This window comes from Eptesicus fuscus, chromosome 8 (assembly GCF_027574615.1).
Source record: "Eptesicus fuscus isolate TK198812 chromosome 8, DD_ASM_mEF_20220401, whole genome shotgun sequence".
Taxonomy (NCBI): Eukaryota; Metazoa; Chordata; class Mammalia; order Chiroptera; family Vespertilionidae; genus Eptesicus; species Eptesicus fuscus.
Window position 1 is genome coordinate 11824252 of NC_072480.1, and position 72089 is coordinate 11896340.

Below are 72089 nucleotides of genomic sequence, written 5' to 3' on the forward strand. Positions count from 1 at the left end.
TGCTTCCTGGCATATGTCGACAGTTTAGCTCAAATAAACTCACAAAATTCTTTACAGGTTTCAATGGTTTTTTTACGTTAACAACATAATTCTCAAGCAATTTTCTAATTACAATTCTACTTCACAGGAAGATGAGGCCCAGGTCAAACTAATGCAAATATAGTACTCACTGAACATTAATAAAGTGGTGTTTCTGTTTATACATCTGTGAAGGAAACTTTTTTCTCTAACACTCAATACTCTGACACCAGATTTGTGAGAGATTTTCCTACTCAGAGCAATTCTCCAATTCTCAGATGGCACCAACTGGGTGTACAAATGTAACTCAATTCTGACACTATCTCCCTAGAGATAATATCAGATCCTACAGGTTAAGGGCTCAGTCCCACAAGAGTGCCCCCCATTTCAGAGGCCAATTGCAAGTCCACCTCTGACCAACCAGCTATAAATCAGGATTCCCATGACCTCCTTCTTGGATTCAATGATTTGCTAGAATGGCTAACAGAACTCAAGGAAATATTTATTTATCTTTACTGATTTATTATAAAAAGATACAACTCAGAAACAACCAGATGGAAGAGAGGCATTGGGCAGGGTATGGGGTAAGGGGTAATGAATTTCCATGTGTCCCCTCCCTCCCCGCCCCCAGGCACACCACTCCCTGGAAACTCTAATCTCACTGTTCAAGAGTTTTTATAAAACTTTAATCTCCAGCTCCTCTCACACTCCTCTTCCTGGAGGCCTGTGAGTGGGGCTGAAAATTTCAACCCTCTAACCACTTGGTCTTTCAGTTATCTGTTCCCTTCCAGGTTATCTAGGAGCCCCATCTCAAATCACCTCATCAGCATAAACTCAGGTGTGCTCAGCAGGGGCTCCTTATGAATAACAAAAGACATTCCTATCATTCAGGAAAGCCAGGGGAGCAAACCAAATATATTTCTTATATCACATCAGTTTCCTAAAGCTTAGTTAGCGTGAGTCTGTCTTTGAAAAATCAACCTTAATCTCAATGTGCAAAAAAATAAAATAAAAATACCAGTATCTGAATTAGAATAAAGTCACCAAGATGAACTTTATTTAAGAGGCTTCATTTGTGCCCTGGCCTGTTTAGCTCAGTTGGTTCAAGTTTTGTCCCAAAACACCAAGTTTGTGGGTTCAATTCCTAGTGAGAACACATACAAGAATTAACCAATGAATACATAAATAAGTAGGAGAATAAATCTCTCTCTTTCTCTCTCTCAAAATGAATAAATAAAAAATAAACTTAATAGATTTAACAAAAATTATTAAAAAATAAAATAGAGTCATTATGTCCACCACAATAAACTGGAATAAAAGGAGAGTGAAACCTTTTGATTGATATTAGTCTCTTGTTTTAGGTTTTCTCATTTTTTCCAACTGAAAGGACAAAGTGAAATCTCGGACAGAGAAAAAGTGAAATCTTATCAGGAAAAGCACCATGATTAACTTTGTCATGGCATGGGAAGGAAGAGGGTGGCATTTATGCCATGTATCTGCCATCCCTCATCTAGAAAAGCCTTTAGTATTCTTTCAATGTGCAGACAACTCTTTAAAGTCCCTAATTACACAACACCATGAAGGTTCACTCAAGGAGTTATCCTCTAGGGGTTTTCCACTTCCCTTTCCTAGTTGCTTTCTGGATGGTTAATGTAGGAAAAGTTACTTTTCATCCTTCAGTTCCTACCAAGTCTATTTCCTTGTTCACCGAGAGCCAGCCAGACTATCTCAGACCCTAGCAGAAAAATATCAGCAATTATGTTTGCAGAACCCTGTGCACTTTGGTTCTGTTCAGTCAGAGCAAGAATATTCTATTTCAACTTTTTATTGGAGTTGCTCGTGTGTGCTCCAACTCATCTCCTCACATTCTGCTTCTAAAATTAGGCATCGGAACATATGCCATTCCTGCCTCAGATGGGGTTTGTTTGTTTTCTTATCTCACAGGTCAAGGGGATGTCCTTCACTCCTGTTTCCTGACTCCTCTGTACTACCTATGAAAAAACCTCAAGCTTCTTCCTTATCAGAAGCCAAGTTTCCTCATTGGGGGCCATAACCCTCCTGTGACCAAGGAGAAGACCAAAGTTGTGCTGCAGCTTGGGGAACAGAAGGCTTTTCAGAAACCAATCACTACATGCAACTCAAGACCCAAAGCTCAACTCTCAGAGTATAATTCAATTTCACTTCTCATTCTTCTACTAATGGACCTTCGAGGCTTCCTCTCACCTTCACATGCAGTGACAAAATAGCAGCTGTATTGCCTTGTGTGGACTTTATGATCTGATTTGAAATTTCTGGTGGAGAAGCAGGCCATGTGTGTACCTGTAACAAAGAACGATTTTGCTTTATCTGAACAGGTTGTCTTCTTGTGGACAAGAAAATGGGCTCAATGGAAAGTAGCCTCACAGGGTGATCTGGTCATAAATTCCTATCTGGGCAGGTCTTGGTGGTTAGTCCTGCCCCAGGCATTCAACTTCTTTACTAAAAGGCTTAACTTTGCCTTAAGCAAGCCCTGTCCGTTGTTGCTGTGCGTCTAGATTAATATACCTTTGAAATGTTCTCTCCAAGCCCCTCAAGAGAACTCATAATCTTAACTACCTTGTAATCTAATCTACACATGACCACCTCCAAAAGAGCATAGAATTTTAACTATTTTGTAATTCCATTCCCAAGTTGCTTCCTCTCGCCTTCATGTAATCATTCTTACTTCCCTTCTTATTTTCAAATGCATAAAAGGAGCTGCAAAACTGTTATTCTCAGGAGCATTTGAAATCTTGTTCCTTGGCATATGCTTGGCTCAAATAAATTCTTATAAAAATTCTCTACAGGTTTGAGTGTTTCCTATGTCGACGTTCTCAAACCAAATATGCAGGTTTAAGAGGTCTGGACTGTGAGGAAGGAGCAGGCTATCCAGGTAGCCTGGTGTGCAACCAATGCAGTGACAAAATAGCTGCGTTGCTTTACATATGTAGCTAATTCTCAAAACAAAAAAGTTTCCACAATGTTTTCTTTCACTTTGGTCTCTAACATTAGACAGTCAATTCCATGAAGGCAGAGGCCATGTCTTGTATATTTTTTATGTCTTGCTAAAATAAATCCCCAGCAAATATTTATGCTTCTGACACCAGTGTAATAGCTAGTTATGGGAAAGGAGAAAAGGGAAGGCCAGGCATTATAGGTATGTCATTTGGTCAGCTTTGCCAGGGAACTGCAATTGAAGGGATCCCACAAAGAAAAAATAGATGCATGTCCAGTAAAGTTGGGATGATAAAGGGAAGATACTTGCCTGTCACTCACTCCTGGGGTCAGAGATGGTTGGCGAGAATGGGCATGGCCATTGCAATAGCATGAACATTTGGGAATGCATAATCCCCTAAATTTGATGTCTTGTGCTCGTGGGACTCTTGATGCCCATGTGCTCCTGAATTGCTCTTGGCTTCTTTGTACTCACCCATATGGCCCATGGCCATGTGGCCCCACACACAATGGACTAATGTTGTATTGGGCTATACAAATTTGAAACAGAAACTCTGGACAATGCTTCTAATTTTAGCTCTCCTGAAACCCCAGCTAAATTTCTTCTATGATTGTTTAATCATAGGGAAATAAATGGTATTTTGAAGACCCAGGAGTGTAATTCCATGGAAATAAAAGTTTCTACTATATTTCATCCTCCCATGCAAATCTCAAAAAATCCCTTTTCTCAGAATATCCCAAAAATCTCAACCGTAATATCAACCCAGAGAGATCAAGCACACTTCCCTCCATTAATACTTTGATGGCCATGACATACCTGGGGTGCACAATCATCATTTTATAGGTGGGGACTGAAGACAAATAAGTTTGTCTGATTACTACTTAGAGTCTAAGTCTTAGACGTTTTAAATAAGTTAGCACATTACTAGCAAAGGGCAGGCAAAAAGATGATCTGACTCCCAACCTCAAAGCAAACAGATTTTACTTGTAAACAGTAAAATCTTCTTTCCTTAGGGTACCAAGAACATTTATTTTAACTTATTCTTCTAAACTTCATGTAATTCCTACCCCTGTGAGGTTACATCATGTTTAGGTTACATTATAATATGGTTTCAATATGCAATGTATTGCAAGAAAGGAAAAATAAGAATTCCTTGCATAAAGAAATTGTGAAAAAAAAAACAATTCCTGAATGTAGTATGAGTTAAGATCATCAAACTAAGGCACTAGTAAATATTCAAAAGGAACTAATATTATAAACTGTGTGAAAACATTGTATAAAACATCCCACTTAATACGTTCATTGCAGGGTGGGGGTAAAGGGGGAGAGATCAACCAAAGGACTTGTATGCATGCATATAAGCATAACCAATGGACACGGACACCAGGGGGGTGAGGGCATGAGTAGGGGGAGGGGCAATGGGGGGATAAGGACACATATGTAATAACTTAATAAATAAAGAAAAAAATGAAATATTTTCATTACAACTTCCAATAACATAGATTTTTACATATATCAATTTCATAGAGCTTCATATCCAGATATTTTGTGAAATGGTCTATAAATAGAAATGGAGAGACCTACAAACTATTGATTATTCCCTTCTTTCTTTTAGAAAATATACAATTTAAGCTCTCAATTCTGTGTAAATTATTTTTAAATAAGTACAAGCATTTGTGAAAATGGGAGGAACAAGATAAAATTTCTGTAACATCTCTAAATCTAAACGGCACCTGAGCTATTCAGAACAATGTTTATGAGCCTTTAACACTTAGCAAATGTACAATCGTGAATTGTTGTAATATGACTAATTAAATTGATAGACTCATCTTAAGAGAGATAATTTTTGTCTATGGATTATTTGAAGTACTCATCTAAAACTTGATAAGACTGTGAGTAGATACCTCAGATAAGAGTCAATGAGGCCAAACTCCAATTGTTTGTTATTGTTTTATTTTGTTTTTAACACCAGGCAGTAAGTGGTCCAGAGTACACCAGGCCCTTGCCAAGTCAAAATCCAATACTTCATTTGCGAGGACTTGGGCTATTTTGCATGAGTTTGGAATGGATTTTCTAAATGAAAAATTTATCCTGGTCAATTAAAAAATATACTTTGATACTCACCTGTTTTCCTACCAGTTTCCCCAAGTAAGGTGATGCATTGATCCCATTTAGTGTGTATAGCTAATATAAGGGATATCATATATTTAGCACCTGCCATGTTTTAGATAATTAACTCAATTATACACAGTCTAACCTTGTGAAGTAGTATTTATTTTCTGTCATTTTAGAGATGAGGAAACAGAGGCTTAAAGACGTTAAGGAACTTGAGCAAAATTAGAAAGTTATAGAACTGGAATCCCAAACCATGCATTTTGGTTCCGCGGCCTATATACTAGGGCTGGGAAGGACCACCATGCATGTTGGATTTTGGAGTCAGCACATTTACAGAACAGCACTCAGGAACTCTGAGCTTGTAGCTGTTGGGAGAATGCTCACAGGAAAAAGACAGGTATCCAGGCCCCCACAAAGGCTTGCTGTCTGGCTGAGCTGTCTGGGGTTTTTTGGGCCAGAAAGAAGCACCCTCCTTCACAATAGAGTGAGGCTCATTGTAGAATGAAAGGACTGAGTAGGAACCACCATCCCCATTTCTTTGAACAACTTTTAATCTGCTTCCTTACTTCCGAGCACTAGCATCAGATGAATCATCACCACTAAACCCACCAGCGTACCACCACCATCACCATAACTAGTGCCACGAAAGTGCCAATTCTCTCAGCTCTGCCATCATAGCAGCAACACCACCAGCTTGCCCCAACTGTCTTTTGCCTCTTTTGTTCACTCTATGTTATGGGTTTTTCCCCTATGCCCTCTCCCCTGGCTGTCTCTCACTGGCCAACAGAAAGGCAGGAGGTTGTTATCACTAGCATAGAAGGAAAGAAATCAGTCTGTTTCTGCTGTTTCTGTGTAACTCCCACTCAGTCCTTGGCAGGACTACAGAACTAAACTATGATGCTTACTATATGCCTGCACTATTGTGTTTTCCCAGGTTCGCTCAATAATCAGACAAAATTGGGACCCAATCCTAAATCTGCCTTTAAGCACTGATATTGGACGACTTATTTAATGTCTCTGTGCTTCGGGCACCTTGCCTTTGAATAGAGATTTTTAAAAAGAATTCAACATGTTAGAATTATTGTGATAATAGATATGGGGGAAAGAGAGGTTGGCATAGTTCCAAGACAGCTGAATCTGCAACTAAACCTAGAGACAACTTAGTGTGAGGCATCCTGCTGTCTCTTTTCCAGCGGGCCACCCTGAAGTCTAGGTCCCTTTCTGACTGCTGATACCTGAAAATGTGGGGTCCACTGACAAGAAACAGTGAAGAAACCAAGAAACATGGGAGTGATGGGAAGAGATATGGGAGGTTTTGATCACTGTGTGGGGGAAGGAAAGGTGAATTTTGGCAGGCCTAACATTCATTTATGAAAGCCTGAAAACTTAAATACTGCCTGTTTTCACCAGATACAATGCAGGAAATAATATCATTTTAGGTATCTTAAACAGAAAGAGATTTAATACAAGGAATTGGATGATTACAAAGGCTTTAGAAGGACTGATAGGCAAGTTCTTGGATGAGTTTATTTCTTGGCATCCTCTGATGATGACCAATTTATTTTTACATTTTAAAATATCATTATAGCCCTTGCCAGGTGGTTCAGTTGGTTGGAGTGTTTTCCTGTACACCAAAAGGTTGTGGGTTCAATTTCTGGTCAGGACACTTACCTAGATTTCGGGTTCCATCCCCAGTTGGGAAGTGTATGGGAGGCAACCAATCAATGCTTCTCTCTCACATCAATGCTTTGTTCTTTCTTCCTTCCACTCTTTCTAAAAATCAATAAACATATCCTTGGGTGTGGAGATATATATATATATGTATACACACACACACACACACACACACACACACACATATGTGTATGTGTTTGTATATATGTATCGTATATAATAATAGAGGAATATGCAAATTGTCTGAGACACCATAACATCACCACCACTCAGCAGGCTGGAGGGGGGCTGCGGCGGGGCCTTGCAGCGTCAGGGACGGGAGCAGGGCCACGGTGGCTGGTGGACATGAGCCTGTGGTGCCTCCTCTGGAGTTGGGGAGCTAATGACCAAAGGGCTCTGGTCCTCCTCCAACAGCCCTCTCCAGCAGGCATGGGGTTGCTGAGACTCAGACCGGGCCTCTGGCCACAGATCCACAGCTTCAGAGACCGACTCTACCAGGCCACCCGGAGGCCATGTGGCTGGGCCGCAGGGTGCCCGAATCTGGTGCCCATTCAAGACATGAAACAGAGAGGAGGAAATCCAGAGAATGGGATGTGGGGGTTCAAGACTCACTTCCTTTGGGCTTTGTCCTTCTTGGCCTTGGTCCTTTTCTTTCGGGCCTGGAGCACAAGCACTGCAGGAGAGGGGTGGATGAAAGGCGAATGTGGAAGAAAGGAGGTGACCCAGGTGAGGGTGGAGACTTAGCAGCGGAGAGGCCCAGCTGCAGGGTCACCTGAGGGGCGGCTCCCGGGCGGGCAAGCACCGCAGCTTCAGCAAAGCAGCCAGCCAGGAGGCAGGTGGCCCAAGGGGCGCAGAACAGCACTGAGGCGGGGTGCACCGGAGGGGGCTCGGGCCGGGACAGGAGGCCAGCAGGCGGAGATCTGCCTGGCCCAAGAAGAGCAAAGTTCTGCAGTGGCCGCAAGACTCGGGTAGGCCTGGTGTGGAACAACGGGCAATGACTGCCAGCATGGAAGGACGCCCAGGCGGAGGGGCGCGGACCAGGCGGAGGGGCGCAGCCCTGAGGTGGGGATTGAGGAGCAGCGCGACCTCAGTGGAGGGGCGTCACACTGCCGGGTACCCAACTGTTGCAGTTTGGAGAAGCTCCCGGCACTAACCGGGCCTCCTAGCCCCCCCCCCCCCCCTCCCGCCGACCGGTGGCCTGCGAACTTGAGTTGAGAGGCAGTGACTCCTGCTCCCACCTTGGCCCAAAAGCAAGCCCGCATCCGCCCTGCCCCACAGTGGGACATGCCTTCGCAGTGCGTGCAAAGCCTACCACCTGCTCCTGAGAAGGGGAGGGCAGTAAAGAATGGGGGCAGGGGAGAGGAAAGAATGTGGAGCATCCGTGATGAAGAGGTGCTTGAAAACGAGGCTCGGAAGCCTGACGGGGAGGTTTGTTCTGTTTGCCCCACGGCTGCCCCTTAGGAAGGACGGAGAGCATGGCTGTGAGGCCTCCCTGCAAGCTGAGTAAAGTTCCGAAACCACCTGGAATTGGCCTCAGTTTCCTGGTCTGTAAAATGGATTAAGTGTGTCCCAGTGCCTTCGCTGAGCTTTGAGGGCCAATTGAGATACTATATAAAGAAAATGAGGGAAGAAGTGAGAAAGAAAAGGAAGGGCGAGCAACACAAAAGAAAAATTGGAAGGAACCTGTAAACTTACTGTCACTTAAATAGGGAATATAGTTAATAGTGTTGTAATGATGATATGATGCCAGGTGGGTACTGGAAATATCAGGGAACACTTTGTAAAGTATATGATTGTCTAACCACTATTCTGTAACTAATACAAAACCTGAAACTAATACAAAATAATATTGAATGTAAAGAAATGAAAATAGGAGTGAATTTTTTATGAATTTCAAAGTTTAAATAAAGGCTGTAAAGGATGGAAGGGGGAGAATAAAAATATGTTTTTCATTTTACCACTTTATTGTCTTTTCAGTACATGAAAAAGACAGTTGTTTTTATATGGTGCTTTTATACTTTTCTAAGTCATTATCTCATTTGATGTTCAGGGCAACTTAAAGACAAGATAATTAGTCCCTCCACTATTCAAAGAAAGGAAATCTTGGTGTCTGGCCCCAATGATTCAATCATCAAGCCCTTATTGTAAAGCAGGGTTAGTGAAATTTTCTGTGAAGGGTCACATCTATACTAATAAAAGCCTTGGGGGCTATCAGGCCAGAAGGGGAGGGCAGTTGGGGGCAATCAGGCTGGCAGAGGAGCAGTTAGACGTCAATCAGGCTGGCAGGGGAACAGTTAGGGGGCGATCAGGCTGGCAGGCAGAAGTGGTTAGGGGCAATCAGGCAGGCAGGTAGGCGAGCGGTTAGGTGGCAGCAGTCCCGGATTGTTAAGTGCCTGCAGGATTGGGCCTAAACTAGCAGTTGGACATCCCTTGAGGGGTCCCAGATTGGAGAGGGTGCAGGCAGGGCTGAGGGACACCACCCCCCCACCCCCCTACCCCTGCACGAATTTTGTGCACAGGGCCACTACTCTGTATATATATATTATATTATAAATGCATGAATTAAACATATTTGAACTATTTGTATCATTATAGTAAGTATTCTTATTGATGTTAATTATTTCTCATCTTTGACCAAGTTAGCCCTTAAGTTCTTCTAATATGATGCTAGTAGTCTTTTATACCTTTCTTGCTATCTAATATGACAATATTTTCTAAATTCATACTACATATCATGCATGGATTGGTCACTTCTCCAAAGAACTTTGGTTCCTTTTAGTGAAAAATTATATTAGAGCTCACAATCTAATATTAGGAATGTTCATTGCTACTGGCTGTCCCCAAATTATCTCAAGATTATAAATCTTTTATATAGTTTTCTTGTTTGAATTGGGATCCAAGTAAGGTCCATACCATACTATTAGTTGTTATATGTGTTAAGTCTCTTGGGTTCCCCAATTCATTTTTCCCATGTCTTGTGATTGTTGTTGAAGAAGAATAAATTAGATTATTTGTTCTTTGGAGTTTTCTATATCTGAGTTTTGCTAATTGCATCCCTTGGTGTCATTTAACATATTCCTGTTTCTTGTTTTCTATTATTTGGTAGCTGGATCTAGATGATTGATTAAGCTAAAGTTTTGTTGGCTTTATTTTCTACCTTAGTTTTCAACTCCTTCAAATTTTATATAACAAAGGAGATATATTTGTTTCACTAACCCAAAAATATCAATAAGTTTCAAAGAAAAAGTGGTGTTAGAAGCATCCCACCCACGATTTATTTCTATATGTTTAGTATAAATTATCTGTCTTTAAATCCTGTAAAATAAAAACAATGACCAGGAGATCAACAAGACTGAAAATGGCACAGCATCACATGCAAGGACTTCTACTGCCTTTAATGCAGCACTTTCTTTGCTTTTCTCTAAGTCACTGCAAGAACTGGACATATTACCTAAACAGCAGGCCTACATGGACTCTCCCACTCCATCACTCTCAGTATCTTCTAATTTAGAACAATTAAAACATTTATTTTCAGAGAAAGAATTTAAGTAGCCGGGCCTGTGCCTTCTATGGTTATTCTCTGCTGCAACTGAAAATAAACTTCATTAAACAAAACTCAACTTAAAAAAAAAAAAGTATTTGCTCTTTACAAAAGTATTTTATCAGCCTTCTAGAAAACTGTTAGATATGCCTCTGAGGCTGGTAGGCTGGGGTAGGGGCATAGGGGTTAGGGGTGAGGGGTTAGGGGGGCACGAGGGAGAAGGATAGAGAAACTCCTCATCAGCTGGTTATGAGCATGATCAGAGATTATGGACCTGTATCAAGAGGCTTAGTGTAACTGGACTCTTAGAAAACATACTGGAGAAAAAGTGTTATCTACAAATGAATCTATGGGATAAATAGAGCTATAAATGTGTGTTCAATCTGAAGGACACTGAGGTCATGCAGCAGCCTAAACTGAGTTCAGAGTTTCATCAGAAACAGAAGTCTGCCACTTGAGCTTCACACATTTCAGTGATAAGCTGACTGAGTCCAACATGAAAGGAGAGAACCTAGTCAAGTGAGCTCGGAACACTTCCATGGAGCCCAGCACTCTGGCATCAGTGGTTTTGCTTGCTGCACTCGGTCAGCAGTGCAGAGGTGAAGCAAGGAAAGCAGAGGAGCATCCTGAGTCGGGCAATTCTGTGGGTGAAATGGTGAACCCTACATACAATCCCGGCTTGTGTGCAGCCCCAATGACCTGGAGTTACGAGGCCTCACTTCCCCTGCGCCTCTGCTATGACTAGTCGTAATGAACCCTGATCAATCAGAGATAAACCTTGTTTCTGAAATGTCCCCCATCTCGAACAATTCAGTTCTCCACCAAGCTGTTCAAGAAAAGATGTCTCCGTTGTCAGCCAAAACTTCAGTTTTCTACCTGACCACCCTTTCGTTCTGATAACTCAGTATGACAAAAACCGTCTCTCAGGCAACAAGCAAAGGAGCGGATGCTTTTGTTGCTGTCAAAATCGATGATTAACACAATTTTAAAACATAAAGAGTGCTAATGTTGCTAAGGGTGAGGCAGTGCTCACAAAACAACCATCACAGGCAGTTGAAGAGGTAGAAATGTTGTTGTTGATTGGATAAAGGAAAAGCAGTTAGGCGGTGATAGAATTTTGGAGGGAGTGATATATGGAAAATTTGTTTAAGGCTAGTAGGGGATGGCTTGATAAATTTAAGAAAAGAAGTATTTATTAATAGATTTAACTGTACATGGGACATGTACTGTATATAAGAAAGGTTAAAATAGGGAATGATTTAGGGGTCTGGAGCAGATTAATTCAATTTACATTATTTCTAATTCGAAAAAAATGATTTGGTTTTTTTAACAAATCGCTTCTCAAACAGTCTTCTGGAATGAATAAAGTTTGAGAACTGAGGTTCCAGTGTATGTGAACAACCTCCAGCTTCTCTCAGGTGGGTCTTGGAATGGGTGATGCAACTGTTATCTCTCAGGGGAGCCCTGACCTCCTTGATATCCTTGGCCCTTCCCTCTCTGGCTTCAGCAATACATTCCAGATAGCTGGGTCTCTGCCTCAGTTTCACTGACGTTTCTTACTAGATCGTGTTCCCACTGAGCTTCCTGTGGCTGGACCTGACACTTCGCTGTGGGTGCTAAATCTGGGCTCCTGCATGCAGTCCGGGGGCAGTCTTTTGGGAGCTACCACCATTCCAGTCTCTCCCTCAGTGGAGAGAGCACTAACTAGACCACAAGTCTTGGATTCAAGCTTAAGTTCTATAAATTTCATTAGATTTAGTCATTAAGCCTATGAATTCCCATTTCCTCATCTGAAGAGTAAGGATATAATTAACTCCCCTCCCCACTTTTGAGGGCAGTTAAATAAAAGGAAAGTATAATGAATTCAACTGTGGTGGCTCCCTCTGTCTAAGATTTTGTCTTCCCACCAGCTTTCGAAGTGATACATATTCCTCTAAGGGTGTCCTTTATCTCCATATAGTTAGCTTAATGGGATTATGCACACCGTGACACTCAGGATACTAGCCTCCCTCTGTAGCTGCTCCTTACATGTCCACTAGGACCTGAGTGGATCATCTCATTTGTTGGCAATCTGGCTTAGAACACCCTGGAGTAGGTCTAAGGGCCAGAAGCATAGCAAGAGCCTGGCTAGACCACCAAGCAGCTATCAAAAGGAGGAAGTTACCATGGGTGTCAGATTCTTTAAATCTCAGATTCAACAGCTCATTCAAGAAACAATTTCACATATGAACAGGCTGAAAAGCCTCGTAGACCAAATACTGGTCTCATTTGGCTCAGGTCACTCCCACTGGAACCTTTGTCAACAAAACCACCTTTAAAGACAATAGGCAGATTTGAACATAAGTAACTATACCTACGTAATGTGGCCAAACAGTAATGTGACCTATTGCACAACGCACTTGGCAAAACAAAAGGGATATGGTTAAGACATTGACCAGCCATAGGAAAAACAAACAAACAGAAAAGCATACTGTTTAAAAATGTAATTTGGTGTCCAATTGTACTGCAAACAAATCAAAAGGAATAGAGGGTCCCGACAACTAATATGTACCCTCGTCTAGGAAGTAGTTTAACACTGCAGTTTTCTGTCACAGTAAATTTGGGCCTTGAACAGAAGCTCTGTTCTCCACAGACAAAGGATGCTCAGTGATGGAGGAAACACCAAAGCTGCGTGTCAGTCACTGTCCTAGGAACTTGCATCTACCTTCTCAGTGAATTCGCACAGGATGCCATTTACCTGATGAGGAAATCAGCTCAGAGAGAATTAGTGACACACCCGAATGCATAGCCAGCAAATGTGGGAGTTAAGGACCTTTCCATTTCAACCTACTGACTTCTTTGCAAAAGGCAGGTTTATAATAAAGCACCTCCGACTCCAGCAGCCCAACAAACCTCCTCATACATGTATGGTTGTCATAGTGGGGGTGGGAGGGTGAAAGGTGGGAAGTCTACAAAGAATATCAGAATGGGCTAGGCTTCTGCTTTGATTGAGTTATGGTTACTATTTTGTGCTCTCTATGGGGTAACACTCTATGGAGTAATTTTTATCTTCTAGAAACTCAAAAATGGAACCTCTACCTTTCACAGTGCACTCTAGCCCTGAGATTTCTATTACCTATTAAAATACAAATCCAATCAAGATGTGGTGGTGAGTGTATAAACTGGTACAAATCTTTTGACAAAAATAATTAAAATTTAAAATATGGAAATCTTTTGACCGAATAGTTTCTTATCTAAAAATTTAATATCATGTACTATCCAATATATACAGGGTGGAAAAAAATAAGTTTACAGTTGTTTATATAGAAAATAATATAATAATTAATAAATAATAATACAAAAATAAACTGTATTTCACATACTCACAACTGTAAACCTACTTTTGCCCCACCCCATATATACAAGAACATTCATTTTCAGGATTGTTTATAAACATGAACATTTAAAAACAGCCCACATATCCACCAAGAGAAATTGGCTGAGTAAATTATAGTACACACATAAAGTGAAATATTCTGCAGCCACTAAAAAATACAAATGTGTGTTGACATGAAAAAGATGCCTAGATGTATCACTAAGAGAAAAAAAGCATATTGTAAAACAGCATGTGTAAAATTTTCCCATTTTCATAATAATAAAACATATGGTTGTGTATGTATAGGGAGGTAATCTGTAATGGTATTTACCAGTGGCTTTTTCTGGGGGTTGAAGATAGGAAGATTCCTACTTTTACTTTTTTATAATTCTACTAGCGTTCCCATTGCAGGAAAAATCCTGCAATAGGGTTTCCTGCTGCACTCTACCCCGCCCTGCCTGCTCTCCTCCCTTGTCCCCCGCCCCGCCTTCTCCGCCAGCCCGCCCGCTTTTCCCTTCTCCCCCGGCCCCACCTCTGCTCCTCCCTTCTCCCCTGCCCCACCTTCTCTGCCAGCCAACCTGCTTTTCCCTTCTCCCCCAGCCCTGCCTCCGCTCCTCCCTTCTCCTCCCCCGGCTTGCTTGCTTCTCCGCAGCTTTGCTCCCTTCTGCAGCTCTTGGCTTCTTTCTACACTGTCTTGATATGCAAATTAGCCACCATCTTTGTTGGGGTAATTTGCATACTTGTCCTGATTGGTTGGTGGGCGTGGCTTGGCTGGTGGTTGTGGCTTGGGCGTAGCGAAGGTGCGATCAATTTGCATATTTGTCTATTATTAGGTAGGATAATTTTAGAAATTCTTATTTACATGAATATTTATTATTTTGCCATTAAAAATTAACAAAGTTTTTTTTTTCTATTTTTAGTTTTGGACTTAGTGTTTGGACTATGAGAACCTAAGCAATATTTCAAATCCAATACTAGAAAGGAGAAAAAAAAAGAACTGAAAATCTCCAAAACGTGATTCTCATGCAAGCTGTACTTGGCAACAACTATTTATATGAGTACTAGAGGCCCATTGCATGAAATTCATGCACTCGGGGGGGGGGGGGGTGGTCACTCAGCCTGGCGTGTGCCCTCTCACAGTCCAGGAGCCATTGGAGGATGTCCAACTGACGGCTTAGGCGGGGAGCAAGCCTAAGCTGTCAGTTGGACATCCTTAGTGCTACCACAGAGGTGGGAGAGGCTCTTGCCACTGCTGCTGCGCTTGCCAGCTGTGAGCCCAGCTTGTAGCTGAGTGGTGCTCCCCCTATGGGAGCACACTGACCACCAGGGGGCAGCTCCTGCATCAAGCGTCTGCCCCCTGGTGGTCAGTGTGCATCATAGCGACCGATCATTCTGCCATTCGGTCAATTTGCATATTAGCCTTTTATTATATAGGACTAGAGGCCCGGTGCATAAAATTTGTGCACAAGGGGGGTGTGTGTCCCTCAGCCCAGCCTGCACCCTCTCCAATCTGGGACCCTCGAGGGATGTCCAACTGCCTGTTTAGGCCCCGGCCTAAACGGGCAGTCAGACATCCCTCTCACAATCCAGGACTGCTGGCTCCCAACCGCTCACCTGCCTGCCTGCCTGATTGCCCTTAACCACTTCTGCCTGCCAGCCTGATCACCACCTAACCACTCCCCTGCCAGCCTGATCGATGCCTAACTGCTCCCCTGCTGGCCCAATTGCCCCAACTGCACTCCTCTGCTGGCCTGGACACCCCTAACTTCCCTCCCCTGCCAGCCTGGTCTCCCCTAACTGCCCTCCCCTGCCAGCCTGATTGCCCCTAACTGCCCTCCCTTGCCAGCCTGGTCACCCCTAACTGCCCTTCCTTGCAGTCCTGGTCCCTCCCAACTGCCCTTCCCTGCTGGTCTGATTGCCCACAACTGCCCTCCCCTGCTGGCCATCTTGTGGCAGCCATCTTGTGTCCACATGGGGGCGGCCATCTTGTATGTTGGAGTGATGGCCAATTTACATATTACCTCTTTATTATATAGAATGGATTTTCTGGTAGCTTTAAAACAATCAGCTGTAGATATACATATTGTAGATAATCTAAAATATTTTCTTTGAGGTTTCTGAAAGAAATGCAGACTTATAGTATTATTTGCATGATCCCTATCCCTAAAATTCACCGAAAAAAATGTCTTCAGTTTATGATTGGGTCTATAAGTTTTTCAATTAAATAGTCAAATTATTTCAAAGAGAAAATTCTCCAGTGGTGTGTTTTGGGGACTTCAACCTTAATGTAAAGACTCACTAGATCATATATACAAAGCTACGTTCCCCAAACAATTTTGATCCTGTAGGCATCTAAAGATTGCACCTTAAGGACACTCGCTATACTAAGCACAACATCCCATGGCAGTGCTGAGTGATGGAGCCTAGGGAGTGCCTGAGATCTGGCTAGCCAGCTGCCCACTGGCTGCCCAAGGACCTCACGAGAAGGCCTGCCAGGGGACCCAGGACTGGGTCTGATTTCAACAGCACACTGAGAGTGGAGCCATCTACTAGGGGTCAGCTTATCGCCTTACAGAGGATGATACAAATAACTTCTGCTGCTTAAAATTAATTTGCAATAAGAATGATCTATCAATTAAATTAGGTAATATTATGATAGCACATGAGGGCCTTGTGTCCTTTTGAATAAACTAATTGCAAGTATCATCAGAAAGTTAGACTGAAAGCATGGTTTCACAGCAGGAGCAGGAAGTTACATAATCTGAATGTGTAATGGCATCTGGCCCAAAGAGCCTGGTGCATCCACAGTATTGTTACACCTTCCAAAAGGCCTAGATGCTGTTCCTCCATTCAGCCAGGACATCCTCTCTCAAGGTCAGTACTGACTTCTGGCTCCTCATCTCCCTTTTTATAGCCCTCTTCTGAAACATAGTACATAGCAACAGAGTAGATTTGTTGTTATTTATTTGTTTGTTTGTTTCCAATCACATTCTATTTCTGTCTCCATGAGCTTATTCTCTGAATCGCTTTGAATGTGATATCTGGTACCAGCAAATTCTACAGATAGACCACTTCTGACTATGCTCTCTCAGATGGCTACTCACATCCCTCATATGCAGATTTCACTAGCTTCACTTTGAAAATATGTAATAGTCAGGATAGTATAGACCCGTGGTCGGCAAACTGCGGCTCGTGAGCCACATGCGGCTCTTTGGCCCCTTGAGTGTGGCTCTTCCACAAAATACCACGGCCTGGGTGAGTCTATTTTGAAGAAGTGGTGTTAGAAGAAGTTTAAGTTTAAAAAATTTGGCTCTCAAAAGAAATTTCAATCGTTGTACTGTTCATATTTGGCTCTGTTGACTGATGAGCTTGCCGACCACTGGTATAGGCTATGCTGAGGTAACAAATAAATCAAAATCTCATTGGTTTAGCACAACAACAATTATTTCATCATCTTGCAAAGTCTAATGTGATAGGTTAAAGTCCTCCTCCATCTGGTGAGTATGGATCCCGGTTCCATCCATTCCCTGATCTACGTATCAACACATGGCTTCGGACCACTGCAGCAGGGGAGACAAGGGTAGAGAAGAGCACTGGCTCATGAGTCTCAGCCAAAGTGATATCTGACTTCCCATTCACATTTCATTGACCAGAGATCAATTTAACTGCAAAGGAGGCTGGGAAATATGGTGAAACACTGGATTATTTGGAGAGTGCTAACTTCATCTGAAACAGAAATTACCCCATTTCCACATTTTTCAAAGCACTTTATTGTTACCCTTATACTAACAATCACTGTATTCAAAGGACATATGATGCTTCAGAACTGTTCTCTTAGTCTCTTTCTAACTTTACTCATCAATATGATTCAGATCATTTACTGAAGGTCCAAAAATCTGGGTTAGAATAAGATACAGAGTAAGACCCAGCTTCATTCTTGACAAATGTATAATCAAGTAATGGAGGCATTACATTAACAAAAGCAATATTATAATGCTAAATGACTATAACACAAAACACACAATATATACAAAATATAAGTAGATATAATATGCATCTAAAGATATATAACTGAAATACAGAGAAAAATTAAATGGGGACTAAAATAAAAGTACAAATCAAGTTTTAGTGGAGAAATAATTCCATTGGGGAAAATATGGGATATGAACTTGGAGAAGGCAGAATTTAACTGCTTCCAAAGGCTCTTGAAAGGTAGAGAAGTATGAGGAGCATAAAGTCAGGCAGGGGTGTGAGATTATGATGTCATGGGACTGTGGGTGGGAGGTAGGTAAATAAATGGCTGGAAATGGGCTGACAAGGTAGGCTGAGATCTTGAATGCCACTCGACTGGCCTGGACTTTGATCTAAAGGCCATGGGACATACTGCTGATCTAGAGAAAAGGAAAATAGCTAAACCTCCTTTAGAAAGGTAACTTGGGTATCAGAGTAGAGACCATCCAGGATGTCAGTACAACAGCTGCAGAGAGGTACTTATTCGTGATGGCCCATCTCCTGCCGGCAGCCTCCCGAATCTGAATCTCCTGCAGTACCCATGGCCACAGAACATTCCCAGATGTGCACATCGTAGACATGGGGTTACTCCTCCAAATCACTCATCCCTTTGCTACCTCATGTTCAATGCATCAGCAAATGGCTTTGGCTCTGCCTTCAGTACAAATCCTGAATCTGACCACTCCTCCACAGCTCCTGCAAGCCCACCCTATATGCCCCTCCCCAGGCATGATCCTTTAATAACCTAAATTAGGGCTCCACACCCCCAAAAGGCTCTCCATCCTTCTCAGAATGAAATCCAAAATCCACCTCTGGTCATTGTTTTAGCTATGCCTCTGCCCTTATCCTGCCCAGTGACAGGGCCCCTGGCTGCTTCTTCCCCCACTCCAAGCCTGCTCCCACCTGCCAGCTTTGGAGAGAACTGTTCCCTGTGCATTCGGCCCATCACGGAGGACTTCTCTGAGCCTTCTGGCCAAAGAACACCACTCTTACACCCTCCCCAGCACACTCCTCACTTCCCAGGGCCTCTGTTGCCCCAACTCTCTGAGCTTTCCACATAGATGCACCCCCAGCCCTACACCAATACCTGGCACACAGCAACCCCTAGTAAATATGTGATGCATGAAGCAGTTAAAAATGGCAATTTCGTAACATCAAGAAGAATAAAAACAAGGCTAGTTGAATAAGAGAGGGGCAGTTCTATTCTTCCTTACAGACCTTAACAAATATCTGAGACCACATTCTCATTCTGAGTACCTCCAGTTAAGTTTAATTGTTGCTCAACTTGAGGCTCCTGCTTCAAAGGGGAGACAGGGACATTTATCCAGAGAAATAGTCCCACAGAGTCCAATCAGCCCCATGGCACCCCTGCACACATTTCAAAGCTAGAGAAGGGGTGGAGGACCCTGCACACACGCAGGAAGCCAGGTTTCAGGGCCAATGCCTGCTCCCTGCCTTCACATCACCTGTCTTCTCACACATCCCAAGTGTTCTCACAAGGTCAAGGGTTGGGCCGGTTCTTACAATGGTGTTCTTGCAATGCCAGTGTTCTTACAACAGTGGAACTGAGTGATGTGGGGCAAGCACCTTGTACCCTGGTTGTGATATGAAGATAATTGACAGTGGGTCCACTCAGGGAGGTGGGGCTGCAGACAGAGTCCCTCCCTGCTCCTGACTGGCCTCCTCAGGAGTGGCATGGTGAAATGTAGAATTGATGATTGTGGGAGAGTGGGGAGGAAATGTTCATTTGCAATCATCTTGAGAGCCAAGGAATGCTTTCACATGCTCAGAAAAACTTGAAGATTTACATCTGTGACACCTCATGTTGTTTTGACAGAATTCTTTCTTTAAACTTAAAAAGGGAACAGCAAGAAATGTGGCTATTAAACCAGCAAATTAGTAACAGTGCCTTTTGAAGGCCCCGTTTTATAACAAGCGCTCTCCAAACATGCCCTGTCTCTGCATTCCCAAGGCTGTGTGGCCACAAGCCACCCAGAGCCTCCAGAAAGGACCGAGTCCTGAGCTTACCTTCCCCTGTTTCAGGCTGTTTCTCCATCTGTCTCTTCAGATTCAGGTAAGATCATTTCAACAAACACAAGAAAGAGAGCGCAGGAATAGATAAGAATAAAAGGAAGGGAGAGAAAGTCCATGCTTTTGTGCTAGAAAAAAATAAAATCCTTCTCTTTGCCCTTCAAAACCTAATCTAATTTCTCCACCTGAAAGGTAGGATATCAGGAACTTCTTAAGTATAAATTAAAAACTTTGGGAAACAGCATGCGGTCCTATACTCCATCCCAGAAATTCCGATTTGAGGTATGTGTCCATTTGTTTACAGGTATAGAGGCAGAGAAGGGGGCAATATCTGTATTTTAAAGGCCAGCGGGGTCCTGCCTCTCTCCAAATGTAAGTTGCGAATGAGTCTAACAGAGAAGAGAGTCTGTAGTGATGCCTGCCACAGAAGATTCTGCCCACTGATCAAGATTCCTTCTAGAAAAGTCACTTATCAGCTACGCCAAGCTCCAAGGTACAGAGAGGTCCACAAGCCCCCAGAATATTGTCCTGAACACATTCGCCACAGTCTTTATCAGTAGCAGCTGTGAATTTGAATATTGACTTTAATTTCAATAACCCACTCCTTTCCACTCTCCATTTAAGAAATGCTGGGTGAATGATGAGTGAGTGTATGAATTAGGCTAAGAAACAGCCTGAAACAGGGGAAGGTAAGCTCAGGACGTCTCTCCTGACGTCCACTCATTCATCAAGTACCCACTGAGCTCCTGCAGCATGCCAGGCCCTGATACTGCAGAGGCTGGGGCTACAGCAGGGAGCAGAGCAGACAGGGATTTTCCCTCGTGGAGCCTGCAGCTGGGAGGAGACAGAGAGTGATTGTTAATCCAAGCCGGGAAACACACAAGATTATGTAAAGGTATTGACAGGGGGCCGGCTTCCGCTCGCCCACTCAGGGCACTGGGAAAGCCATCCTGTGGAAGGAGTGTTGAGGCTGATCTAATGGGTAGTAAGTGTTAGCTAGGCAAAGAGCTTTGGGAAGGAGCACGTCGCACATTTTTCACTACATGATAATCAGTAAACTTTGTCCCTAAGAGGAGACATCCGCCCAATGTCTGTTATGATCCTTCAGAGACATGGCACTCAGGACAATGAAATAGCGCCAAGGAGTCCTTAAAAGGCCCTCGAACCATCTCACATTCTAGCCAGGTAGTGACCAAGGGGTTAGGGCGACTTAGCCTAATTCATACACTCACTCATCATTCACCCAGCATTTCTTAAATGACCTGTTTTTCTCAGGCATTGTGCCAAGCAGGGAGGGTACAAAGCTTAATCAATCACCATCCCTAGTCTCCCAAACTCACCACCTATTAGGGGAGACACACTAACAGGTAACTGTAAACTAGAATGTAAAATGGGACCAAGGATGATCCTAAACTTGAGATGTTGTGAGAACTAAATGAGAAATTATGCAAGATGCTTAGAAGAGTGCCTGGCACATAGTAAATGTTCTGTAAACATTAGTCATCAACACCAGAAAGTGATAGCGTGTAGGACACCAGGAAGAGTAGAAAAAATGTATTATAGGAGCACCTAACTGGAATGTTTAGGAAAGGTGGGGATAACGCTGGAGCTGGGTTCAAAGGATGACTAGAAGCAGTCACTCTGTATCATCTCAATCAGGGGATTTTAACAATAATAGCCAGCCTATACAATGTGCTCACCGTACACTGGGCACTGAGAGAAGTATGGTCCTCATTTCACAGGTGAGGAAATGAAGGCCCGGAAAGGTGAAGTAGCTAAGGGTCACACACACAGAAATGGGCGAACCATGCTCATTGGTTCCACAGAAGGGCCTGTGTTGTCTTCTCTGGGCACACCGGCCTCCCTCTCAACCAGAAATGTCATCATACTGATTCTGAAAGAACACAGCAACGCGCCCTGGCTCCCATTCACTTGCAGTACCAGAAGCTGAGAAGGAAATGCCAGTCAAGAAAAAATAGGGTGAGAGGAGAGAGTTTACTTCTGCTCCACCATCCTTCCACAGAGCAACTGATTTTAGCAGTATTGGTAGACCACTTTCTTACACTATATACAAGAATAAACTCAAAGTGCATTAATGACTTAAATATAAAACTCCTAGAAGGAAACACATGCTGTACTCTCTGACATCATTCTTAGTCATATTTTTTGGATATATCTCCTCAGGTCAGGGGAACAAAAGAAAAAATAAACAAATAAGACTACATTAAACTAAAAAGTTTTTGCACAGCAAACAAAATCATCAGCAAAACAAAAAGACAACCTATTGAACGGGAGAAGATATTTGCCAATGATATATTCAATAAGGGGTTAATATCCAAAATGTATGAAGAACTCTACAACTTAACATACAAATACATACATACACACACACACACACACACACACACACACACACACACCACATACACAGGTCTGCTTAAAAAAATGGGCAGAGGACCTGAATAGATATTCCTCTAAAGAGGACATTCAGATGGCCAAAGACCATCTGGACAAAGAAAATACCCTCAACATCACTAATCATCAGAGAAATACAAATTAAAACCATAATGAGATACCATCTCATAGCTATCAGAACAGCTATTCATCAATAAATCAACTAAGTGTTGCTAAGAATGTGAAGAAAGGGGAACCCTTGTGCACTGTTGGTGGGATTGCAAATTGGTGCAGCCACTGTGGAAAACAGTATGGAGTCTCCTCAAAAAATTACAAAAAGAACTACTTATGACCCAGCAATCCCACTTCTGAGTATTTATCAAAAGAAATCCAAAACATTAATTTGAAAAGATATATGCATCCTATGTTCATTGCAGCGTTATTTACAATAGCCAAAATATGGAAGCAGCCCAAGTGCCCATTGAAAGATGATTGGATAAAGAAGAAATGGTACGGATATACAATGGAATATTACTTGCTATATAAGGAATGAAATATTATTGTTTGTGACAACATGGATAGACCTAGAGGGTACTATATTAAGTGAAATAAGTCAGAGAAAGACAAACACCATGTGACTTCACTTTCTTGTGGAATCTAAAGAACAAAATGAACAAACAAACAAAACCTCATAGATACAAAGAACAAACTGATGGTTGCCAGATGGGTGAAGGGTTGGGGCTGGGAGAAAAAGGAGGGAAAGGGATTAAGAAGTGCAAATGGCCAGTTACAAAATAGTCACAGGGATGTAAGTATACCATAGGAATATAGTCAATAATCCTATATAATAAAAACCTAATATGCAAATTGTCCCCTTAGGCAGTTGTTTGACCGGAAGTTCGATTGCTCACTATGACCTGCTCTGACCACCAGGGTGCTGCGTGAATCATGGCAGGCATCGGTGGCGCGGCACTGGCAACAGGCAGCAGTGGAGGCGCTGCCAGCCCGATGGGCCCCAACGAGAGTGGGACCACGGCGGGATGGTGGAGCAGGTGAGCTGGCAGTGCCAGGCCATGGCAGGTGTGAGCAGGGGTCTGATTACCCTGCTGATCGCCCTGCAGATGGTGACCAGCGGCAGCAGCAGGGGACGGGGCTGCCACCCAGCTCCCAGGCGCTGAGGGAGCTGGGTGGGGGGCCCAGCTCCAATTGATTGCTCCGCAGATGGGATGGTGGAGCAGGTGAGGGGGCTGCGCCAGGCCAAGGAGAGGTGCCAGGCAGGGCTGCAGGGCTTCAAGGCTGTGGGGATGATCTGGGGCTCCAAGGCTGGGGGTGTGAGCTGGGGCCCCATTCTACGCAGGCCATCCCAAGGGACCCCACCCGTGCACAAATTTGTGCACCGGGCCTCTAGTAAAATTATAATTGAGGCTTGTTGGTAATAGAACATACCAGCTACTCTAAAATACAAATAAAGACATGAATCCTTTCAGTATTTTCAGCCCTAACCCCAGCTCCACCCCAGAGATCTGTCACTGATTTTCAGTGTTCTCATATCCTTATTTTTAAGCTAATCAAAAGAGCCAAGTGACCAGTGAGGTGGGTCCCACGGATGTGTTGGGAACAGGGCTTGAGTCAGGGAAGAGCTGTGGAAAAGGAGTGGAAGAAAACTGGGGGGAGGGGAGGAGCAGGGAGAAATAGACCTAAGGCATTTATTATGTACTTAGTTTAAAAATAGCAGGTTTGATTCTAACCTAAAAAGCATGGCCAAATGTCTATGATGTCAATTCACTGCAATACTGCATCAAAATTTCAATGACATCAAAACATCCATGTCAGAATTATAGAATTTGGTATGATTACCCCAAAAATAATAATCTAAAGTATCTTTGGAATTTTGTAGCTATTAGAAAAACCTTTAGAAGCAACTAAAATTTATTTTCCCATAATTTGTGCCAGGGTCTCAGACCTCACCAAGGGCCTCACCAAGAGGATCTAATTCCTTTTCCCCATGACAGTTGTCCAGATAGCACCTTCCCTTAAATCACTTCTTCAGGCCAGGCAGGGGCCTCAGTTCCTCCATGCGTTCCTGATGTGATGAAGTTTCACATCCCTCCCCTGCCTGGACACCTTCCTCTGAATCTGTTTTGACTCGTTTTTATTGCTCTTCAAGTGTGGTACACAAAACAGAAGTAGTTCACCAGACTGGCCCTCCCAGTGGATCCATTGCCCCCTTCATTCTAGATGGAATTCTATGTTCCCACTCCCTAAGAGCACACTAAGATATTTGTCAACATGATGTTGCAACTATGTTGTTGGCACATAGACCCAAACCTGGGTCTTCTAGCTTGTAAACGTGTTTGTGCCCTGCACCACAGTCTTCAGGCTCCATGGAACCATCCTAATGGGAATGGGAGACATGAGCGCATTAACGCTGGTACGCAGCTCCAGAATGAGACAGAGTTCAGCTGGAGATGCTCTCCTTCCCTTTGTCCCAGTGAGCACTGGTTGGACATCCTCTAAGTATAAAAAGCATGGTCTCCAGCTGCTTGGAACACATTTGGATCACTCTTGCTTCCAGCTGTAATCCCCAGGGAATAGTAGTTGCTTGGAGATATAGGAAACCAGCAATTCTCAAGAAACTGCCCTCGCCCCAGCCTCCCCAACCCCATATGGCCTTTGCAGATTGCCTGCCTGGGGACAACATACAGGTGTCTCAACCACTCCCAGAGTCAAAAGCAGCCCTGGGAACAGTAGGAGGATTTGACATAGTGACATTCAATGTTTGAATGAGCAGCAAAAATTTGAGAAACTTCCAAGGGGAATGCAATCAGTAGGAGACAGATCATCCACCACTTTTTTTCTCACAGCATGAAAATTTTTCTTCTGCTGTGAAAAGAAGTTTCCCTGACTCTGCCCCCACTTCCCTCACTGTATTTCCCTTTAAAATATTTCATATGATAGGTGAGACAGTTATTAAGACGTTAATATTATAAATTGCATATGGATCTACATTAAACAATGGATCCTTGTAACAAATTTTCTCACAGTGAATAAATCCTGAGTAAGCTAGCTGTTGACTATAGATCCCTGAATATAAACATGCACACGCACACCACACGAACACATGCCAACTATACAACCATCACAGGATCAAACTAGGGCTCTGGCTGTGAGAAGTGCCCCATTTGCAGTAACAATTGCAGGGTGACAGCGATTCACCATATACCTCATTTAGAACAAAATTACTCTTATGAGGATCCTAGAGGGATGCAGTTCATTCACCATCAGAGTGAATCTTCTCAACCATTCATCTTCCCCTCCTTCCCATTAACACTGAGTTCTGCTAGTAGCCAGCCTCCATAATTCTCATTATTGCTTTAATATTAATAAAGATGTGGAGCTAATGAGAAGAGAATGTGTTCCAGCACTGAGGAGACCGTCCACCCACCGCAGCACAGGGTTTTGGCATCCAGATTTCATTATCATTAATGTGACTTCTGCCGGTGAAGGATTTGCACGTGGAAACAACACTCTTCCTAGACACATATTATTTTCCTCTAATTATAGGGACATTTTCAAGAATATTAAAAATGCAATACAAATTAGGTGTGTCGTGAGGTTACAGAACACACTGTTCACTGCGAAAAATGGCAAGTTGGCTGCAGATAAGGAATTTGTGGTATGGCGGGTTCCTTCGCTGCATGGCAGAAATTTGAATTTAGATGCTTCTTAGGGATTTCCACTTGGTTACACAGCTTGGAAAGGACCTTGCCCATAAGCCCTTGGACTAAAGAAAACCAGGTGGCCAGAGGCCCTTCTCTGTTCTTCAGGCCCCATAAAAAGAAGAGGGAGAGAAATAAGAGTCAGGAAGCCTATCCAGACCTGTCTTAGAACTTCTGGGGGTGCCAGGCTCTCTGAGTATACAGGCCAGAAATATCTGCCCAGGAAGCTCAGACCAGGCCCTGCAAAGCCATGCAGGCATTCAGAGATGAAAGCACACCACTGATTCTGAAAATCTTGAGGTCTGCTGAAATGGTCCAGTTGTTATATGTGTGTTGCGTGCTCTCCCCAGAGAAAAATGAGAGTAGTCAGGGCCCTCTCATAGGGTGCAGGTCAGTGTGCAAAATCAGACTGTAACCTGCTTTACTTCCTCCTTGGTGAGCAGCTATGCTTCTCCAGGTGTGTGTGTGTGTGTGTGTGTGTGTGTGTGTGTGTGTGTGTGAGAGAGAGAGAGAGAGAGAGAGAGAGAGAGAGAGAGAGAGAGAGAGAGAAAGGGAGAAAGAAAGAGATATGACATCAACACAGCTAATAGTGGCAAGGGTTGGTTGAAGTAATCAAGCTGCAAACCATTGAACTTGCTTTTTATCCCACTCCCTGAATATTTAAAACTGGCCCTAATGTTGTTACATGCAGGCACATGTTTATATGCTTAAATGACCACATGGTCACCCAGAAACTGGAAAAAAAAAGTCACTGTAATTTCTCTTGGTCTTTGAGAGGAAAGGGAAGCCAAGGATAGAAGTGAGCTCAGCATAAGGATTCCTGGCCACCTCTGCCCATTTCTCTACCTTTTAAAGCCGACCTTGTACATGCTCAGCAGGTTTGCATTCCTGTTTATGACAAACAACATCATTAGTGCACCATGGCAACAATCATGTCTACTCCTGTAGGCCTGTGGGTGCTGAAAAGTATCTCATTGGTTGGAAACCCCATGTCACTGCTCTTAGTCCTATATTCTTAAACTGCTAAATCAATTTTTTCCTATAATCTGGGGACCTAAGAAAGCTAGAGGGAAAAAAACAGAGTTTACCACAACCCCTTTTTTTCTTTTTCTTTTTTTTAAAATATATTTTATTGATTTTTTACAGAGAGGAAGAGAGAGGGATAGAGAGTCAGAAACATTGATGAGAGAGAAACATCGATCAGCTGCCTCTTGCACACCCCCTACCGGGGATGTGCCCGCAACCAAGGTACATGCCCCTGACTGGAATCGAACCTGGGACCCTTGAGTCCGCAGGCTGACGCTCTATCCACTGAGCCAAACCGGTTTCGGCACAACCCCTTTCTTGAGTAAACAATTTATATACATAGAATAAGATGGAATCTTATCCAGCAGTATCCTACCAAGCAGTTTTACCATTGATTCAGATAACCTGAGTTCTTGGAAAATTCCAGAACTGTACTAAATAATACAAAAACATATTCACATTATCCCAATAGATAGATGTCTTTAAATAAAAGTGTTCTTTCATTTTTCTTCATCATTAGAATAGGAACTAAAATTTCCATCTTTCTCTATTCCTGGTTATGGATAGATATAAGTAGACTAGATGAACTCTATATCAGCATCTATTTTTCAAAAATAAAAGCACATGGTGAGAACCAAGATGGCAGTGTAGATAAACACTGGTACTCATTGCCTCCCACAACCACATCAAAATTACAACTAAAATACAGAACAACCATCATTCAGAACCACCTGATAGCTGGCTGAATGAAAGTCCTACAATTAGAGAAGTAAATAAGAAAGCAAACCAAGACTGATAGGAGGGGCAGAAGTGCAGAAGAGGTTGGTCTGACACCCACATGTGGCGTTTTTTAAATCAGGAGGCATATCTCAGCTACAGATATAAGAGTAATAAGAGTGAGAAGGAAGGGTCCCAGCCCCACATGAGACCCCCAGTCCAGAGTTCCAGAGCTGGGAAGAGAAGTCCCCAAAACTTCGAGCTATAAAAACCAGGGGGAATTGTGGCTGAGTGACACTGAGGTTGCTGGAGATCCAGGAAGTTCCTCCTAAAGGACTGGTGGATGAACTTACTCAAATGTGCTCCCGCTGAGCTTCAGCACTGAGGTAACAGCTTGAGGGGATCCAGTGACATATGGAGAGGAACTGGATGGTCAGGCACTGGAGCAAGAACTTGGGGGCAGCTTTCTTCCACATAGGGGTGCCTTCAGGGGCCATTTTCCTATGCTGAAACCTCCCCCATCACAGAACTGATTGGCAGCCATGTCTGAGTTTCCATCAGTGTGGCTTACACTGTTCACTCTGCCCTGGTGATTTACTGAGACCCTGTCCCATCCAATTTGCAGCCCCACACAAACTGTTTGCAGCAGGTTTTTTTTGTTTGTTTGTTTTTTTAATATGAATGTCCTGTCCAGGCTCAGGCTTCAAAATTTCCTAAAATCTCTCAAACAACCAGCAGCTGGTGTCAGCACACACCATACTTATCAATAAGAGGCCCAAGAAAGCTTGGCCTCACCTGGGCACTTCCAAGCCCAACACAAGTAGCAGCCATCTAAGGATCACTTTGTATCTCCTGGCAGGTGGCTCCAGGCAGTGGCTGACTTTGCACCTCCCAGGAGGCCCTAGAGCACCCAGTGGACAGCCTACCAGATTACAACTTTACACATACACGAGTGACACACTCAAGGAGCAGACTCAATTAATACCAAAACCCCACTGAAGCAAGTCCTGCTCCATAGGGCTGTCTCCTGCATAGAAGCCTTTCCATTATAGTTGCTGATGGTCCTCGCAGACAATTGGCCTGGAGGTCAATTCCTCCCAGTGATTCCAACAGCAGTCAAGGCCCAACTACAAGACTGTGTACACAGCTCACACAAGGATACACCTAGAGCGCCCAGCTCAGGTGACTGGGGAGGCTGAGCCATGGATCCTACAGGACACTTACTATACAAGGCCACTCTACCAACTCCAGGAGACATAGCAGCTATACCTAATACATAGAAACAAACCCAGGGAGGCAGCCAAAATGTTGAGACTAAGAAACATGTCACAAATGAAAGAACAGAGGAATCTCCAGAAAAAGAACTAAATGAAAAGAAAGCAAACAAGCTGCTAGATAGAGTTCAAATCAATGGTTATAAGGCTGCTCAAGGAGCTTAATGAGAGCTCCAAAGGACACAGTGAGACTGTCAAGGATCTTTTTTTTTTTTTAATATATTTTATTTTTTTTTACAGAGAGGAAGGGAGAGGGATAGAGAGTCAGAAACATCGATGAGAGAGAAACATCGATCAGCTGCCTCCTGCACGCCCCCCACTGAGGATGTGCCTGCAACCAATGTACATGCCCTTGACCAGAATCGAACCTGGGACCTTTCAGTCCGAAGGCCCACGCTCTATCCACTGAGCCAAACTGGTCAGGGCAAGGATCTTTTTTTAAAAAAATATATTTTATTGATTTTTTACAGAGAGGAAGGGAGAGGGAGAGAGAGTTAGAAACATCGATGAGAGAGGAACATCGATCAGCTGCCTCCTGCACACCTCCTACCAGGGATGTGCCCACAACCAAGGTACATGCCCTTGACCAGAATCAAACCTGGGACCTTTCAGTCCACAGGCCGACGCTCTATCCATTGAGCCAAACTGGTTAGGCAGACTGTCAAGGATCTTAATGAGAATTTCAAGAACCTTAGTGAGTACATCAAGGACATAAAAAAGAACCAGGCAGAAATTAAGCATACACTAGTTGAAATAAAGAATAATTTAGAGGGATCTCACAGTAGAGTAGAGGATTCTGAGAATCAAATCAATGATTTGTTATATGAGGAAGCAAAAAACACCCAATCAGAAAAACAAAAATATAAAAACAGTGTAAGAGGCCTCTGGGACAACTTTAAGTGTACCAACATTCACATCATGTGGGTGCCAGAAAGAGAAGAGAGAGAACAAGATATTGAAACCTATTTGAAGAAAAGATGACAGAAAACTTCCCCTACCTGGTGAAAGAAATGGACTTACAAGTCTAGGAAGCACAGAGAGTCACAAACAAGAGGAACCCAAAGAGGCCCACACCAAGACAAATCATAATTAAAATGCCAAAGCTTTAAGACAAAGAGATAATCTTAAAAGCAGCAAGAGAAAAGCAGTTAGTAAGAAGAAAAAGAAAAAAGATTAAAAATATGAATAATAAAATGGCAATAAATACATCTATCAACAATTGAATCTAAAAATCAAAATAAATGAGCGAGGTATCTAATGAACAAAATAAACTGATGAATAAAGTAGAACCAGAGGCTGTGGAAACATGGAACAAGTTGAGACATTTCAGAGGGAAGGGGAGAGGGGTGGGGCGGGAAGAGATTAACCAAAGAACTTATGTGCATATATACATAACCCATGGACACAGGCAATAGGGTGGTGAAGGACTAGGGTGAGATAGGAACTGAGGGGAGAGGAGCAGAGATGAGGAAAAAGGGGATAATCTATAATACTATCAACAGTAAAGATTTTAAAAATATAAATCCTATATAATAAAAGGGTAATATGCAAATTGACCCTAATGGCAGAGCGACCAGGAACAATCCTGGTTGCTATGAAGCACACTGACCAATAGGGGGCATACGCTCAATGCAGGAGCTGCCCCCTGGTGGTCAGTGCACTTTCACAGGGGGAGTGCCACTCAGCCAGAAGCCAGCTCATGGCTGGCCAGCACAGCGGCGGTGGCAGGAGCCTCTCCTGCCTCCTCAGCAGCACTGGGGACGTCCAACTAACGGCTTAGGCCCGCTCCCCCCTGGGCTCCCGGGCTGCCAGAGGGATGTCTGCCTGCCAGCTTAGGCCTGATCCCCCAGGGAGCAGGCCTAAGCCGGCAGGTGGACATCCCCCAAAGGGTCCCCGGACTGTGAGAGGGCACAGGCCAGGCTGAGGGACCGCCCCCCCCCCCCCCGAGTGCATGAATTTTCGTGCACCAGGCCTCTAGTAAATAAATAAAAGTGCATGGCATTAGCTGGTTTGTCTCAGTGGTAAAAGTATTGGCTTGGGGACTGAAGGGTCATGGGTTTGAATCCAGTCAAGGGCACATACCTCAGTTTCATGCTCATCCCCAGCCCCAGTTGGGGTACATATGGGAGGTAACCAATCAATATGTCTCTCTCACATCAATGTTTATCTATCTCTGTCTCTCCCCCATGTCCCCTCCCTTCCATTCACTCTAAAAAAATCAATGGAAAAAATATCCTCGGGTCAGGATTAACAAAATATAAAATAATAAAAAGCACATGAAAACCCAAGTAAAGAGGATTCTGATTTTGCCTGCCTGCACTGGCAAACAAAGTCAGCATTTGAAATAGAGTCTGGATAATCCAATCCTGAGATCATGAAGATATCTCCTATTAGTCTAACTTAGTATTAAGACAGGCCCTATAAACAGGAAATAATCTAAATATTTAGAAAGAGATACAAATTAATAAATAATCTTTTCGCTAGTGGATATTTTTCATGACATTTAGCAATTTAACCAGTCTCTAAAAGACAATATCCACTCAATCTAAAATTTGAAAGTCAGTTTTCTAAGCTGGCTAAGTCCTTTCCTATAGAAAAAGTGAATTCTCTACTACTTTGTTCTCTCTTTCCCAGCCAAGCCACTTAATTGAGCCCTCTAGGTACATCACAGCCCAAGTAACTCCCCAAAGGAGAAAAAGCCCAAGGACTTGAAAAGAGAAAGTATTTCATACCCGCTAGCCCAGCAAGAACCATTTACTCTTGAGTAAAGGAAGAAGCCATAGATGGCTCTTAAACAGGCAACCCATCTGGAGTTCAAGGCTGTGTCTGCAGCTAAGCATTTTTACTTCCTTTGTAACATTCAAATAATAGCTCTTCAGCTACAGGCCGATCTGTTCACATGCAAACTGTAGCTGGTGAAGCCCTCCCTTCTCTACTAAAAAATATATTTCACCTCTTTTTCCAGGGTAGGGCAAAGTGATGCTTTCGTTCAATAATAATTGCAAATATGGCTCCTGACATGTTTCACTATGAGGAACACTGATGTGAAATCACATTCAGCTACTCTGACATCTCATATGAGTGACTTTTACTCTCATCTTCTCTGAGCCTCTTAGCAAAGCAGCATCTTTAGCTAGCATTGAACCATGAGCCATGATGGGGTGGGGGGAAAAGGAAGGAATTTCCTAATGCTTTTCTATCTGAACCATACCAGCTGACTCATAGAATAAGCCCATTAAGAAGGAGTATTCTCACTTAAGCCCAAAATGTGCACAGACCAAGTAGCTCAAGTCTTGCTGCTTGTCTGCACGGACACTGTCCCAATGGAGACTCAAAAAAGTAAAGTAACTTGTCAGAGGCCATCCAGAGCCATGACTACAACCCAGTTCTGTTGTGCTCCAAAGGGCATGATCTTTCTATGAAGAGCACCGCTTGACATTTTTCTTAAGGGTTCTCAGAGACTGTACCATTTAAGATAACATTCACCACTATTAACAAACAAACCCAAAATTATACATCGGCTCAAACAGGATAGAAGTTTGTTTTTTTGCACACACAAAGTCTGAAATGAATATTCCTGATAGGAAGCAGCTCTCCTCCAAGCAGCAATCCAAGGACCCAGGCTCTTTTCACCTTGTGGCTCTGCCATTTCAACATATTGTTTCCATGGTGGTCGAGCTCATCTTCTTTAGGAGGGTGGAAGGGAAGGGCATGGAGGGTCATTTGCGGGCCAGGCCTAGAAATGGCACACATGATTTTGTCTAGAACTATGTCATATGGTCCCTTCTGAGAAAAGTAGTCTAGTTGTATACCCAGGAAGAAATAAGAAATTGGTTTGATGGACAGCTAATCAATCATTTCCACAGAAGCTAAAGAATTTAGTATTTGAGAAGAAAAGAACATGCATCTTGACAGAATCTTGTGGCATGAATTATGTATGTTTTAAAAGATAGTATGTATTAATACAGTTTATACACCAACTAAAATTAGAAAAAAACTTTTAAGCCAGACCCTAGGATTAATTAACACTTTATGTCAGGGGTTGGGAACGTTTTTTCTACCAAGGGCCATTTGAATATTTATATCATTCACTTAATATAATTCACTTAATATAAATTTATGTTGCTATGCTAAAAGCTCCTAGATTTATCAAATTTTGAGTTCCACCTATAATTTTGAGCTCTGGCAACTGCTAAGTGCTTATTTCAATATTTGCCTTGGCAGGGCCAAAACAAATGATTTTAAGGGCCTTATATGGCCCTTGGGCCAGACATTCCCCACCCATGCTTTATATAATCAAAGAGAGATACAAACTAATTCACAATCTTTCTCCGAATATGTTTCACAATATTTAGCAATCTAACCAGCCTGTAAAACAACTACTAAAGATAGACTCACTAATATGAAAAGGTCAGGTTCCCCCTCAGTATGACATCATCATTCAGAACTAGGCCTGGCCCTGAAAAGTACCTTCCCACTAAGGTAGACCACATTGTTTCCACAGGAGGGATGTATATCCCTGAACACATAAAGGCCAGTGGCCTGTGGGCTACGTAAAATCTGGTTCTTTAATGTAATTGGCAGCAAAGTACACAGCTTTCCTAGTAAGCCGCAAACATCCTCAGAACACAAGTATCTGAGATTTCATCTCTATTTGCCCACATCATTTTGGCCAGTGATGACTTCTTCCTCTAGACCCTTTACAGCAGCAAGAGTTGAAAGATGCTCTGATGACAGCGACAGTGCCTTAATCCCCGCTCTTCATGCCTGAGCTAGGTAGTGACCAAGGAAAATAAACTGCATCCCCTCCAGGCCTAATCACTGGCTCTGCTTCATATGTCCAGGTGCATATAGCAGTATTTGAAAACTGAAGCTCTGAGCACCCTGAAAAATAAATTGAATGTGTATATGTTCATAAACTTTGGGCAGATAAAAGTGAGTTGATTGGGGAAGGAAAACACTGACTTTATTTTTCGGGTTTGTTAGATGTGGTTCAAGTAAATGTCTCCTCTACTCTGTTAGCAGCCCTTCCTCTGTCCCGCCCCTATTTTAGCTTTCTTTTTGGCCTTCTTCAGAAAAACAGAAGGGTGAGAACCAGAGTTTAACATAATCTTGAAAATGCTAAGTGCTTATTTCAATTCCCCCAATATGTATTGAACACCATTATATGCAGGCCACAATATGAGTATTGGGGTTACAACATGGTCCCACTTCGAAACAGGTCTCACTCGTTCTGAGCAAGCAAACAGCATATTCTTTTTGCATGTGGTAGAAACACAGAAACTATTGTTGCATAACTGAATGAATGATCAGAACCTGTAGTCATATTGTACACCAAGAAAATGTTCCCAGCCTTTACTAAAAATGAAGACCATATCAATTTTGCTGAGTTGTTGACCCCTGTTTCCTACTATATAATAGGTAAATTGCACAGTTTTCACTGGTAAGGGTGAGTGAAAATAATATTAGCAAAACTTATCCATAAGAAATTTGATAAAATGCTCAGAAAAAGTAAAAAAATATGTTATTAAATATTCTTAATATTTAGCTTTTCCTAGTTTGTCTTTTTTTTTTTTTTTAGAGAGAGAGAGTGGAAGGGTGGGGCAGAGACACATACACACACACACACAGAGAGAGAGAGAGAGAGAGAGAGATCAATGTGAGAGAGACACATCCATTGGTTGCCTCCCACCAAAGCCCCAACCAGGGCTGGGGATCGAGCCTGCAAATGAGGTACATGCCCTTGATCAGAATCAAATCTGGGGACCCTTCAGTCCATGAACTGATGCTCTATCCACTGAGCCAAACCAGCTAGAGTCCTAGTTTGTTGTTTTAAATAATAAAATATTCAAACACAATTGAATTACAAATTACTATTTTATGTCAAGCCTAAGGAAACTACAGAATAGTTTTTAGGCTACTATTGAGAGTCAATAGAAATATTTATTGGAAAGTCAAAATTCATTTAAAATCTCACCAAAGATTTTGATACCTTTTGTAATAGAGATAAATCATTGTACAATGCATGAAATTCATTTATTTTCAAATATATTCTGCTATAAAATTAAACAGGGAAAAATGATGGCAAATTAGACACAGGACCCAGAATGCACGAAAAGTGGTTCAGTTCAGACACACACATATGGTCATATTGCTTAGTTTACAAATCATCATTTTGCACAGACACAGGGTCACTCTGAAGCCCAACATGTTACACTCAATAAGTCCCCCTGGATAACTAGGCCAGTCCCTCTAAAGAACAAGAAACTGCATTTGCCAGGCAGAGATGCCCATTTTTAGTATGAGAAATTTTACCCTACATGCTATTTTATTCAAGACTAGAGGCCCGGTGCACGAAATTTGTGCATGGGAGGGGGGTCCCTCAGCCTGGCCTGCACCCTCTTGCAATCCAGGACCCCTCGAGGGATGTCCAACTACCCTGCGGGATCAAGCCTAAACTGGCAGTCGGACATTCCTCTCCCAGTCCAGGACCGCTGGCTCCTAACCACGCACCTGCCTGCCTGCCTGCCTGATCACCCCTAACCATTCTGCCTGCCTGCCTAATCACCCCTAACCACTTGCCTGCCTACCTGATTGCTCCTAACTGTCTCTGCCTGCCTGCCTGCCTGATCGCCCCTAACTGCTCGCCTGCCTGCCTGATCACTTCTAACTGCCTCTGCCTCAGCCCCCCACACCTGGGACCCAGGCTTCCCTTCCTCTGGCCAGCTGCAGGCACCCAGCACCCTGGGCAGCACCACCCAGGCTCCAGCTTTGTCAGGAAGGATGTCTGGAAGATGTCCGGTCTATCCAGTCTAATTAGCATAATGTCCTTTTATTAGTATAAATGTTTGCTGATGTATATGGAGATTCTTTTTTTAGAATTCATTGCCTAAGTGTGTGTGTGTGTGTGTGTGTGTGTGTGTGTGTGTATCAATATGTATGGGCATATATGGGTGTGGCAGCTTTTTACAATTTGGGGTTCCTCCCCAATTGCATAAATTCATTCATGAAATGTCTCTGGCAACTTTATTTTCATACCCTGAAATGCAAGTACATTAAGCCTTTTGACTTTAATGCCCTTAACCCATTTAAAATATTATCCACCATGCCTATGTTCTCCATCTTCCAAATGTATGTCTTCTGTTCCTATTTCCTATTCTTTTTCTTTTTTTTAAGTATAGAGATTATTTTTTAAGGAGCATCAAACACCTCTGTTCTTTGGTGGCATTATTATTGGCTCTTCATCCCTGTCTAATAAAAAAAAAAAGAGGTAACGTTTTCTTATTCTTTTATGTTTTCTGCAAGTGGTGTCCTATGAGCTGCTTTTGCTACTTTGACCTCATTCTCCCAAGTCTTTGTCACCACAGTGTATGCTGCTTGGGAATCTGACCCAGTTTTTTTTCCCCCGCTATATTCACATTTTTATTTTATCTTTTTTATTTACATGAAATTGTTTTCTTCTCCCTTTCTCAGTTTCATTGCAACCAAAGAAAATAGTTTTTGTGTCTTATTTTTCTCATTTAAAAAATCGTTATTCAGAATTTATTTAATCCTTGTGGAAGTAGGCTCTGTAGATTTTTTTGACTTTGTGTAACCTTATTAAAGTCTGTTTTCTTAACATTCATTTACTGAAAACATCTGTGTTTGCTAACATCAATTATTTTCTGAAAGAAGTAGTTGAATTGTACTCATTTCTACGCATCAATAGCCTAACACCATTCTATATATTCTCCTTTCGTAGAATCTGTAGCTTTATAAAAATGTTTAGAGATTTTTATAATCTCTAGAGTTACAACCTGAGCTAGAGTTGCAAGTTTTAAAATTTGACTATAATTAAATCCATATATTTTTATTTCTTCCTTTTTTGTCTTTTCTTGTTTATTTTAAATCCAGATTTTAATTATTCACTTGTTAATCTATTAAGCACTGAGTTGGGCTAGCATTATCTATGCCTCAAACTTCTCTTTAGAAATTGATAGCAGCCCCCTGACTCCCACCCCCATTGATTTATACCCAACAGAAAGCCTCCCTGTTCCTGTTCAGCACCTATTGGTCCCAGAACAGGGAACCCAACAAGCAGGAATAAATGTTTCAATTTAGGCTTAGAAAACCACTTTCACTTTCAGTAGGGAAGCCAGATAGTTTTACTCCATCCAGTGGAGTTAACATCATGCAGTTAAGTAGAGAATGAATGCCTTTGTTAAGGATTTTGAAGATCCTTGAACACAAGAAGAGACGGACAAGTGAAAGAAGAAATGAGCCTGCGGTCAGGACAGCAGGAACATGCGAAGATTGGATCTTGGGCTGGTTCCTATGAAAATGTTAACAGCTGACATTTATAAGAGGCATAACAGACTGTATCACACTCGCAGTGACCCAGTGAGCAAGGTATTATTATTATCCCTACTTTAAAAGGGAAGAGACAGAGGCCTGGTGAGTTTCAGTAACTAGCCCAACATCCAACTAAAAGGTGAACTGTAAGCTCCAGAGCCTTTGAGCTGCCCACTGCAACTCATGACGTTGGTGACATGGAGCCTAGCACTTCCTCACAAATAATGTAAAATGTTTGTTTTCTCCCTGACTCTCACCTCCCCCAATCCCTTTCCTGCTCCTCATCCTTCTTTGGGTTCCTGCCAAGCTTCAACCCTGACTCCAGATTCTAGGTGTTCTTCCACTTCTAGGACCATCTCTTCCTGCCCATCCAGGCTCCCTTTGCTCAGTGTTACTGAAGAAAAGCCACTCAGCTAGGTTCAGCGCTCTTTCCAGCCCTAATGTCCTCCTTAAAGTCTAGCTCTCCAAGATACCTTTGCTAAAGGTCAAAGCCATGCTGTAGAGAATAAGGTGAGAGGCCACACATCATCTGGTCAATAACTGAAGAAACATGGCTAGAGAGGAGAGCAGGAACTAAACCCCTCAGACACACCCAATTCCACAAACTCAAACGCACTGAAACTGGGCCCCGATGCACTCCGATCCAGTAGCTCAAATTTGGAACCAGTGCTATTGGCAGTTGGCTTCCTGACCTCCAGAACTGACCAGTTCCCTGTGCAGGCCCAACCTCAAACTTCACTCACCGCCGAATAACTGCCCCTGCATTTTATATGCTAGAGTATTTAGGGCACTTCTCATAGTGCCACGGCAGCATTTTACGTGTCATTGCCATCAAGGAAGCATGGTGGAACCCGCTTATACCAGCACACGTGCATGCACGCTCACACACACCTGCATGCACTTGGCCTCTCTTTTCCTCTTTCATGGTTTTCTTTTAAGGTGTACTTTAACTTGATTTTCTCTTCATAGGAACAATACTATGATCGTTTTAATGCCCATCATATATTGAGTCTTTTCAAGGCTCACCCTGCGCTAAGTACCTTCTACTAGTATGTAATCATCTCATTGAATCTTCACAACCACTATGAAAAGAGAATTGTCATTCACATTTTAAAAACACTGAATATTAAAGCTTAAAGAAGTTCAGACTTGCTCTGAGAATCGTGGTAACAAATAACTGGTGGACATGAAAGTCAGACCCAGGGCCGCCTGCCCTAAGACATGGCTGGGTGTGGACATTTTTCTAGCACATTCTGGAAAGAACCTCTACTCGTGCTTCCTTCAGAGCAGGTCAGGGCAACAGTAATATGTGGTAACACTTTAGATAAAAATACTTCACTCTAATAGTTCTTTCCTAGTGGTTTCTAATTTTCTGTGGGGAAAGGTGAAGGAGGGCATTGGCCAGCTCTAACTGTTTACCTGCTACCATTTCCCCTCTCATTCCTCATAGACAGCGGTAGCTTCTAAAATGGTCTACTAGGCCGCAGGGACATCAGACACAGGTCAGAGCCAAACTCCAAGGGAAGGAGCAGGCTGAAGAAAAGAAAGGGAAAGGAGGAGACAAAAACTTGCCTATTTCATTGTAGGAGGAATTGCCCAATTGTCAGTTGACTTTCTGCTTTTCTTAAGGAGCATTTTGATAATCTGGAATGGGTTAGAGTAAAACAGATAGCATTCATAAAAACCCCATTGGCTTACTCCTGAGGGATCTGGAAAATCATGAGCTGTTTTGTGAAATTCTATCAGTCACATTTCCCTACGCTCAGAGGAAATGAAAAATCTAAAAAGCACTGCTGTCTCTCATGTAAACATTTCCAAACCCAGATACGATGTTCAAGAAAAACAATATATGTTAACATCTCAAACTAGAGAACTCCATGAATGAAATCTATTCAATGCTGAGGCACAACAAGATCTATATGAGAAGAGGAAAAAAAGTTATCAGCCAAAAAATAGAGTCCAGAAGTTAAAGAGGTCCATGAGCCATACCTAAAAATATGAACCAATGGATGTCATAGGAAGAAGCATTTTTGCTGCTTAATAAGTACAGCAAATTACACTTAGATAACTAACATGAAAGAGATTAACCTTTGGTATCGAGTTGATTGACATCTCAGATGACGCTTGCCACTGACCATTCATGCCATGTAGTACTCAGAGGGTGCCAGCGCTCACAGGCTCCAGAGGTCAGACTGGGGCAGGACAGATGTGGAAGACTGCCAAGACTTACCAAAGGTTTGGAAAGCAACTCGATATGGAATTGGAGCTTCCCTTTTGAGTTTCCTGAGCTCCAGGCCTAGAGAAGTATCTTTCATTGACAAAGGATCCTAAGTGTTAAATACATACCACCATGTTATTTTCCATTGCAGATAATGGCTTTAACACAAACTAAATGCTTTTTAAAAATTAGCATGGTTTTGTGGTTTCTTTTCATTACTAAGAGGTTTACATCAAGGAAAAAGGTATGGTCATAACTGTTCATATGCAGATGCCTTTTGAAATGACTGACCATTCCATCAATTTGATGTTATAGGTATTTCTAGATTCAAACTGAATAATACGTAATAGAGGCTGACTATGGAAAAATCTGATCCAACATAATCTTTTAGACAGATTGGCCCTGTTATGTGTGCACATATGGATACAGAGTCTTCTAGATCTCATCTTTATTTGATGCTTTCCTATAAAGAAAAAATTATCCAACATAATTAATACCTGCTTATAAAAAATAAATCTCTGAGCCAGTTTGGCTCAGTAGATAGAACATCGACCCACAGATTGAAGGAGGGTACCCCATTCGATTCCGGTCAAGGGCACATACCTGGGTTGCAGATTCGATTGCAGACCTAGGTCTGGGTCCATGCAGGAGGCAACCAATCGATTTGTCTCTCTCATGTAGATGTTCTCTCTTTCTCTCTCCCCCACCCGCCCCCGCTTTCTACTCTCTTTAAAAATCAATGGAAAAATATCCGTGGGTGATATTTTTCAACAAACAAACAAAAAGCCCTCACATCACTTTGATTAAATAGATACTAAAGCAAATTTGCAAATAACTGTATTATAAAACACTAAGTTGATCTCAAAGAAGATTCTACTTAAGGATAGATCTAGATGCATCTCAAGTACAATGTTACTGAGGGTCTATTGACTGCCTGCCACGTGCTCAGGATCTTATCAGGCTCAATGGGATTTCTAATGCACTCTCACTTTTGGCAGTAAGTCTAGAATTTGCTTCAGTTGATTTCAAGAATTTGTGAAGAAGAACTTTATCTAAATTGTCATCACCTTCGAGCAATTGGCCTGGCTAAAAAGATGTCCTGAAGTGGATGGCTGGGTAAGACAGGTCAGTGAGATGTGCCAGGTGTCTCATCACTCAGCCTGGCCACTTCATGACAGTAATAGGATCAGCCCTGGCCATGTGCTAATGGGCAGCATCACAGGACTGCCCCAACCATCTCTATGCAGACTCCGATAAGGACTGACAAGTTCGATAAGAATGTGGGCTGGATGCCATTCCATCAGCACCTCCACTTGACTCATAAACCCCAGGAGTTAGAATTCGTTGGTATAATTCATACCATGCATGGTAAGAAAGAAATACTCAAAAAGCAAAGCCCAGTTGAAAGGCATTTTATTACAAAAGAGGCAGTTTATATCAGAGGACCAGTTAACAGTGGGAAAGAGAGAAGAATCATAGAAAAGAGAGCGGGATAAAGATGAGAACATGGAGTTAAGGGTTTGTGAGTAATTGTTTAACACCTTCCAGTCATCTTCAGCCCCATGGATGTCTTTCTGCTCATCGTAACACAAGGCGGCCTAAAAGCTCCCCCTCGTTACAGCTGTCACAGACATTGCACGGATATTTTACAGAGTGTATATACATTAAGTTGGATCTTCTGACTTCTTGTTTTGTACCAACTAGCGCAGTAATAAATAAAAACAGAAATGGCTGGAGCTACATAAAATGAAGATTAGTCAAGGCAGGAAAATTATGTTCTCTAGACTGAATTCTGAATAACCACAGGCAGAGGTCAGAAGTAAGTAATATGCTAGTTCCACGTAAAAAGAAGCTAACCATGATTAACAGTAAGTGAGCATGGAGCAGAGGCAAACAGAGGGATAAAGGTACATCTGATAAGCAAAAGAAGGACACCTTCTCTACCATCTCACCTAACATGTGTGCAAGTGTGTATGTGAGCATGATCACTCCCCACCAGTCCACAAAGAATTTCAGAATCACCAATGCCCTTGTGAAGAGTCCTGGGCTTGACCCCAGACCCATACTCTAGATATACTAGTATTTACTTTATGTTTTAGTGCGATGTAGGTAAATTTGCTTTAGTAAACTATTAAAAAGTCATTCCGTGATGTGTATTTACATATTCTCAACCAAATCATTTCTTACATTTCTAGAACTCCATGCTTTCAAGTGTTAGAATGCCCTATAGATCTCAGAATGCCTGTAGTTCTTAGAATGCCCTTGTCTTTAGAAGACAATTGAACTTGTGGCCCCTTTCCTGATTTCCTGAGGTGATTAACCAAGTTCACAGCACCCATTATGAAACTAGTTGATTTGAATAGAGACCAATGTTGTTGCCACTTCCAGTGAGAACCATGAAATTCAATCAAGTGGGTGCATGGTCTATAACTTAAGACCAGCTTCATAAAGTTAAAAAAAAAAAAAAAAAGGCGGGGGGGATGACTATCCTCTTCCTGAATGAAATATTAGGCCAAATATCACATGGTGCAATATACAGATCTTGTAACATAGAAACCCATACCTGAAACTTATATGTTCGTGTTGACCAATATCACCCCAATCAATTTAATAAATAAATATGTGTACATAAGATAAAGGAAAGATTAGGCCAGGCAAGGGGCCGGGGCTGAGGGTCAGGGTAAGCGTTTTGTCCTTTTGTGGGCCTCTGGTTCTCAAGGCCAGTTACTTCCAATGAGGTTCTTACAGGGTAGTGGTGAGAAAGGGGGCTGTTTTATGGAAGGAGGCACATCTCTTGTTGATTGATGACTTCTGCCCAGTTATGCTCCAACATTTCCATAGCTGTAGAAAAATGCAGACCATAGTAAGAGCTGTGTGAATGGTGTCACTGGGGAAGGAGGGACTTCAAATAGCTGATGGAGGACAGCTCAGGTTCTAGAATGATTTTAGAACCTCCTGAAAGTTTTGTTATCAGCATTCTTAAAGAAAGCGCTTTGAAACCACCCTCATTAGTTGAGATCTGGAACCGCAGTGATCAAAGCAGATTAAAAATCTAGTAATTAAATTTTGACTGGGCTCAGAAATTTCCAGGCAAAGCCCTTCATGTGTTTTATAACATTGTCTTGAGATGTGAAGATAACATCTGAGAAAATGCCTTTTGCTTATAAACTTCAACTTTCTGGACAGTGTTAAGTCAACAATTAAAAAAGCATAACAATTCTCTAAAGATTGAATCTAAGAGTGAAAAGAATTTCTTTTCTCTTCATTCTTTTCCTCCTGTTTTGTGCTTCATTTTTATAGTCTTCAACATGAATAACTGTACTTGCTTCAGCACAGGTCCCCAAACATCACTCCAGGAGCCTGGAGAAGGGTCATAAGTACCCATCATTCCCCAGACACTTGTTTCTCTTTTCTCTCATATTAAAGGAAAAATCCTCATCTGGGATTGCCTAGCCTCCAGATAAGAAAAAGAAGGAAGAGGAGGAGGAGGAGGAGCGGGAGGGGGAAGGGGAGGAGGAGGAGGGAGACAAAGGGAGGAAAAGGAGGAGGGGGAAAAGGGGGAGGAGAACAAGGATGAGGAAGGTTAATTACATGTTTCTAAATTTGAACTATAAATTTAATAATTTTTATGTTTTGTTCTGAATTTTTCTTGCTGGGTCTAAATCTTTGGAGGTAGTTTGATATTCTAAATCCCTCAATTATTAAGAATTTCTAAAATCTCTAGTGTCTTATTAAAAATCAAGTGTTCAAGTTAATTATATATCCTAGCTCCCATTAAACTGGAGAAATTCTTTAAAGAGTGTTATTTGAACAAAACATTTTGGAATCATTGCACTGGATGTATTGTTCTGGGCCCTAAGAGAAGAGGCACACATATGTTAGGAATGCGGCTACCTAGAGTTTATGTAGTTATCCAGCAATTTGTATGTTGAGTCACCTAAATGGCATATCTGCCTCAAACGCCAGCATCCAAATGTTTATTCAGTACAGAAAATAAATTTGAAAATATTGACATAGATTCTGACCAAGGGGAAGGGGGCTGCTAAGAGAGTGGATTTTAGATTACTTCAATTCTATTGGGTCAAAATGGAATATAGGACAAGGCCCATTTCGAAAGAAACCTCCTGCATTCATTTGCAGTCAAAAGTAAGGGCAATTCCATTCAGACCAAGCAGAACTCTAAAGTCAACAAAGATCAAGTTGTTCTTGATGTTAGTCAAGCCGTATAAAAATAAAGACCCAGAGTGATAGAAGTTCAAATAGCAGAGACCTTGAGGACATTAAGTCCAAAGCCACCTCTCAGCATGATGTCCCAGCACAGTGTCCCTGGGTGAAAACCTTACTCTTCTGCTTAAACCACTCCAGGAAAAATGGGTGAACTCCACACTTGGGCCCAGCCAAACCCAAGTACAAGCAGGGCTGAGAGGCTCCTCATAGAAGGTGTGGGACAGTTATTGAATGGACAAGCTCTCAAAAATGTGCACATTACATTGAAATCAGACCAAACATTGGTTTGAGAGATGTAAGTCCTCAGGAATGGAGTTAGCTCCTTACTAGTAAGGTGACTTTAGGGAAGCCATTTAATCTGCCTAACCCTCAGTCTTCTTTATAAAATGTGCATGGCAGTAATACCTGTGTCTCTTACTTCGCCAGACCAGGAGTAGCTACATAGTTTGTGAGACCCAGTAATCAAAACTATTAAGAATTTCAAGGCAGTGACAGTAGAGCATTAAAACAAGTGCAGGGCCATGCTTGGGGCCCTCTACTTAATACAAGGTTTCCCTAATGTTCAGCTAATATGACATCATAGGGAAATGGAACCCCTTAATTTGTACCATTGGAGCTAATCCTTAATCATGGTCAATCTCTAGCTCAGACATTACACCGCTTGACTCTACCTTCTTTAATTTACTGATTTTAATGTTCCTGCTAGGGAAGAACAAAGCACTGAAGCAAGAACCCAGAAATCCAAATTCCAGTCTGGGCTCTGCTATGGGGGAAGTCATAGCTGGTTACCTAGCCAGCCTCAGTCCCCCTTCCTCCAACAGAATATGGATCTTACTCAGCTCATGTGCCCCTACCCTCCCAGTTCCTAAAGGTAATCCTGTCCCCTTACCCATGGAATCACAGGTAACTAAATTAGAAATAAGAAATGTGGGAATAAGCAATAAGAAATAAGAAAGCTGGCAGCTCTGAAAAGGAAGCTTCGTTGCCTTTGAGAGTTTCAATGTGACCTCCCCTCCTCCAGCACAGATGCTGATGGATGGGATGGCAGGAACTACTGTGTCTATGTTACTTCTCACCCCAGGAGGACACCAACTACAGGCTAAGGAACAGAGCCAAGAGAATTTAAAAAAAAAAAAAAAATAGGACAAACCAACTAGGTTCAGCCCACCCTAAATCCAATCTACTTCCTCTGAACTTTTAAAGAATATTGCTAATGGGTAACATGAGGTACATCCCAAGCTAGCTAAATAAAAAATTGTTCAGAAACTTATCTCTGTCATTCTAATACATCATAGTAGCTACCCTGTGGGGTGGTTTCAGTTTCTGCCCAGAGTTGGGCCCAGCTTGGAGGAAACAAATCTAGGCGCTGCTTAGGACAAATCCACTTCCAAAAGCCCTTTGCTCCCTTCTAAGACCCTTCCATCTGTTTCCTGATTCAATGTTTTCCTTCTATTGCATTAACTTTGATGAAACATACAAATATTAAAATCATATAAGTAGCATTGGTAATAGCTTACAGATCACCTTATGCTTTGATAGTCACATTCTCCTACGTTGTTTGATTTTCCTAACCACTGGAGGAAAGCATACCTTACTGTACGTCATTTCACAGACAAAAACTTGCAGCTCCTCATGGTTGGGCAACTTGACCAAGGTCATGTAACTACACTGGGGGTGGCATTGGGACCTGAACCCAGGCCACCTGTGCCCAACCAGGTGTGCTTTCTACATAAGAGGTGTTATTTAAAAGACTGGCAGGCTCTTCATTATGGCTGATTGAATGATTGATTCCATTCAGACTTTGAGGAGACAGGCATGCTTCACCAAGCACAGCTTTGAGAGCAGCCAGGGGGAAATGCCCTGACAAATCTCACTTCCTTTCATCAACAGTTCTCTGCCCTACATTGTTCTCAGCATTGTCTGCACTTCCCTGTTACTCATTCTGTGAGTCAAGAGCTGGCCAAGGCCAGCTGCAGACAAGCACCGCTGGCTCCCTGTGTGGGGCCGGCCTCCTTGAGGGGCCCAACCACGATGCCGCCTTACTTCAAGGCCCTAAGGAGGCCATGCTCTGCAGGCCAACAAGCCACAGGGGACCTCTCAAACCACCTGTTATTGTGACCATGTGTGCGGTCTACTCAGCTTGTTTTGATCAGAGTGTTCCAAAGAGGAAACAAAGCCTATACATATATATTTTTAAGACAAGTCAAATTGCCCAGCCCCCTATCAAATATTTGGAATTCACTTGGCCTCCTCCTAAAACCCACTGGAGATTTGAATGAAGCACACTTTCCCACAGTGAAGGCAATATCCAAGTCCTGAGGATTAAACAACAATTTGCCCATAGTGAATCCCAGTTTGGGGGATTAAACAATGGGTCGGTTGGCAGCTTTTTCAATGCTCCTTTGTCAGCCAGGAACTAAGTCTGTGAAGAGCTAGAAATATCTATGAGGAGCAATGATTAACACATATATCTTAGAGAGTTTGCTACCTAATCAGATAGAGGAGAAAACCCAAACACACTTATGTGAACACATATAACAGAGGCATTTCAGCACATTCATTAGTTGTGATATTATGAGTTGAATTGTGTCTCCCAAAAAAAAGATATTAATCCCCAGTACCTCAGAGTGTGATCCTACTTAGCAAATGAGGTCATTAGGGTGGGACCTAACCCAAAACGACTGGTGTTCTTATGAAAAGGGGAATTTGGACACAGACGCACACTCCCAGGGAGAACATAATATAGAACGAAGGCAGAAATCTACAAGCCTGCTGAGGGAACACTGAAGATTGCCAGGAAACCATCAGAGAACTAGGAGAGGCATGGAATAGTCTCCTTCACAACCCTCAGAACCACCAACCAACCGTGATCTCAGGCTTCTGAACTCCAGAACGAAGACAATACATTTCTGTTGTTTAAGCCATTCCTTTTGTGGTACTTTGTTACAGCAGCCCTGACAAACTAATATGGGTGATATCAGTACATTCAGTCCACACAGATTCCTGAAACAGCTTCACTCACCAGTGTCTTCACACTTAAGGCTTCTCCAAATCCGTGAATAGCTGGCTCCTTCTTACCATGCAGACCTTAGCTCATATAATACTTCTTCAGACCCTTCCTGCCCATCCAAGCTAAAGAACATCATCCCTACCCCCATAACTTCATATTTTCTTTATGGCACTTGTCACTCTCCTGCTCAGTTGTTTTGTAGGTTTGTCATCTTTCTCTGCACCTTCACAATGTAAGCTCAGAAGAGCAAAGTTCTCACCAGTCTTGATCACAGACGTGCATCATCTCAGTAAGAGCTGAATACATATTTGTAGAGGAGCACAAAGCTAAAGGAATTAAGAAATTAGGAATGGAAAAATCTCATTTATTCATGTCTTTATTCAGTTTATTCAGTAAACACTTATTAAGAATATATGAGTGTATAGAACTCTAAGACTCTGAAGAAATATTTTAAAAACTTGAAGTCTTAGCCACTGATAAATACAGAAAACTTTCAAAACTTGTTCTTTGCAATATATGATAATTTAAAAAGTATGGTTACATTCTATAGCACCTGAAATTGATTTCAGTATTATCACCCATTTCATACCTACCTTCATTTTATAAAAATATACTTTATTGATTTTTTACAGAGAGGAAGGGAGAGGGGAAGTTAGAAACATCGATGAGAGAGAAACATCAGTCAGCTGTCTCCTGCACACCCCCTATTCGAGATGTGCTCGCAACCAAGGTATATGCCCTTGACCAGAATCGAACCTGGGACCCTTGAGTCCACAGGCTGACGCTCTATACACTGAGCCAAACCTGTTAGGGCTACCTTCATCTTTCTGTATACAGAACAAGAGTTTTGAGAAAGGAGACAATGGAGTCAAAATATGCCTTGATCCCCCTGAGGGATAAACTTCCTAACTGCCCCTTCATCCCCACACCCAAATTCTTAACCCTAAGAGGATCTCAGGGCAGTCTCAGCAGCTTCAGCTCCCCATGACCCCCCACCTGTGTCTCTGTTCCCACTTCCCAATGAGATGAGGCTATCAGGGAGAGATTGATTTGAGAGTACAATGAACATTTGTGATGATGCCAAATGCTACTCCTCTATCGAAATTAGCCCCTGAACAGTGACTAACAGTCGATGAACCCTATACAGCCTGGGCTAAATGCCACTGCTGCCCACCACTATCCCTCACTCTATAGGACCTGCCCAAGCACAGGTGCCCTACACGACTGCCTCAGGTTGGAGCTGAACAAGGAAATGTATTGTCTGTGTCTCCCTTGCCCCAATCCTTGAACTTGTGCTAAGAAAGTGCTTTGGTTTGTGAATCCTGGCCAGTGCTCATCCACTCATCAGCTGCATGAACTTACAGAAGTTCTCTAAGTAGTATGAGTTTATTTTCTTCACTGGACAATGATGATGCCTACCTCACACCCATGCCATAAGGAGGGGGATAGGTGAAAGCACCAGTAAGGTGTCTTTTTTATACTAGATACTTAATAAATATCAATAAAACATTAACCTTTCAGTTGTATGTACGGGGTGTGCATCCTTCATAGATATAGACAAGAGTGATCTTACATATGGCATATGTCAATGAGGAGGTTTTGCCAACATTAATTTTAATGAGCCACAAATTACCTAGGAGGAGGAAGCTGGACAGAAGGTAAAAGGCAAATAACCCAGCCCTGGAGTGAGGGGTAGAGGATGAAGAGCCCAAGAAAAGTCTGAGCAAGTTAAAGGGAACCATACCATATGAAGGCAAGTTCTGGGATACCACTAAGCCAAGGTCTAAAGGACAGCAGTACAGCTCAGGGTCTGGCAGTTGTTGATGAGGTAAATGTAGCCTGGATTCAATTGCTGTACCTGGTAACAAAAGAAACATTTTCCCACAAGGACCAGAAACATTTATATAGAGCTCTGATTTAATGGTGGCTGAAACAAGGTAATACTAGGAAGAGAAACACAACTTCTAAAGAAGGTTCAACTGGGAGCCCATGAATCTAACAAGGATCCCAAGAAACCTGTAGGAGCCAGGCATACAATACAAAAGGATAGAGCAGAGGCTAGAGTAGAGAAGAGGTGTAAAGTACTTGCATTGAGACCTAACACATTACCTGCCTGGTGACATTGCCTCTAGAAACTGTCACATGGCCCACAGGTGACAAGTTTATGACCCCTGCCAGAATATCCACAAATTTCCTACTGAAATGCAGTTGGTGATCCCAAAATCTTCAATACACTGCAGATAGTCCCCGACATACGGTGGTTTGTCTTAAAATTTTTTCTTTATGATAGTGTAAAAACAATATGCATTTAGTAGAAATCGCACTTCAAATTTTGAATTGTAATCTTTTCCTGGCTAACAGTATGCTGTACAATACTCTCGTGATGCTGTGCATGATTTTACCCAGCTGTAAGTTAATATGAGATGATTTTACCCAGCTGTAAGTTAATATAGTGTCCTGATTTTGTCTAAGGTAGTCTAGCTAAGCTATGATGTTCGGTAGACTAGGTGTACTAGTATTAAGTGCATTTTTCAACTTAATAATATTGTCAACATAAGATACATTTATTGGGATGTAAGTCGAAGAGCATCTAAGTTTCTTAGTGGGTAGGATGTTGCTGACAATAGGAAACAGACCCACAGGAGAGAGGAGATGGCAGAAAGCTTCTATTTAGGGGCCTGGAGGTGATGGCAGAAAGCTTCTCTTTAGGGGCCTGGAGGTCCTATCATTGATGTGGGAGAGGCCTCACCAGGCTCTGATTTTCAGTTCAGTCAACTAGACCATTCTTCACCACTAAGATATGAATTTAAAAAATCCACTAACATGGGATCATAAAATACTTATAAATATTTTCTTACAAAAAAAGGGAGTGTAACCTAGTCCTGAAAGATGTCACAATTGTCTTCCAGGGTGCCTGCTGCTGTGACAAGGATCCAGCACTGGGTGGAGAAGCACGATTACAAGCTGGTGACATGAACTACACAAGCCTGACTGAAGCAGTAGCAAAGCAGAGATTGCCTGTTCTGACATAATCACCACCATGTCTCTGGCTCAACTCGCCCACTTGCAACTGGCACCCATGCAGATCATGTAGGAACAATTTCACCAACCACTTTTTAGCAAGCCTGTTGAGTAAATGACATACTTTTATGGGACCCAAAATTGGAACACCCAGGAAAAAAGTTTGCATTTTTGTAGCCATAAATTCTGCTACTGTGATCTTCTAGGGAAAAGACCTTGGTGGTTTGGTTGTCCTCATTTGACATGCCTTCTGAGTGTCATGCTGGTCCTCAGGGTCTTGCCCAGGATAAATTGATACCTGAGGCATAAGAGGTCAGGACCCAGCTTGGGTTGGACTATCATGTGTTGAATGGTCATGGCCATGTCTCTTCATACATATATCTGTTTCTCATTTGCAAATAGCATAATGCTTTCTTTCAACCTCATTCTTGAATGACTGGAGAGAACTATGACAACTCTCCCCAGATTACAGAAGTGTTGTAGCACTTTATCATCATCATTGCCCTGACACACTCATGGGACTGATAAGTTACATTGAAATAATTAAATATTTCCCAGTGGCTTTTTTGAAAATAGCTGAAATATGGAAATAAAATTAACCTTAAGATAAGCACCAAAATACCAGGTTGAAAGAAATTTTTATTTGGAGGTCATTTTTCTCCTTACGCTTATACCACATTTTTTCATCACAAGCTAAAAAATGAGCATAAAAGTATGTTAGGATGCAATGATTGAAACAAACTTCATCAGCACCACTGAAGGCAGATTACAGAGAAAGCTAAACAGTTGAAAGCATCATCTATATTGCCTTGGGTTTGTTTACTACTCCTTCCTGAGTGGATGAGAGGAATTAAAATAATAAAGACTTACACAATAAATCCATTAAATCAAGGATACAAAAACAATCACTTAATAATGAAATGGAAGTAACAACTACACCAAAAAAATCTTGACTAAAGATAGTTATTTTAATGAAGAAAAAGGTATAGCTCACAGTTGCTATTCTTTTTGTATTTAGTGGGGTTTTTAAATACATTTTTAAAGTCACTGTTTCTCAGAGTGCTAGAAAGATATTCAACTCTGAAACTCTCAGTTTTAACCTGCTAAATAACATAGATGTTTCAATATACAGGTAGATGTAGCCATAGATTCTGAATTTAGTATAAATTTTTATCTTATATTTGTCTCCTTCTATCCCCAGCCCCCCCAAAAGAAAAAATTTTAAAGAAAATGTAAAGATTATCTTACAACAATGACCACATTGTCTCAAAAGTTTGCATTTTTGTAGCCTTAAATTCCACTACTGTGATCTAGGGAAAAGACCTTCCTGGTTGGGTTGTCCTCATTTGACACATTAGCCACAAGCCTTTCACATACAGAAAACTGGAGTCATGTATAAATAAGCATTCATGGAATTACTTTCAAAATACCCAACTCTGCATTTTCAGAAAGCAGTCTCTATCACAGGCCCATCAATTACTGTAATCACATCTCCCACGGGCTAGACAACAGTCAGAACACATTTTAAGAATTCAAAGGCCACTCTGTCAAAGACAAGTCAGCTCGACTCTGGTTCCTGCACTCAGATGGGGAGCGGCAGTGCCTGGTGCTCCAGGAGTTCACTGAGCCGTCCCAGGGGACAGTTACAGCAGACTGACCTCATTGTGGCCCCTCTGCCACAGGGGAATCAGGCAACCCCAGATTTTGGACAAGTTTTCATTTCCTCCCCATGTAGATCATGAGGCTTGGCAGCCCTGCTGTTCATGACCCGATTGGAAGGAGGAAGTCGAGCTCTGTTCCTGTGATATGACCCCTCCAACTGAAGAGAGGCCGACAAACTCTGACTCTGGCCTTGGGTTCCATAATGAACCAGCTTGAATCCCATCTTTGTGTAGCACAAGCTGACAAGTCTTCCTGGGCACAGGCTGAGGACAGCGGCCTCCTTTTTAGCTCATTTTAACCCTGGCAAAGAAAATGAGCTTATACCTACGATGACTCTGCTTAGCTAGAGGCAAAGCTCTTTTCTCCAGTCCCACAGGAAGTGGCATGGAGAAGTAAAAAGAAAATGGCCACTTTGAAAGTGTGTATATCTTCGTGTTTTGGTAATTTGAGGAAGAACGTCCAGGTCCTTGTCAGGCATGCTCCATAACTAATGGCACAGGTGATTCAGTCTGAGGGAAGCAGTGTTGTCTCTGAGCCAGAACAATGTGCTCCCCAGAGGTTCCCCAGCAAAGCCCATAATTGGAAGGTGAGACATACCAGTAGGTCACACTAGGTCGCCTTTATGACACACCTTACCTCACAGCTGAGGTGCCTCAAACCCTGTATTCAATAGAATCATTCAGGTGTGTGTTCTGTGAAGTTGATCATCCTGTTTCATTTGGAACTTCCCCATTAATTGCTTCATCGGTCTACATTTTTCTGGGCTTTCTTTTCCAACTATATACTTCAGATCCAATTTTCACTTACCTGTGAAACTATGATATGAGAAGACTTAGATATTCAAAAAATTCTATAAGCATTTTCACTTAACACACAAGTTTACAATGAGCAGAGGATCTCAAAGAATGCCTAGGAGCATCAGCATCTCCTGAGAACTTGTTAGATATATAAATTCTCAGGCCCCATCCCAAACCTACCAACTCAGAAACTCTGAGGGTGGGAACTCATCAGTCTGTGTTTTAAGAACACCTTTCATTGATTCAGAAGCAGGCTCAACTTTTTTTTTTTTAATTTAATAAATCTTTATTGTTCAGATTACTACAATTGTTCCTCTTTCCCCCCCGCATAGCTCCCCTCCCCCCAGTTCCCACCCCACCCTCTGCCCTTACCTCCCCCGCACTGTCCTCATCCATAGGTGTACAATTTTTGTCCAGTCTCTTCCCACACCCCTTTCACCCTGAGAATTATCAGTCCCACTCCCTTTCTATGCCCCTGATTCTATTATATTCACTAGTTTATTCTGTTCATCAGATTTTTAATTCACTTGATTTTTAGATTCACTTGTTTATAGATATGTATTTGTTATTCATAATTTTTATCTTTACCTTTTTCTTCTTCTTCCTCTTCTTTAAGAATACCTTTCAGCATTTCATATAATACTGGTTTGGTGGTGATGAACTCCTTTAGTTTTTTCTTATCTGTGAAGCTCTTTATCTGACCTTCAATTCTGAATGATAGCTTTGCTGCGTAGAGTAATCTTGGTTGTAGGTTCTTGCTATTCATCACTTTGAATATTTCATGCCACTCCCGTCTGGCCTGCATAGTTTCTGTTGAGAAATCAGCTGACAATCGTATGGGTGCTCCCTTGTAGGTAATTAACTGTTTTTCTCTTGCTGCTTTCAATATTCTCTCTTTGTCTTTTGCTCTTGGCATTTTAATTATGATGTGTCCTGGTGTGGTCCTCTTTGGATTCCTTTTGTTTGGGGTTCTGTGCGCTTCCTGGACTTGTAAGTCTATTTCTTTCACCAGGTGGGCGAAGTTTTCAGTCATTATTTCTTCAAATAGGTTTTCAGTATCTTGCTCTCTTTCTTCTTCTGGCACCCCCATAATTCTGATGTTGATATGCTTGAAGTTGTCCCAGAGGCTCCTTACACTATCTTCAACTTTTTGGATTCTTTCTTCTTTGTGCTTTTCCAGTTGAGTGTTTTTTGCTTCTTTGTATTTCAAATCTTTGACTTGATTATTGCATTCCTCTAGTCTGCTGTTGGGTCTCTGTATAATATTTTTTATTTCAGTCAGTGTATGTTTAATTTCTAGTTGGTCCTCTTTCATATCCTCAAGGGTCTCGCTAAATTTATCGGCCTTTTCTAGGAAATTCTTTAAAAACCTTATAACCGTGGTTTTGAACTCTATATCCAGTCGTTTGTTTTCCTCCATTTCTTTCGTTTGTGATCTGTTTCTTTGTCTCCACATTTTCACTGCTTCCCTGAGTTGGTAGGGTAGCTTTGTGTTGTAGGTGTCCTATAGGGTACAGTGGCTCAGCCTCCCCAGTTACCTGAGGTGGACACTCTTGGTGCACCACTTTGTAAACTGTGTTTACAGCCTTGTTGTAGTTAAGTCTTGATTGTTGTTGGTATCACTGGGAGAAATTGACCTCCAGGCCAGTTGGCTGTGAGGATCAGCTGTGTCTACGCCGGGAGAACTTCTGTGCTGGAGACAGCCTTATGGGACAAGACTTGCAAAATTGCAAAAGCCTCTGTGCTCAGCTTGGATGTGGCGGAGTCTCAGGGCTGAGCAGTCAGTCTTGGCTTCCCGTCAGCCCTGCCCTATGAGGCCCCCTGGGTCTCAGTGTCCCTCGGTAATCACTGCAAGCACCTCTGAGAGAAAGCCGCCCTTGAGTTTTGCCCGCTGCCAGACAGTCCAGTTTCTCCCCCAGTGAATCTGGATTCCCAGATTCTCACCCGGAACTGGAGTTCAGCGCAGTCGGGAGCTTCCAGTTCCCTCCAGCTAGAGAAAGGCAGCTGCACACTCAGCAGTCAGTCCTCTCTGCGCACACTTGCGCGTGCACCTCCAGACCTCTGCCTTTCACGGCTCCCTTGAGTTTCTGCCTGACAGTCCAGATTCCCCCTGTATGAGCCTGGGTTCCCAGGAGCTCACCCAGAATTGAAATTCAGTGCAGTCAGGAGTTTCCTTCTCCCTCCTGCCAGAGAAACCAGCCAGGCACTCAGCCGCCCTTCCTCTCTGCGTGCGTGTCTCCGTACCTCAGCCTTTTGCAGCTCCTCTGATTCTCCATGAGTTTTTCTCTTTCCTTCTAGTTGTAAAATTTCCACTCAGCCAGATGTCCTTTTTGTCTTTTAGTTGTAGTTTTGAAATTCTTGTGCGAGGCAGCAGTTTAGGTGTTTACCTATGCCGCCATCTTGGTTTCTCCAGAAGCAGGCTCAACTTTGCAATCCACTGGCTTAAAAGAGAGATCTCTCTTCACCCTTCAGTGAAGGCAAATATATATTCATATGAAATGTTTGCGTATCATCTGAATGTAGAATAATTTTTTAAATTAAAGTTGGAGAAGAAACAAGGAATAGAATTCCACTTCATGGATCATCTTCGAATTTGTTTCTCTTGAAGCAGAGTTTTTAACAAGTATATAAAACAGAGGAAAAAATGTCCTGGAATATGTTTTAAGCACCCAATTATTTGGTAAAGGATGATATATTCTCTACCCCTCAGTCACCTCCCAGTAGTCTTACAACAGTGTACAACTGGTTAGAGAACTCATTCAACCAAACTGATGTATAAAGTGGACCTGCTTGTGATTTAACTCTTCCAGTGCCAGTCTAGCAATACCATTTCCAACATCCAATAAGAAAGTAAGTTGGTGAAAAATTACAACCACATAGTCTTTGTCACAAAGATAGAAATAAAATATACTCAGCTTTCTCTAATCACTTCTCACTGAAAACAAGGATCTAGATGCACAGTTTTTCGTGATGGCATTATAGAAGACCATGTTTGGCATCTTCCTCTTAGAAAAATGGCTAGTACAATAGAGTTAACATTTCTAATGTTTGATTCTCTTCTTTTTCTCTTAAAAGAAGCAAAATGAAGATTGGTCTTCCCTTAGAAATTTGCCAGTGGTTTCATGGTTTTCACTAAGAAACCAATGCCCTGATTGAAAATTTAGTAACTGGAGAGACCTTAAGTCTCTTGAGGAATATAAATTAAAGACCCATTTTGTTAGAAATACCAGTCTTGTTTAATAAGGACCATTCTTTTTTAAAAGACATTAATAACATTTGAGTCCTTCTACCATGTTTGATTTCTTAATCATTCAAATCAGTTACCAATGATGTATCCTAAAACTAATCAATGAAAAGAAAATGAGAAAATATTGCCTTGCCAAGTGTCTCCCACCATTATCCTATCTAATAAAAGAGTAATATGCAAATTAACCATCACTCCACAACAAAATGGCGGCGCCCAGTCCTCTTAGCCCCGAGCCCCCAAGCCGCGTGATTGGGGGCAAAGTGGCGGCGGCTTGGGGCCGGGGTCTCCAGCCGGCAGGGCAGTGCACCCCCAATGCGCGATCTTCAGGTCAGCGAAGGCAGCCTAAGCTGGAACCACACACCCCCACTGGGCTATCCCCAGCCAGGCTGAGATGGCAGCCTGGGCAGGGGTCTCAGCCTGGCTGGGCTGAGGCGGCAGCCTGGGTTGGGGTCTCAGCCTGGCCAGGGCCTGAACCCCTTCCAGTGGTGGCAGCCTGGGGTCTCAACCATTGAGTCACACCAGCCAGGCAGATATGGAGGAATCTTAAATGTTTCTTTTTTTATAATATATATTTTATTGATTTTTTTACAGAGAGGAAGGGAAAGGGATAGAGATTTAGAAACATCGATGAGAGAGAAACATTGATCAGCTGCCTCTTGCACACTCCCCACTGGGTATGTGCCCCCAACCAAGGTACATGCCCTTGACCAGAATCTAACCTGGGACCCTTGATTCTGCAGGCCAATGCTTCATCCACTGAGCCAAACCAATTAGGACTGTCCAATATGCTAAAGAAAAAACCCTATCTAATAAAGAGGGAATATGCAAGGGAGGGCATTTGGGGGTGACCGGGGTGTCAGGGGAGGGCAGTTAGGCGTCGATCGGGCTGGCAGGGGTGTGGTTAGGGGGTGATCAGGCTGGCAGGCAGAAAGGTTAGGGGCAATCAGGAAGGTAGGCAGGCGAATAGTTGGGAACCAGCAGCCCTAGATTGTGAAAGGGATGTCCGACTGCCTGTTTAGGCCCGATCAGGGATCGGGCCTAAACAGGCAGTCGGACATCCCCCAAGGGTCCCAGATTGGAGAGGGTGCAGGTTGGGCTGAGAGACACCCCTCCCCCCATGCACGAATTTCGTGCACTGGGCCTCTAGTTTAAATATAAAAGAATTGTTTTTCAATGAAGTCTACGAGGTAAGTTGCCAGTTCTCATTTTTATGCAATATCCTTTTTTTGTGTGTGTGGAATAATACTCCCTATCCAGGGCATAAAAAGGGAGCAAATTTAGCAAATTGAGGCAGGCTTCCTGTTTTGAAGCCATGATTAGGTGTGGCTACCAAAGATGCAGTCTGGGGACAAGTGTAAGAGTAAATAAGGATTGAAGGATAAAGGAAAAAAAATAAGGTTGATTCCAGAATTAAGCAGACTTGAAAAGAATTAAAGAGATGAGTGAAGAAAGAGGAAGTAAAGGACACTGTCTATATGAACCCCAAAACCTTTGTAACCTAAAACTTGTAGCAGTGTAGACCAGTGATGGGCAACCTTTTGAGCTTGGTGTGTCAAACTTTGCCAAAAAACTGAGTATAACTCAGGTAGTGTGTCACTTTGAGGAAAAAACATTATTTCATGATATTTATAGTTTAAATAACATAAGTGTATAATTGTTATATATAATTGTATTTAATAAACCAAAAACTAAATATTTAGTGCTGACACGTGTGTCATAGGTTCGCCATCACTGGTGTAGACTGTTTGACACTTCACCCGTCTGTGCACTCTCTTCTCACTATTCCTTCTCTACCTCTATTTGCTGCTGATCACATCTATTTCTCCAAGGAGAGCTGCTATGTTCTCCTTATATCTGATTCCAACTATTGACCAAAAATTGCCTCCTGCCAGAGAATTAATTGATATTAATAATATTAAGTTCCAGGAGCAATTAATTTATATTAATTCAATTCTACAAGTTTTGTCATAATGCAATATAACTAAAGTGTTATATAAATAATTTAAAATTTAAAAGCCCAGACACATGGTATATAAAACAATAAAGTTAATAGATTTGTCTGAAATTTAATTGGGAAATAAGGTAGTACAAATATGCAAAATTGGGAATAGCAAGAGAGTAATTAAGAAGTTACTTTATTCCTGAAAACTATGGGCAGCTCTCTGCTAATAACTTTGAAATGGATAATTTGGGGAAATGATATATATCGAATTAAGGATTAGAACATTTTAAGAGACAGATATTCATAAAAGAAATGGACACTATTATCAGAGAACTACCTCCCCCAAAAGCTCTGACCAATTAGTTTTATAGGCAAATTAAATACATATTTTTACAAATAAATACTATTTGTGCTATATTCAGTCCCATAGAAAAATCTAATAAAATCCATTCATTTTATGACTGTACCATAATCCAGATTCTACAACCTAACAAATAGAACACAAATAGAAAGCCGTAGATTAAACCCACTTATAATATGGACATTAAAAAAAAAAAATAAACAAATCTGATGCAGCAACACAACAAAAAATAATAAAGAGCTTATTTGTGATTGTACAGGTGGTTAAATATTAGTAAATCAATTTATATAATGCATTGCTTCTAAGAATGAGAAACAGGATAATTATTTTAATAGATATCAAACATTTAAGAACCATTGCTGAATTTTGAAGAAGTACTTCACAAACTAGGAATAGGAGACTACATTAATATTCCAAATAATAATATTTCTTAGGTCAACAGTAAATATTTTAATTAACAGTGAAATGTTATGGATGCCCTTATAAAAACCAACAAACAAATAAATAAGTGACACATAAAGACAACAACTCTTAGCTCCATATTTAAAGTTTGTGAGTTTGTCTGTGTGTGTGTGTGTCTGTCTTCTAGCCAATGCAAGAAGACATAAAACAAATAAAAGTAGAAAAAAATAAAATTTATTTCTAATGTATAACTCTATATAAAAACAAAACACACAGGCACATGCATACATGAACTAAAACAGAAAATCAATATAAATAAAAATGCAATTGCTTGTACAAATTTTATATATTATTATAAATACATATGCACACACAAACAGAATGGAAAATATTATGAAAATAAGTTATCAAATGCAATACATAAAATGAGTAGGTATAGCCTTAATAAAAACAGTGTGGGACATGTACAGAAAATATAATCCTAGCTAATAAAAGAGTAATATGCAAATTGACCATTACTCCAACACACAAGATGGCTGCCCCCATGTGGACACAAGATGGCCACCAGGAGGGCAGTTGGGAGGGACCAGGCCTGCAAGGGAGGGCAGTTGGGGGTGATCAAGCCTGCAGGGGAAGGCAGTTAGGGGTGACCAGGTTGGCAGAGGAGGGAAGTTGGGGGCGATTGGGCCTGCAGGGAAGGGAAGTTGGGGGGGACCCAGGCCTGCAGTGGAAAGCTGTTAGGGGGGACCAGGCCTGCAGGGAAGGGCAGTTAGGGGCAAACAGGCTGGCAAGGGAGCAATTAGGCATCAATCAGGAGTGGTTAGGGGATGATCAGGCTGGCAGGCAGAAGCAGTTAGGGGCAATCAGGAAGGCAAGCAGGCAAGCAGTTGGGAGCCAGCAGTCGTGGATTGTGAGAGGGATGTCCGACTGCCCGTTTAGGCCCGATCCAGGATCGGGCCTAAACAGTCGGACATCCCTCGAGGGGTCCCAAATTGGAGAGGGTGCAGGCTGGGCTGAGGGACACACACCCCCGTGCACAAATTTTGTGCACCGGGCCTCTAGTCTATATTAATAAAAGGGTAATATGCTAATTAGACCGGTCCTTCCAGACAAAGCCACAGCAGCTGCGAGGGCCGAGGGCCAGAGGCGCAGGAGAGGCAGTGGCACAGGCCAGTCCAGTGCCTCAGCCCCTTTCACAGAGGCCACGGGAGAGCCCAGCGCTGCACGAGAGGACGGGTTTGCACAAGAGGGCAGGGCGGCGCAATAGGGCAGGGCCACGGCCACTTTCGCAGAGTTGGCATGGGAGAGCCCTCTGTGCAGGCCAGCCCAGCACCACGGCCCCTTCTGCAGAGGCAGTGGGAGAGGGGGCTGCACAATCCCAGTTCCAATGCTGCCCCTTCTGTAGAGGTAGCCATGTCTCGGGCTGGTCCCAATGCCACTCCTCCACAGAGGCTGGATAGGGTGCGACCTGCTGTGCCTCAACCTCCCACAGCCCTTCCCCCAGCCGACCTGGCCCCAGATCGCCCCCCACCCACCAGTGGGGGGGGGGCACAGGGCCAGCACTAAGAAGCAAGGACCAAGGGTCAGCAGTGGCAGCAGCAGTAGGGTGATGGGGGCGGCGTCTTCCCCTGATCGCCCAGTCACCTCCCACAGAGGGAGTCGGGAGTGGGCTAAGCCGTCAGTAGGACATCCCCTGAGCGTTCCTGGACTATAAGAGGGGGCAGGCCAGGCTGAGGGACCCCCTACCCCGTGCACAAATTTTATGCACCAGGCCTCTAGTTATCTATAATAGAAGAACATAAAGAGAAAACATGTTATAAAGATGTCAGTTCTTCCCAAAGAGATCCATAGGTTAAAAGTGCAATATTTTCAAACAAAAATTCTAGCATTCAGTAAGCAAATTTACATTCTCAAACAAACTGCTTTGGATACTTTAAGATGTCAAGGAAGATAATCCACTGTGAACTACTTGGGCAAATGCCCAGGAGAATTTCGGCCTCATCTGGCAACAGTTACTGAGCTCATAACTTTGGACCCACAACAATCACCAACGCTGACAATGAGAAAACTGTGTGTGCTCCTGGAGAAGCTGGCCAGAATCTGGAGGCACTGGCAGGCGCTCAGGTGTGCTGCCAGTAATGAGAACAGCTGATGCCCAGTGGGGACCCTTGTGGGGAGCAGGGCCTGCTCTGAGCAAGTTATCCTCAGCTGGTCATTAACATCAGAGCCCAGCTAACGCAGTCTCCACTGGAAACTAAACGGAGTGCTATGAGCTGCAGCCTGAGGCCCCTGAGGGAAGTGCTATCTGTGGGCATTAGAAATGGTGGAGAGAAGAGAGCTCTGAGCTCGAGGATGCTGCTAACAAAAACCTTAGAGAGAGAACCTGTGGTGCATTGACCATTAAAAATTCAAGGTGTGGATCATGATGGAAAGAGCTTGAGTCCAGTCTTGCTTGTCAAATGTGACTGAATAGCCACTGTGATGGTGAACTGTGCCTTCAGAGAAGGAAGAGGGATGGAGGGACTGGCTCCCTACCTGCCCCAAACACTGCCGAATTGTAATATGACAAGCATAGGCTGACAAATTCCAAAAGAGAATACTGATCAGCACTGCCCAATTCCAGAATCTGCCAATTTCCCATCCTATATTATAAAAGCATAGTATGCAAATTGTCCCCTCAACCAGGAGTTGTCCGGGAGCTGGACCAGGGGGTGGGGCCGGCTGGGGGAAGGGACAGAGGCCCCGGCTGGTGGTGGCAGCTGCTAGGGACCTTAGCAGTGCATGAACTTCATGCACTGGGCCTCTAGTACTATCTAAGAACAATAAGAATGCCAAGATTTGGAATGGAGCTGAGTCGTCAATGAGGCAGGAGTTAAGACTTGCCCCCCAGGAGGCCATGGCTGGGCTGCAGCTCTCCCAGTACTGCTCAAGTGCCTCTGGCACATCAGCAAGACCCTCCTCCCAAACACACACACACACACACACACACACACACACACACACACACACACACACCATCGAAGAGAATCCAGGAAGCAGGGGGTGGATGAGGTCTTTGGTTCATAGCTTGAATCCTGGCATTCCTGTGACCTCTGGAATCAACTTCAGCTGTAATAATATCCCTCTTGTCCTGCTCTCAAAATTTGACATGTTTCAAGATTCAGTTCAAATGCCTGTTTCTTTTCTGTGAAATATTCCCCAACTCCCTCCTGTCCCCATAAAGTCAACTCTATCAGAATTGATTACTCCAAATCCCACATTCCCCAGCACTTTGCTAACATCTCCAACATCGCATTCATTCGCATTGCTTTTGATTCTAGCTATTTGAATTCATATCTATAGACTGTAGACTGTATGAAAGAGGTGGGGCCATATCCTCCTTTAATGCTTAGAGCAATAGTTGGCTCAACAAATATTACAGGGATATTCAATAAATATTTTTAAATAAACCTAATTTCTACTCTGCCTGTCATTGAGTTGAGGAACAGAAAAAAAAAATTTTTTTGACAGCTCCTTGGGACACAAAGCAGTTAAGTTCTTGAGCATCAATTAATTGAAGAAAAGAACCCAGACGCCTTATTCCCTGGTTTTCTCCAGATTACACTCTGTCTGGTTTCTTGCAGAAATGTCAGAGCACTCACCTCCACCAGCTTGCTGCAATCCTGTGCTTATTCCAAACACTTCCCAGAGACTAGCTTAATTTAATTTTGCTCTGACAAGATGATGCTCACACAAAATTTTTTGAATGTTTCATACTTGCTAATGTTTGAACATGGATTTCTTTCATACTCTCTGTTATGTTTTTTCTAGAGATTTAGTTTGACGAATTCTGCCATCCCCTTCAGGAGAAGTGCTATCATTTCCGATAAAATAATGTTTTCAAGCCAAAATTTCTTCCTTCCATACACAAATGTATATATAGTGTATATACCTCATGCATAATCTAACACAGGGTCTCTCTGCCCCCAGGCAGAGTATGGGAGTGTAGGTGGGGAAGAGATTGGTGGGCCTTCCTCCTTATTGGGACATCAGCATGGGGACACAGGACATGCACTGCCAGTCTTCTTGTGCCTCCAGGGAGCAAGAAAGCTATGCCAGGCTGCGGGGAAGCCAAGAGCAGAGTTACAGCTGCAGCCAGGATGGTCCTAAAGGAGAGGAGTGGAAAGCAGCTCTTTTCTCAACCAGAAAAGGTATGTTCTTACCACCCTCCCCTGACTTGAGAGGTGCACAAATTCCTACGCAAAGTGGAGAGAACATTTACGTGTATGTCAAATGAATTTGGGTGCAAGAACCAAAGAGGTTCTCATCTCTTGAGAGCTATTCGGTGCAGGGTAGAATACAACAATGTACTCCTTCTGTAGGCACACAGGGCACAGTGCTCACTCACAGGGAGTCCAGGACAGAGGGCACAAGCCACTCACCAGGGTCTGGCCAGGGAGTCAGTTCAGTATTTACTTTGCAGCTTCAGTTGCTACATTGACCTCAGAGTCAAAAGTCCTCTCGCACTGCCTTCCAGGTAGTATAGTTCACAACAACACGCCCATGACAACTAATAAAAATAAATAGCAACAAAAGAAGGAAGGAAAGAAAATAGGAGGGAGGGAGATGAGAAGGGAGGAGGGATGGAGATAAAGAAAATGGAAGACCAAGGTGAGGCAATGGGTGAAGGGATTCAAAAGGTACCAGCTTCCAGTTAGAAAATAAGTAAGTCCTCGGATGTAATGCACAGCATGGTGACGGTAGTTGATAACACTGTATTGCATATTTGAACATTGTTAAGAGAGTAGATCTTAGAAGTTCTCATCACAAGAAAAACAAAATTTGTTACTATGTATGGTGACGGATGTTAACTAAACTTACTGTGTGAACATTTTGCAATATATACAAATATCGTATCATTATGTTGTGCTCCTAAAACTAATATAATGCTGTAGGTCAATTATATCTCAATTAAAAAAGAACAAAAGGGAGAAAGAAAGCGAACTAGCAATTTGCTAGCAATTTTAAAAATCTCTGTCACATGCAGACTTGAGTACTCTGGTAGAATCATTCTCTCTTGTCTCAGAATAAAGTTGGCTGCATCAAGCAGTGAGAGGCAGAGGTGTCTCCAGGGTCCCCAGCGGACAGCAGGCCCACAGGAGTCACCTGAGAAGGAGGGGGCTTCTCCCTGTCAGTGCTGCAGAAACACCCACGGCTCTTCATCACATCCTCAGCTCCTAACACCCTCCCCATGGATGTAGCCATGTAATGATCACAAGCTTTGGAGACAAAAAGCTGATATATTGTGTCCTTATTCTTTTCTTCCTAGTTATACAATCAGGAGCAATTCCTTTTACCGCGTTGAATCTTGTGTTATGTAGGTGGTGGACCAAGGGAAGCAGGAAGTAAAACTGGAAAAGTCCATTGGAGCAATTATTAATGGACCAGTCTTCCAGGCATAGAACACACTGGCTACCCTTCTCTGATTATTATACCTCTCTTTACCTTGACTCATCAGCATAAAAATACAAGAGGCACACTGTAGAGCACACCCCACATCTGCATCCCTCTGGGGGGGTCCCTTTGCCAGAAACTGAGGCACATTCCCTGAAGGAGTCCTACTTTTCTGGAACAATCTTTGCTCATCTCAGCAATGACTGGGAAGAGTCCAAAGACGGCCCTAACCGGTTTGGCTCAGTGGTTAGAGCGTCAGCCTGCGGACTCAAGAGTCCCTGGTTCGATTCCAGTCAAGGACATGTACCTTGATTGCAGGCACATCCCCAGTAGGAAGTGTGCAGGAGGCAGCTGATCGATGTTTCTAACTCTCTCTCCCTCTCCCTTCCTCTCTGTAAAAAAATCAATAAAATATTAAATAAAAAAAAGAGTCCAAAGACATCTGACGTGTTGATAGAATGCAGCAGGAAGAGCCCTGTTAAATTTTTTTAATCAAGTAATTTATTAGGCTCAATTTAGGATTTTTTAAACAGCTTTATTGGTATATAATTGACTTGCAATAAAGTGCACATATTAAAGTGTACAATTGAGAAGTTTTGATAAATGTATACATATGTCCATGTCCCTAATCCCCAGAATCTGTGAATATGTACCTGGCATGGTAAAAGAATGTAAGTAGCATAAGGTTCTTTTATTTTTTTTTTAGTGTTTTTTATTGTGGGTTTTTAAAAAATATGTTTTTATTGACTTATTTTTTTAGAGAGAGAAGAAGAGAGAAGGAGAGAGAGATAGAAACATCGATGAGAGCAAAAACTCAGTCAGCTGTCTCCTGCATGTCCCCGCACTGGGTATTGAGCCTGCAACCTGTGCATGTGTCCAGACTGGGAATTGAATCGGTGACCTCTTGGTGTCAGGGACAACACTCAATCAACTGAGCCACACTGACTGGACTTAAGGCTCTTTTTTTAAATTAAATTTACTGGGGTGATTTTGGTAATGAGATTATATGTTCCAAGTATACAATTCTATAACACATCATCTCCAGATTGTATTGTGTACTCACTACCCAAAAGCTAGTTTCCGTCTGTCACTACGTATTTGACCCACCTTTAACCTCTTCATTCTTTCCCCTCTGGCAGCCACCATACTGTTGTCTGTGTCTGTGAGGGAGTTTTGTGTTTTTTTGTTTGTTTGTTTTCTTTGTTTGTTTGTTACTTTCTGTTTTACATCCCACATATGAGTGAAATCATATGGTTCTTGGCCTTTCCCTTCTGACTGCTCTCAAGATCCATCCATGTTGTTGCAAATGACAGTATCTCATCTTTTCTTATGACTGAGTAGTATTCTATTGTGTACATGTACCGTATCTTATTTATCCAGTCATCCATTGAAGGATAATTGTATTGTTTCCATATCTTGGCCACTGTGAATAATACTGCAACAAATATAGGCGTACATATATCTATACAAATAAATGATTTTTTATTTTTCAATTACAGTTGACATTCAATATCTACACTAATAAAAGAGAAACATGCAAATTGACCATACCTCGGCTACACCCACAAGCAACGCCCACCAGCCAATCAGGAGCAAGTATGCAAATTAACCCAACCAATATGGCTGCAGCCATGGAGCAAGCAGGAGGCTTGGGTTTCCCCAAATATGGAGGAAGCCAAGCTTCCTGTCCGCTCTGGCCGGCCCTGGCCTCCCCTCAAAGCTACAAAGTTTCAATTATAGAAGATAAATAAATCCCAACAAAAATGGCAGCAGCCACGGAGCTGGAGAGAGCAGGAGGCTTGGGTTGCCCCCAGCGATGGAGGAAGCCAAGCTTCCTGGACGGCCCTGGCCTCCGCTTGGGTTGCCGTGGGGCGTGGCTGGCCTGCAAACCACCACAGGCCCCTCGTCCAGGCCGCCCCACGCCCCAAGGGAATCCCCACCCTGATCTGGGACACCCTTCAGGGCAAACTAGCCGGCCCCCACCCATGCACCAGGCCTCTATCCTATCTAATAAAAGAAGTAATATGCAAATTGACTGTCACTCCAACACACAAGATGGCTGCCCCAATGTGGTCAAAGATGGCTGCCCCCATGTGGACACAAGATGGCCACCACAAGATGGCCAGCAGGGAAGGGCAGTTGGGAGGGACCAGGCCTGCAGGGGAGGGCAGTTAGGGGTGACCAGGCCTGAAGGGGAGGGCAGTTAGGGGCAATCAGGCTGTTAGGGGAGCAGTTAGGCATCAATCAGGCTGGCAGGGGAGTGGTTAGGGGGTGATCAGGCTGGCAGGCAGAAGCAGTTAGGGGCAATCAGGAAGGCAGGCAGGCAAGGAGTTGGGAGCCAGCAGTCCTGGATTGTGAGAGGAATGTCTGACTGCCCGTTTAGGGCCAATCTTACCGGGATTGGCCCTAAACAGGCAGTCGGACATCCTTTGAGGGGTCCCAGATTGGAGAGAGTGCAGGCTGGGCTGAGGGACACACACCCCTGTGCACAAATTCCGTGCACCAGACCTCTAGTTATATTATACTAGAGGCCTGGTGCACGAAATTTGTGCATGCGGGGGTCCTCAGCCCGACCTGCACCCTCTCGCAATTCAGGACCCCTCGGGGGATGTCCAACTGCTGGTGTGGGATCAGACCTAAACCAGCAGTTGGACATCCCTCTCACAATCCGGGACCTCTGGCTCCTAGCTGCTCACCTGCCTGCTTGCCTGATCGCTCCTAACCATTCCACCTGCCTGCCTGTTCACCCCTAAACCCTCTGCCTGCTTTACTGATTGCACATAACCACTTGCTTGCCTGCGTGATCGCCCCTAAACACTTGCCTGCCTGCCTGATTTCCCCTAACTGCTCGCCTGCCTGCCTGATTGCCCCTAACCACTCTGCCTGCCTGCCTGATCGCCTCTAACTGCTTGCATGCCTTCCTGCCTGCCTGATCACCCCTAACCCTGCTGCCTGCCTGCCTGATTGTCCCTAACTACCTTTGCCTCAGCCCCCACTGCCCCGCTTTGTCCAGAAGGATGTCTGGAATGATGTCCAGAAGGTCTTTCGGCTGTCCAGTCTAATTAGCATATTATGCTTTTATTATTATAGACTAGAGGCCCGGTGCACAAATTTGTGCACAGGTGGGGTCCAGCTGTCCCACCCCAATTAGGGCCAATCTGGCTGGGCCGGCCACGGGGAGGGGACGTGGGAGGTTGGCCAGCCAGCCCTGCCCCCTGGCCAAACTCCCAGTCGAGGGGACAAATTGCATATTAGGCTTTTATTATATAGGATTAGTTCAGGTGCACAGCAGAGTGGTTAGACATTTATGTAACTTACAATGTGATTCCCCTGATAAGTCTAGAATCCTCATACCATACATAGTTATTAAACTATTTTTTACTATATTCCCTAAGCTGTACTTCATGTTCCCATAACTATTTTATAATTACCCTTTTGTACTTCTTAATCTCCCCCCTTTTTCACCTAGCCCCTAACTCCCTTCCCTTCTGGCAACCATCAGTTTCTTCTCTATATCTATGAGTCTGTTTTTGTTTTGTTTGTTTGTTTATTTTATTGTTTAGATTCCACATATAAGTGAAATCATATGGTATTTGTCTTTGTCTGAGATTTCACTTAACATAATATTCTCTAGGTCCATCCATGTTGCGGCAAATGGTCAATTTCATTCTTTTTTTATGGACAAGTATTATTCCATTGAATATATGTAACATTATTCTTTAGCCAATCATCCATTGATGGGCCCTTAGGTTGCTTCCATATCTTGGCTATTATAAATAATGCTGCAATGAACAGAGGGGTGCATATGTTCATTGAATTAGTATTTTTATGTTTCTTTGGCTTTCAATCTAAAGTGACTCTTTTATAGACAGCATATTCATGGGTCTTGTTTCTTATCCATTCAGCTATCCTATGTCTTTTAATTGGAATATTTAATCCATTTACATTGAAAGTTGTTATTGACTAGAGAATCGTTGCATGAAGATTCGTGCAATAGGCCTTCCTTCACCTGGCTGCCGGCACCGGTTTTCCTCTGGCACCCAGGACCCAGGCCTTCGCTCTGGCCACCACCTTCCGCCTTCACTCCGGCCAGAGTCTTCGCTGACTCCAGCTGGAGTCTGCAGTCTTCGCTTCGCTCTGGCAGGAGTCTTCGCTTGGCTTCGGCCGGAGCGCTGCTCCTATAGCTCCCTTTGCCCCCTGCCCTCCCCCTCATAGCAGGCGTTCTGCCCTGCCTGGCCACTCCACACCTGGAGCAGCTGGGGGGGGGGGGGCCACCGCCATCTTTGTCATGCTAATTTGCATATTCCCTCCTGATTGGTTGGTGGGCATCACGGAGGTTTGGTCAATTTACATATTTCTCTTTTATTAGTGTAGATAGGTACATAGTTATTTCCATTTTATCATTCATATTTATGTTTTTTGCTTTTCTTCTTCTTAAAGAAGTCCCTTTAACATTTCTTGTAATGTTGGTTTAGTGATTATGAATGCCTTTAGCATTTTCTTGTCTGGGAAGCTCTTAATTTCTCCTTCAATTTTAAATGACAGCCTTTCTGGGTAAAGTAGTCTTACCTATAGGTCCTTGCTTTTCATCACTTTGAGTATTTCATGCCATTCCCTTCTGGTCTGAAAAGTTGCTGTTGAGAAATCGCTGACAATCTTATGGGAGCTTGCTTGTAGGTAACTAATTGTCTTTCTCTTGCTGCTTTTAAGTTTCTGTCTATGTCTTTAACCTTTGCCATTTTAACTCTGATGTGTCTTGGTGTGGGCCTCTTTGGGATCATCTTGTTTGAAATCCTCAGCACTTCCTCGACTTATATGTCTATTTCCTTCATCAGGCTAGGAGAGTTTTCAGTCATTATTTCTTCAAATAGGTTTTCAATTCCTTGCTCTCTCCCTTCTCTGGTACCCCTATGATACAAATGTTATGCTTAGTATTGTCCAAATGGTCCCTTAAACTGTCCTCATTTTTTAAAAATTCTTTTTGCTATTCCTATTAGGTGTTTTCTGCTGCCTTGTCTTCCACATTGCTGATTTGATTTTTTGCTTCATCTAATCTGCTGTTGATTCCCTCTAGAGTATTTTTCATCAGTGTCCAGGGTGAGTGCTTTTGAGTGAGTCTGTGTACAGGCCCTTTAAGGTTGCTAGAAGACTTCTGTCTCATCTGGAAGGATGGAATCCCTGCTAATATTTGCAACCACATATTGTGGTGTCTCCTCTTCCTGGCACTGGTGCTCTGGGCTGGGGAGCCTGGTGTGGGGCTGGAACCTCTTGTCCCTGAGGAGGGACCTCTGCAGCTGAGATATCCTTCCCAGTTTTCAATCACCACATCTCTGTCCTGTCTACCAGTCTCATCATGGCTTCTTCTTTATAACCTTAGTTATAGGACTTCTGTTCAGCTAGTCAGCAGATGGTTCTCCAGGTTGATTGTTCTATAATTTAATTGCAATAATTATGTGATCATGAGAGGAAGTAAGCAGAGTGTTTACCTATTCCACCACCTTTATTGGAACCCTTAACTTATGAATCTTGAGATAGAGAGATAATCCTGGTTTATCCAATGTAATCACAAGGATCCTCATAAGGGGAAGGCAGGAAGATCTAAGTTAAAAGATGAGGTGATGATTGAAGCAAAGATTCACATTGTATGGCCACAAGCCATGGAAGGAAGGCAGCCTGGAAACTGAAAAAGACAAGAAATCAGATTCTCTTCTAGAGCCTCCAGAAGAAACAGGCCTGCAAACACTTTAATACTCACTGTGGACTTCTGACCTCCAGAACTATATGAGAATACTGTACATTTGTGTGATTTTAAACAATTAAGTTTGTGGTCATTTGCTTCAGTGGAAAACTCATACAGTATATATCCACAAACCATCAACACTATCTCCAGACAACCATTTATCTGCTCTCAGTTGCCATAGATTAGCTTACATTTTCTAGAATTTCATATACATGGAATCATATAGTATGTACTCTTTTTTGATTGACATTTTCTTCAGCATAATTGTGATAAGATTGATTTGTATCAATAGTTTATTCCCTTTTTAAAAAAAATTTATCTTTATTGTTGAAATTATTAGAGATGCCCCCTTTTTCCCATTGACCCTACTCCCCACTCCTGCCTTCACCATGGGTTATGCATATCTATAATAATAAAAGCATAATATGCTAACTAGACCAGACATCCTTCCTGACGAAGCTGGGGCTGTGAGGGCCAAACCCCCTGCACGAATTTCATGCATCGGGCCTCTAGTATGCATATAAGTTCTTTGAGTGGATAAGCTGGGAGTGGATCTCTTTCTCTCTACCCCCTTCCCTATGAGAATCCTGTCTGTAGCATGCTTCCATGTCTCTGGATCTATTTGGTTTGTCAGTTTATTTTGTTCATTAGATTCCACATATAAGTGAGATCATGTGATATTTGTCTTTCTCTGATTGGCTTATTTCACTCTCATAATACTCTCCAGGTCCTTCCATGCTGTCTCAAAGGGTAAAAGAGCCTTCTTTTTATTGCTGCATAGTATTCCATTGTGTAAATGTCCCAGAGCTTTTTTATCCACTCATTTACTGATGGGCCCTGAGCTGTTTCCAGATCTTAGCTATTGTTAATAACACTATGAACATAGGGGTGCATATGTACTTTCTGATTGGTGTTTCAGGCTTCTTAAGATATATTCCTAGAAGTGGGATCACTGGGTCAAATGGCAGATCCATTTTTAATTTTTTGAGGAAACTCCACACTGTTTTCCATAATGGCTATACCAGTCTGTATTCCCACCAGCAGTGTACTAGGGTTCCCTTTTCTCCACATCCTGTCAGCAGTTGCTGTTTGTTGATTTATTGATGGTAGCCATTTATGCCCTTTATTGCTGACTAGTATTCCAATGTGTAAATATACCACAATTTGTTTATCCATTCCTTGTTGATGGTTATTTGTGTTGTTTCCCATTTTGGGCTATTATAAATAAAACTCCTACAGATATTCATGTTCAGATCTTTGGATGGTATTACGGGTTGAATTGTGCCCTCCAATAAAAGATATGTTAAAGTTCTAACCCCAATACCTCAGAATATTGCTTCTGCTTTTGCTTCTCAATGACCTCTAACCACCTAACCAGTTCTAGAACTACCTTCCGAAGATACCCAGAATAAGTCTGCTGTCGTTTCTACTTAGTACTTTTTTCTAATTTCAAGTTAGCGTCCTGAATCAGCTGCTCTACAAGGAAAATGTCCACAGTTCCCACAACCAGCAGTGGGCACTGGCTGGCTCTTTGGGGGTAGATAGAACTGACCTGGGCTCCAGTCCTTTATTAGCTCTGTGACCTTGGGCTATGTTCTGCATCTGATAAACCTTTAACCCTAAGTGTAGCATAAGGAAACTCTCAAGAAATGGCATCACCATTAGGGTGAAAAATCTTGCGAGGAATCTTAGGCATTCCTGGGCTTGCAGCTGCGTTACTACAGTCTCTGCTTTTGTTGTCACGTGGTGTTGTCCCTGTGTCTGTCTTTACATGGCAATCTTCATATAAGGACACCAGTGATGCTGGATTAGGGGCCCACTCACTCCAGTGTGATCTCATCTTAACTGATACATTTACAATGACCCTTCCAAATAAGGTCATTCTGAGGTAATATAAGTTTTATGTCACACTGGAGCCTTCCTAAGGAGATGAAGACCTGAGGAAATGGTTGAACCTGAGTGTTTTTGTGTGAGGTCTGAGGAAGAGCAGAGAGTTGTAAACAAAGTGCATGAGCTAAGCGTAGTAAACTGGGGAAAACTTGGGAAGATGTATTTGTACACATTCCTCTCTGTGTCCCTTCATTTGTCTTCTAGGAGATAAGGATGTTTCTTTCCTCCAGATACAGGGAGGGCATCTCTCACATGAGAGTCTTATGACCTGCCTCAAGGGAAGTTCCTTCCAGCACCTGCCACTTCTCATATTCCTTCAGCTTGAAATATACAATATGCCAACGTGCCATATTTGGGGGGAATGTGTCCTGAATTCCATCAGAAGCAAGAAGCTGAGCTGTCCAGCAAGGTTCAAGGTCCTTCTCTGAAGTGGTCCCAGGACACCATTTTTCAGCCGGTTCCTATCAAAATGCCAGCTAGTGTTTGTTAGCAAGATGCTGACTCGTGTATAGACTTTGAGGGTGAGACATCCTAGAATGGTGAGGTCAGTGTCTTTGCCAAATATCTATGTGCACATGGGCAAGAAAGTTTTTAGAGCTAGTTTCTTGGCTCACTTGACATGGGAAGAAAAGGACCCTGGTGCTTTTTCTTGCACACACATTCCCCACCCCCCCGCAAGAAGACTTATTGATAAGGTATCTCATTTTCCAGCCTACACTACTTCAAGTTGAAGCAGCCCTTCCCCAGGAGAGGTGCACTCATGGGAGATACTGACATCACTGGCCAGGTAAATGCACCTTTTCCTCCTCTAACATATCCCCACTGCCAACTCACATAAACACACAAACATGCACTCACACCTGCAGGCATGCACACTCATACATGCACACATACACACATATATGCACACACCCCTTAGCTTCCCAAAGTCTGAGAAGTGGGGAGGAGGAAGACTCCAG